Here is a 72,089-nt window from a genome sequence, read left to right as displayed (position 1 = left end):
AGATCATCTAGTTCCAACACCCCTGCCATGGGCAGGGACACCTCACACTAAACCATATCACCCAAGGCTTCATCCAACCTGGTCTTGAACACTGCCAGGGATGGAGCATTCAGTAACTCCCTGGGCAACACATTCCAGTGCCTCACCACCCTCCCTGTAAAGAATTTCTTCCTTATATCCAATCTAAACCTCGCCTCTTTAAGTTCTAACCCATTAACCCTTGTCCTATCACTATAGTCCCTAAGGAAGAGTCCAACCCCAGCGTCCCTGTAGGCCCCCTTCAGATACTGGAAGGCTGCTGTGAGGTCTCCACGCAGCCTTCTCTTCTCCAGGCTGAACAGACCCAACTTTCTCAGCCTGTTTTCATATAGGAGATGCTCCAGTCCCCTGATCATCTTCATGGCCCTCCTCTGGACTTGTTCTAACAGTTCCATGTCCTTTTTATGTTGAGGACACGAGAACTGCACACAATACTCCAAGTGAGGTCTCATGAGAGCAGAGTAGAGGGGCAGGATCACCTCCTTCAACCTGCTAGTCACACTCCTTTTGATGCAGCCCAGGATACAGTTGGCTTTCTGGGCTGTAAGCGCACACTGCTGACTCATGTTCATTTTCTCATTGACTAACACTAAGATGAAAATTAATTCATGAAATATACTACTTTGTTACAATAGTTAAGTGCTCTTCTTTTTTTGCCTTTTTACTATGCTCTTCTCAGCTCCTTTGTGTTATTTCTGATTTTTCTTTCCCTCTATAACCAGATTTTCATTCAGTTGCTAAAAATGCACAACTTTCAGGAATTTACAACGAAAAATAACCGGTAAAATGGAAGACTGAGTATCATTTTTTTTAAGCTTCCTATTCCTCCAGATAATGTGAATTATTTAAACAAAAAAAAAACATAAAGAGGGGACTACTTTGTAACTTTGAGTGGTAGTGATCTTGTCAATTACTGTGAAATATATTTTTAAAACAAATCACTAAAGGAAATATGTGTCTATTTTGTCAGTCAGCACTGTTATTAAACATTAGCATTTACATTGCAAAATGCTGTGAAAAATTAGACATGTTTGTGATCTTTCATTAAACTTATGCTTTTTTGCTGTAAAACTGAAATGCTAGGGGGTTTACATCTTCTAGCCTTTTCTATTTTTTTTTTTGCTTGTGTTGTTTTTCTGTTAATTCCAATTGATCATTATTCAAATTTCTTTTGGGATAAAGTTTTTATATAGGTGTCAGATTGCTCTCTCAAACTCTTCATTTTTATATTTTAATTTAAAAATATATTAATCCTGGGCACCAGTAACTTTACCCCTTGTCTTATCACTACAGTCCCTAATGAATAGTCCCTCACCATCATCCCTGTAGGCCCACTTCAGATACTGGAAGACTGCTATGCATTCCTAGAAATTATATTTAAATTAATTCCTGATATTAATTAATACTTTCTTAAGCAGCTTCACTCAAAACTTTTACTTATAATCTCTGAAAAGCAAACAACAAAAAATAATCTCACCTTTAAAAGAAACAAACAATTCAATTTCAGGACCTTGGCAGAGTTTCTAAGTTACTTTATGTTACTAGAAGGATACACATGCAGGTGAAAAAAAAAAAAAAAAAGTCCCTTTTCCTAACGGTTTAGAATCTAAGGTTTCTGTTTAATAATGATTTAGGCAAAAGTTAAACAGATTATGGTGGCTTATTTTATTGTTCTCATTTTGCTTTTCTTTTTTCATTTTTATTTTTTAATTATTTTTAGATCGCTATTTATGAGTTATTATCTTCTTTAGGAATATGAATATATCTCCAAACTATTTTCTAAAGGTACTTTGCAATTCCTATTAACTTTAATAGCCAGATTTCCCTGTATTTTAATAAGAGGTCATGTCTAATAATGATTTTGTCAGCTATATGACCAGGAAACCAAGTTAGTTAAAACTTATTTGCTGTCTTTTACTGTATCAACTTTTTGAAGGACACAAGATAATTTTCTTGAGATTTTTGAAAGATTTATGTATTTTCCAGAAGAAGCCACGTGCCAGTTTGCCTGATTGGAATGCTAGACATTTTGAACTGTTTTATCTCTAATATGGAATTCATCTAGCAGGAGAATGTAGTTGTACAATATATGAATTCCCAAGATGACCGTAAAGTGTGGTGTCATAGTTAAGAATGTCAGCTATGGGGCCATTATCCCTTCTCTTCATTTAACCTGTCACTGAAAACTCTGCATAAACATTTCAAAAGAAGTTTCAGTTAAGACTAAGGACCTGGCAGACATTCACTTTATTAGATCTAAGAAATTTCTCTGAGTTTATATGCAAGCAGAATATGTATCTATGCAGAAAAAAAAAATATTCAGAATATAATCCTGAAAATATATTTTGAAGATAACCTTTTCATAAATTAAAATAAGAGAAATCAAATTCTTATTCTTTAATTCTACAGATTCACTCTAAACTAATGTTATTAATTAAGAAAGCAACTGAGATGTGTGTGTGTGTGTGCATGTGCGTGTGCATGTGCAGAGGAACAATTGAAGAAAATAGAAGACAAGACAGGAAACCCCCAATAATCAGTTAGCAGAGACTTCTGAACATACAGCAAGAAGCATGAGTCCTGAGTCTGCCTTTCTCCACTGGGATAGAATCTCAAAATATAGCTTTAGTCAATGTTATTCTGAAGGACAGCTACTCATAGACATCCTAGAAATTAAGTTTCAAAAATGTGATCTAATTGTATTTTCCTTGTCAACTCAAGTTCATTCAAATGACTATTCACATTTCAGGTCATATTGCTATTTGCATAATTGGCTGAAGCTAATATATGCTAGTCAGAAATATTTTGATACACTGAATTTTCTTTCTTTATGACTCATGCTTCATGCCTTGATATTTATCACGGATTCAGCTGCACACTCTAACTATTGAGTTTGTGCCTCTTTTCCTGATTAAGCTGAATATTTTAGTAACAGAATTTACATATACACTGATTGCCCTGTGCACTTTATTTATTTATTTTTACTAGGGGAAAATAAGCAAGAAGTGTTACCTTCATGGTTTTCTACAATGTATGCTCTGTCTCCCTGATATGCATGTGATTAAAGCTGTTCAAAACTTGCCAAGACTCAGATATATTGTATTTAATGGCAAAATTTAGACCCCTTAGGAAAACTAATAAATTAACAGTTCTCTTATGTAAGTTCCCTACTATAATGAAAGAGTGATGTTTGTGAAAACCTGTCTAACGTGTACTGACAAGCAGACACAAAATCTATGCTGCCAGGAATCACATTTTCTATAATTTCGGAAGACTAAAGACAATACAGTGGATGTAACAGGAATGTGGTCTTGGCTGTTATGTGAAGCAAGCATCACATTCTTTTGTTATAAATCTATGCTCTGATTTTCATTACTGATTTCACAGTGAAGACTATGAAAGCAGTCACTGTTTGGAATGAAAAGTTGGGTTTTTTTCCTGATAACTTTGAATTAATTTCTGTTTTCACTTCCGCCCTTTATATTCTCCAGTGCATCTGTGAACATGCATATCGTTTTGATCTTTTCCATGCCTTCATAGGAAAGTAAATTATTGAGCATAACTACTCTAATTAGGATTACAGTCTTGCTTGACTGTATTTATATATACAGGTTAATGCAAAAGCATCAGAAAAGATTGTCCTGCATTCTTGTCTGGATATAGCATCCTGAGTATTCCTAGGGCACGATGAACTGTAACTTTCTGGGGAGGTAAGAGTCTGAATCCCTTACAATTGAAGATTCTCCAGAAATAAAACCTGTTATCTGGGTTATGACATGTTGTCGCTCTCACAAGAAGCCCTTGGCCCTGTTATTTCACAAAATGGCATAGTCTCAGTGGACTCATTCATGAAGCTGTCAGCCTTGAAAACAAAAGAGTTTAAGAGTAAGCACTTACATGTCACATACAAAATGGTAGCATTACTGAACATTTGTTTAAGATGACTTCAGTGATTTAAACAGGCTTGAGAGGTGGGCCAGTGGAAACCACATGAAGTTTAAGTGCAAGGTCCTGCTACCTGGGTCAGGGCGATCCCATGCACAGCTACAGGCTGGGAAGAGAATGGATTGAGAGGAGCCCCAAGGAGAAGGACTTGGAGGTGTTGATTGATAGGAAGCTCAATATGAGCTGACAGTGCATTTGTAGCCCAGAAAGCCAATCTTGTCTGGACTTCATCAAAAGGAGAAGGTCAAGGGAGGTGACTCTTCTCCTCTGCTCCTCTCTTGTGAAGCCACACCTGTAGTGCTGTGTTCAGCTCTGGGACCCCAAAAACAAGATGGACATGGACCTGTTGGAGTAAGTCCAGAGGAGGGCCATGATAATGATCGGGGGGCTGGAATACCTCTCCTGTGAGGACAGGCTGAGAGAGTTGGGCTTATTCAACCTGGAGAAGAGAAGGCTCCAGGGCGACTTTCTAGGTCTCCCCAAGACCTAAAGGGAGCCTACAAGAAGTCTGGAGAGGGCCTACTTATAGGTGCATGTAAGGATACGATAAGAGGGGAATGGTTTTAAATTGAAAGAGGGTGGATTTAGATTAAACATTAAGAAGAAATTATTTGCTGTGAAGGTGGTGAGTCATGGAAATAGATTGCCCACAGAAGCTGTGGATACCCCATCCCTGGAAATGCTTGAGTCCAGGTTGGTAGGGACTTTGAGCAAGCTGGTGTAGTGGAAGGCAAGAGGGTTGGAACTAGATGATATTTAAGCTCCTTTCCAACCCTAACCATTCTGTCCACACTCTGCCTGGAGTTTGGAGGTGTTGAAGCACAAATCTAGATTAGGAAGCCTCAGAGATCTCATAATGTCCTGCTTTCCATATAAAGTGGCAGATATTCAATTAACAGGATTTTCAGTTATTACTTGAGGTTGCTGTACTGTCATGGTTTGAGCATGTTTTGAGGGTGCTTTTGTTCAAGGTTTTTTCCAGCCAGGTGGAAGAGGGGAGGCCGGGAGGAAGGAGAGACAGGACACCTGACCCAGGCTAGCCAAAGTGGTATTCCATACCATAGCACCTGATGCCCAGGATGCATACTGGGAAAGAGAAAGCTGGAGGGGTAGAGCTCTAGAGGAAAATGGAGGAGGGAGCACGCAGTGCTCGGCCAGGCAGGGTGGAGTGAGTTATGGGTCGGTGGCTGGTGGGGTGTTGTATTCTTTTCACTTGCTGTTTGCTGTATCATTATTATTTGTAGTAGTAAATGGCAGTAGGGGTTTTGTGTTATGCCTTAGCAATTAAACTGTTCTTATCTCAATCCGTGGGGGCTACATTCTTTGGATTTTCCTTCCTAACTCTCCGGGAGTAGGGGGACTTGGTTTAAACCACGACATTTTTGGCGCCCAACGTGGGGCCCGAGGGTTTGAGATAAGAACAGATCTGAGCGGATTTATGGTCTCTTGTCACAATGCTGATGTATTGGCTCTTAGAGGTTTTTCTCTGGATCTCGCGGTTTCGGGATTTTGCCGGGTACTTTGTGTATGGATTGGATGTGTTTGTGTTTGTCGATCATGGGGCTTGGGCTAAAGATTTTGTTTCACTGTACTTTGTGTCGGAGGCTTGTAATACGGTGGGGCTCCGGCAGCAGGGGGGGATGGACGTGGCCGTGGACTTGGACTTGTACCAGGCTGTCCCGCTGCTCTTCGCCGTCCTTGTCCTTATCCTCGTCGTCGTCTGCGTGGAGCTGTGTGAAGCCAGGAAGGAACGGCCCCGGGAGCTGCCGGTAGCTGAGGCTGCCAGGGAGAGCGGCACGGGGAGCCAAACGGCTGTGGCAGAGCAGCGGGAGCAGGCAGGGGAGGAGCGGAGCAGGGCGGTAGCTGAGCAGTGGGATCAGGCAGCGGGGGAGGTGAGTCCCGCAGCCGTTCCCGACCCTCCGACGGCCGAGAGTGTCCCCCGGAAGCCGCCCGCCGAGCCCCAGCAGGATGCAGGAGACCACGCAGCACTTCCCAGCAAGACAGTGGAGGAACCGAGTCCCGCCGCCGTTCCGAACCCCGCAGCGTCCGAGAACATTCTCCGGAACTCATCTGCCGAGCCCCAGCAGGAGGCAGGAGACCACGCAGCATTTCCCAGCAAGGCAGTGGAGGAAGATCCAGACTTGGGAAAAGAGAAGCTGGTGGTGGGAGAGCTGGCAAGCACGGCAGCTACATCAGCCCCAGTGACAAGTGCAGCAGCAGCACCTGAGAGTTCTGACAGTTATGAATGGCTTTTGGGTGCCCTTGGGACCTGCCTGCTGATTGTGATAGGGATCAGTATGGTGGCACACACAGAGTGTGTTCTATCCACAATCATTTTGTCTGATCCCAAAAGTTAAGCAGAGTCAGGTTTGGGTCTTGTCTAAGGTTAGACAAGTACATAGGAGCACCAGGAGACTGTCCCCAAGGCTGGACAGTCATGAGTGGCAGGGCTTGTGGGACAGTATGGCCAGGTATCTGATCCACTGGGCCCCTCCAGTGCTTTGGAAGCATTGGAGGTGGAAGGCAGCTGTATGGAGTCCCCAGCAGCAAGCTGTAGAACTGCTGAAGGGGACGGTGAATGATTTTGAGCCTGGTGGGCCCAGATACTTCAGGCCATCATTGCAGAGATGCAACATAGAGATGTCTCATGATCAAGGGGTGGACTTAAGAGTGATGGTGTATTGAAAGTGTGGGATCTGGGCATGACGTGAATGGTATGGAATAAGGTGTGGATAATGTCATGGTTTGAGCATGTTTTGAGGGTGCTTTTGTTCAAGGTTTTTTCCAGCCAGGTGGAGGAGGGGAGTCCGGGAGGAAGGAGAGACAGGACACCTGACCCAGGCTAGCCAAAGAGGTATTCCATACCATAGCACCTGATGCCCAGGATACATACTGGGAAAGAGAAAGCTGGAGGGGTAGAGCTCTAGAGGAAAATGGAGGAGGGAGCACGCAGTGCTCAGCCAGGCAGGGTGGAGTGAGTTATGGGTCGGTGGCTGGTGGGGTGTTGTATTCTTTTCACTTGCTGTTTGCTGTATCATTATTATTTGTAGTAGTAAATGGCAGTAGGGGTTTTGTGTTATGCCTTAGCAATTAAACCGTTCTTATCTCAATCTGTGGGGGGGCTACATTCTTTGGATTTTCCTTCCTAACTCTCCGGGAGTAGGGGGACTTGGTTTAAACCACAACATGTACCCATAATGCCATGACAAAATAGTGAGGCATAGGTAGAGTGCAGAATATTGAAAGCCTCTACATTATTTTCATTAAGAGGTAAGTAGGTCTCATTTTCTATATCTATCTCTTTTTTAAGATTCTATTTTATTATTGTTTTTCATAGCTGAGTTTATTCCATGCCTAACAAAAGGAAGTAAGCAGTCAGCATTTATCAGATGAGCATATCTGTATTGGCACAAAAGAACTATAAAAATCTGAACATTATATTGGAGTTGCTTTAACAGTACCATGAAAGATGAATGACTGTATATCAAGTTTTAATGAATACCTGACTGAGGAAGTATATGAAAACAGCATGATCAGAATTTAGAACAAAGAATTGTCTCAATAGGATATTAGTGATAAAAACTCTGCTGCTCAGGAATGAGACAGAGATGAAACTTCATACGCATCAGAACACAATAGTGTCATTATGAACATCAAATCTTTTGTTTTTCAATTCCAACCTATAAAACTTTACGTTTCAGTTGAGTAATAAAAACAGACCTGTTTTGAAAAACTTTCCTATGTCCCACCATAAATCTACTGCTTGTATAGGTCCCAAAGTAGCAAAGTTTGCAGTAAAAGTTTTAAGCACTTTCAGAATTTCTATTACAACCACAGTGAGAAACACTGATGTACAGACGAAAGCCCAGTTTCTGAACAATGGAGATGGATCTATTTCCACTGCTCAGAGATACAGTCAAGTTTTCAGTAACTTGAGAAAGAGTTTTACCCTAGAAATACTGAATAGTCTGCTTGGGGTAAATAATCATCTCTTTATTAAAACCTGATTATCTTGAAACTTTTTATTATATACAATTTTTTTTTTTCATTTAGAATGAAAATTATGTTGCCCACTTTTTTATCTCCATAAATACTACGTTTTTTAAATGTGTAACAAAATATAACAGTGTACAGCAGGAAGTTAGTCCTAACATCTCAGCAAAATATGATATAGGCTTTTAACTATGAAAGTGAAATAGTTACTTACCAAAGACACAGACATTAGAGTTTCTCTTGGAGAATGTTATGGAATTTGGCCCAGAACTTGTAGGAATGCAAATTATGCCTCATTCTGAATTATCTTCCCCTGCTGTGTCAAGGAGGGAGAAGAAAACACAGATCATGTGACACTGCTAAACTCAATATGTGCAGAGGACCAAGAGAAGTATCACTGGGACAGGAAAAAATTGCATTCACACACAGAGATGTGCACACACTGACACAGTTAAGAGAGACATCCCCAGCTCACAAGACTAAGGAGCTGGTACAGCCCAGCCTGCAGCAACAGAACATTCTTAGTAGTTTCTGCATAAGTCTTTGGGCAGGGCTTGCCACCAACACCTTTGGTGTTGACACAGTGCCACCTGTTGATCCACAGCTTATACCAAAGCTTGCAGTTCTCAATTCTTACTTGCACAACCATGTCAGCCACAGCTCATTGCACTCAAGTCACTTGACTTTTGATCAAGGCAAGGTTATTATGCTCTTCTGACATAGCTTAATGTTGAATAGTAAAGCAAAGGGAATATCTCCATACATCAAATCCTCTGTGCTGCTTACATGCTTCCAGATTTTTGTATTACATTCCACACGAAAGAAAGAACAGGGAAGAGATCATTTTACTCAGAACACTGGCTATGTCTACACCTTCAATAAAATTAGATAGTTGTGTACTTCGTCCAGCTAAGTCCAAAATTGTAAATTTTCAAGGCCATACAATTTAGGGTGGGTATTTGCAAACTGTCTATTGGAAATAGGCCTTGGATTATGCCAAGCCATAGTCCAAGCCTGGAATTTTTTGGGGAAAGTGTGCATTGCCCATGTCATTTTCTTTTGACAAACTATTGTAATAGTTTAACTGCATAAATAGCCAGTTCCAATGACAATCACAATGAGAACATTCCCTATCACTCTAAATTCATTAGTTCAGAGCTAGACCTTTCATAAGTACATACAAAAAGTATCAGAGACCTGAAAAAGTATGTAAGTGGCAGGGATCAGATAGAATGAGCTTTAGCAATCATCTGAAAGGTGATAGATTAATTATAGCTGTCCCTCTAAGACTCCAGAATGAAAGACAAAGCTGTGTAGTTGTTCAATTCAGGATACAAGAAAATACTCCATTAACTTTATTTCCAAAGGAAAACCCTTCATAAAATATATAATCCACCACCATGGATTTATGGACTCAGATGTGGGTTTAAATTAGTTCTAAGCTTTGCTTTTCTCATACTGAATGAAATTAATAACTATTGTCTAATTTAAAGATAAATTTGTGGGTTACAGCTAGTGTGAAGAAGACCTGAGCTTGTCTACTTTGAGCAAAGTGATGCAGGCTTTTAAAGAGAGGATAGAATCTGCATTGGTCTTGTAACTGAGCACAATGCCAATGCTGTAGGCTGCAGCTTTCCTTTTCATCAGATAGTAAAGAGATTACTTAGATACTATTCCAATGCCCAGATTTTTTTTTTTTCTAGCTGACGAGACATTAGATATCAATTTACAACCTTATCCTGTAGTGATAAGAAACAAACTGAGAATGCTCATCTGCACTGAGAATGTACTGCTCAACACTGAAGAGTGTTGGTTGTACAGATTTATACAGATTAATTGCTATGGTTACGCTATCGATACTGAGATACCAGTTCTGAATCAAAGTTAGTCAGGAATGCCAGATTAAACAATTTTTGAAGGAACCCCTTCCCAGTAGCAACAATGAAGAAGCCTGTGTGAGAAATCCCAGGGCTTTTACTCTCCACATCTTTCGAAGTTCCCCACCATATCCAAGATGTTTATGTTCTCTCAATTGCATTTCTTTTAATAGCAAACACTGATGGACTTTACTTGAAATTTATCTTTAGGATCCACAAAGATAAAACTGGAATTTGCTTTATCCTTCAGCAAGGGCTTAAGCTAAATTGCTTCATGAAATAAAATGCTATAATTTCACATAATATTGTCTCAGCATCTTTCTTTCCTATGTCCCTTGCACCTGTGTATTTATAAATCTGCTGCTCCAGCACAGTATTGTTTATCCTTTAAAAATCTGTTGACAGCACTGGCTTGGCAAGCTGAGGAAATACTAATAGATCTTTCAAATATATTTCAATTTGTTTGAGACTGTACTTCAGGTTGATTTTTTAGTGTGGGTGCAGAATAGGATAAAAATGCACACTTTCTTTTTTTCCTAGTAACCCTCAACCAGGTACAAGCTCCAGCTGAACCCTTCTTAATCCTCAGAATTCCCCATTAGTGTCCTCTGAGGAATGTTCAGTCCCCAAGGACTGAAGGGTCTTTGGGTCCTGAAGGACCTTCATCCTGAAGTCCCCTTTAGGTCATTGAGAAACCCTTGAGGCATAAAACTTCCTAGAGATCTGAGGGCAGAGCAGGGTCATTCCATAATCTGAGCAATGCAGTGACTAAAAGTAATAACATAGTGCTTGATCAGCCTTTCATACACAGACAAGCTGCAGGAGCAGGTGTTTCAGGGTCTCAGATCTGCGAAAGCTAGATTTCTTGAAATCTCATTTGCTGAATTTGCCTTTTCTATCATAAGATTAATTGCTTCAACTAAACAGAGAGAAACAGTGCATAGCACATCACAAACTATGTTAGACTTTGAAAGTCTGCTGATAATTTATTTCTGTATTTCTGGTGTCAGTAAAATGAAGAAATGGACTATCTTCACTACACTGAAAAACGGGATGAAAGCACTTCATTCTTATTTTGTACTCCTGCGAGGTACACCACAAGGTATAAGACAAAACAAACTAGACAAAGTGCATAAATCCCTGGTCTGCCTTGAGAATTTAGAAGACCCTTTACTTTCAGCAATCAATCCTCCTTGATCCAATGAACATGATGTATTTCTATCCTGTTACTTTGCTCCTGCTATTAAAAGCAATATACTTTTCCACTCTCTTCTTCTTCTGACTACAGAGCTAATGAAGCCTAGTTACGGATTCAGCTTCGTATTAACTTAATATGCAAGCAACTACATACTAGTCACATGTACCCTGGAAGTCTAGGCCCCATTACAGTCAAAACTCAATACAGAAAAGAAGCCTATGGAAAGATTATGGCAATAAGCACTATATGTATGATTCAGCTACCTAAATATACTGCAGTGGGTTAGGATGTCCAAAATATCTGTATGGTACTGGTAGGCACAACACAAGATGCAGGGAGGACTTCCATTCTTTTGGAGTGGCAGCTGGATGCCAGACAGGATTGGAAGACAACTCAAACAGCACTAGATTTTAGTGTTCAGACAGTTGAATCAAGCCCCCACTGAATATGATGTCAAATGAGAAAAATTGTTCTCACATACACATCAGTGTGTGAGAACCTCACCTACTGATGTCTTGATCTAAACCTTGTTAGGCTATGTGACAAAAGCTCATTTCCACAACCACAGAAAGACAATGGCAGATGGAGGAACCAAATAGCAATTTTCCTGGTTGTTCCTATACTCACCACAAGAGAGTAACCAGTCCTGAAAATGTCCATTTTCATAAGCCCAGAAGAGTACAAGGGCACAATGGCAGGCAGGAATACAAGTTAAGAACTGAGAGGAAGGGGCACTATCAAAAGAAGAAATAAGAGCATGGAAAGGGATGAATTTATTTGTTCTGAGGAGGCACAACTGTGGGAAAACAGAGTGGCAAGGGGATAAATACTACTGGCTGTGTGTAAATAATTTGCTGATCAGGGCACTTGTTTGGCCAGGGTCTGTGACTGATCAGGACAGTCTATCCTATCTTCTTATAACATTCCTAACTCTTTTTCTGTGCGAGAGACTCCCTGTTCATTCTGCGTGTGTGTGCAGGTGTACTGGGGTTAGAGTGTAAGCAATTGTAGTCCAGTCATGGGTTGCAGGTCCCGCATGTCTGTGGTGCAAGCAACTTAAATGAATGTAGGTCTGAGTGACAGCAGTTGGGCTGGGACTGAGTTGGAGGGTCCATATGCCTGGGTGCCAGAGACTGGAGAGACAGGAGTGAAACTAAGTGCTCACCACTAGGGTGGGACCAAGGGTCAGAGGTCATGTGTCCATGGTGCTAGAGCCAGGAGAGGGTCAGGTGAGAGGGTGATTGTGTGACTGTTAGCAAAAAAAGACAAGCCTACGAGTGGATGAAGTAGTCTGGAAAACAGGGTTGTCTTTGAAAGCTGGATCACTGGAGGTTTGTTACTGGAGACCAGGGAGGTCCCAGAGAGAGCTGGATGTATGTGTGTGAATAAATATATATTCTCATCACTGGACCTCTATTTAGCTCAGCCAGAGGGGAGCAGGATAAGCCTGCTGGTGCTGTCTGTTCTTCTGAGAGTTCTGTGTGTCCATGATCTGTGTGTCTAGATGTGTTGGCATGTATACATGTGGTGTATATGTGTTTTCTCTTGTGTCTGTACCTAGAGGAGCTACATCTTCAGCCTTGCTGCTGACTGGAGCTGGGAGCATGGAGGTGCATCATGCTTCCCGAAGAGGTAGTAGATCTGTATCAAGTTTGCATAGGAAGGTTTGGGTACCAGGGGAAATACAGGGGTAGCTTCTGTGAGAAACTATAAACTTTGTTTTGTTTTCTTTTTTTCTGGTAGAACCATTGCCATCCTCCCTGAGGGGAAGTGGCAGAACTAGCGTGTGATGAAGTGAAGGCAATCCCCATTGCCTGTCCTCCTGCACTGCTAGGGAAAGGATTTAGCGAATCTGTGAGTAAAGTTAAGTATGGGAAGAAGGGAGGTGTCAGGGGAAAGGCATTTTAAAGATTTTTTTTTATTTCTCATTTTCCTATTTGGATTTCACTGAGAGACACAGAGCATATGGAAGTAAAAATGCAAATGTTACATAAAACTATAGTAAAACAATTAAAAATCTCCAATTCCAGTAATTCTTCAAGCAGATTGAATGCCTCTGAGGTAGGAAAAAAACTCAGACAAGTTCAAATAACTTACCACTTGACAATATAAATAAGATTGAATGAAAGCCATTGAGTTGAAAGAGATGTTTTTTGTTTGTGAAAGAAAAAAAAATAAACTAATTAAGGTTTCACAAAATATCCCATTAGCTTGACTTGAAAGAACAATTCTATTTCTTCTGAATGTCCACTTACTGGGCTTGTTGAGGGATAGGCAAACAAAATCTTCAAATCTATTCTATTTGACATGAGGGATGCAAGGGAAAGACAATGAAAATTATATATTATACATAGGAAGGGACTACTTTGCTGCTTTTTCCATGCAGTAAACTCAGTAAAATTTTTTATGCTGTTCACAGAATGTCAACCACAAGGATATTTTAGTGTGAAAACTCCATATTGAGGTTTTATGAATTATAAAAATTCGCTTAATAATTTTTCTGCCCCAGAAGGCTGTAGTTTTGTACACCTGATATTTTTTATGATCTTAAAACACTGTAACACAACAGTTCTTATAATCATAGCGAAATGTAGCCTGAAAGAGGTCTCTGAAGGTCACCTAGGCCCCTCTTCCTCTCAGTTGTAAGTCTACTTTCAAGATGACAGATTGGTCAGGATTTTACCAAAAAAAAATTCTTAGGGTGGAGATTCAACATGCTTTTTGAACAGCTTGTTTCAGTGCTTAGAACCTCTCATTAAGAATAATTGCTTCCTTACTGCCTTTTCTGATTTTCTATGCTACAGTTTGTGATTGTGTTCTCTTGTGTGTCCACAAGAAGAGTAGAAGAGTGTAAGAGTATAGCACTGACTTCTGTATAACTCCGTTTAGATAGTGGAAGACTATAAATGCTCCAATGAACCTTTTTTTTTTTTTCTTTTATTTTTTCCTTCTCCCTTCCCCTCTCCAGGTTAAATGAACCCACTTACCTTACCCTATTTTGTACTTGCTTTAACCATCTTAATGGCCGTCTGCCTTGATCCCTTCATCTCTCTCTTGTATGGGGGAAACCAAAACTGCTCACCGTAATTAAGATGTGGACTCAGAAGTGCCTAGCAGAGGAGAATATTGACATCCCTCCATTCACTGGCTGTATGCGTGGTTGCACTCCTGAAGGACAGCATACCAATATGACTATGTGACCTGTGTGCCTATGAGCATTCTGTGTGCCTATGAGCATTTTTTGTGTGTTATGATTATAAAACAAGCTAGCAACAAGAGTTACAGAATGGATTAATTTTGCTTAGGTTTCAGTGCTATATTCGTAATTTCAAGAGTGCAGTTAGTATAAATTCTTACACAAAGCTATCTCTCACTTTTCTGCAAAATACTGTGAACTAGTTTAACAATCTGGCTTAAACTCGGATACAAAGGATTTGACCCCTGCCAATTCCAAGAACTGCAAGGGATGCACTATATTATTACAAAGTGACAGTATTAAAGAGTATATTATAGTATGCTGAAAAGTCCTATCAGAAGGCTAATAACTCTACTTCAAAAACATATTACTTTCTTTAAGGTTTAAAGTCAAGGTCAATATGACCTCTGTGTAGTCAAGCATTTTCTTTTTACTTATGAAATAAGTTTGAAAAGAAGATGAAGCAAATAACATTTTTTAAAAAATTAAATGCTAGAATTTCACAATAGAGTACAAACCTCACAAGAGGTATTCAAACCTTGGAAAAAAAACCTGCTAGTTCTCCCCATCTCTTTCAAAACCACTTGAACATGATGTACCCTTTATGTGTAATACTGTGGATATAATTTATCATAATGTGATGCATCTTAGAAATAAAATGAACTACTGCAGAAAAAGCTCACATTGTTTATCGATATCGATGTCACATTAGGAGGCCCTGTCTCCAAGGTGTCAGGAAAACTAATAAAAGAGCTAATATAATACACTTGCAGAAATATTGGTTTTGAGTACAAAAGTTAAGGACACTTCAGCTTAGTAAGTAAAAGAATTATCTTGTCACTAAAACAGAAAATTGAAGTAAATAATTATCTACTCAATGTAGATTAGAGTAGAAAACATATTTATCCTGGAGTAAACAACGATAATATTCCTTGCATTTAAAGTTAAATTGAACAAATACACTAGTTAGCAGTTTCATAAATTTAGCAGAAATTTTAAACTGAGTCAACAATTTCGGTAACATTACAGAATAACAAAAGTCTCATACTTATGGTGATACTCTAAGTAGCCTCATTTTTCACTGAGATAATGACATTCAAAATATTTATTGATTCCATTTCTAATACAAAAGTTGCAGCATGAACCCAGATAATTATTTTTCTAATACTTATAGTCAAAGAAGTTTCATGCAAGTTCCACATGCTTTTGTCTTACAGATTGAACAAATGTTTATAAATCTCAAATCTGCCCACTTGAATACAATTCTATTAAAAAAAAAAACAAAAACAACACCCTTTCTTTTAAATGTAGATTAAAGTTCATCTCTGCAACAGTGATACAAAACCAGTCAGTAACATTAATTCTTGGATCAGATTCACTGATAATCCACAGCAAATCTGTAATGGCTCAGTGTGAAGAAATCCTAAAGCTGACTCATGAAGTTCCTGAGGTTTCCCTATAGAGCTACTATGATGGTGTATATTTTGGGTTTATGCCCAGGGAAGGTTCCCTTATAAAATGGGGTTAATCAAAGATCTCTTGCTGCCAGAATAAACCTATGGGTTGTGAGCACAAGCACAAATAGAAGTAACCTTAAGATGGTTGACACTGTATTTATGACTGGACTGAACTGCAGCCAAATCTCACTTCTGAGAGAATGAGACAGGCATCCAGTAAGCACTCAGACCCAACAAAATAAGGCCAGTAGATCTGGTCACTGTCATGGCTTGGGCACAGTCAGCAACTGAGTACCATGCAGATGCTCACCCACCCTTCTTTCCCTCTCCCCCTAGATGGGATGGGGAGGAGAATTCAAAGAATAAGAACAGTTTAATAACTAAAATGAAGTACAATATAATACTGCCTTGATTCTCACAAATAAAAGATCAGTAAATTCATTACCTTAAAGAACAACCTAATTATTTTCTTGGAAACATAAAAAAATAGTAGAAGAAGCATTATCACTTCTTCTGGCTGCATTGACTTACATTTTCACTTCGTAGATTCCAGAGTTTTTTAGTTGCTCTCAATTCCTTCTATGTCCTTCAACATTTCCATTAGCAGATCTGAGAACATTAGCCTGATGGATTTTCTTTTAATTTATTCTAGTGCTTTAATATTTTTAATATTACTTCTTGTCGGTTTTTTTCCTGTCCCGGTTCATAATGTCCTAAGTTATTAATCTTTGACAGTATTTTTAACATTTTTTTTCTAGTTTATAAATAATCCAACTACTGCTTCTAACATTTTATATATATATATATATATATATACTTATGTCTACAGATTTGTAGTAGATTGCAATTGTCATACATATGACAGTTCATACTTACTCTTTCTTCATATCTGTGATATACTTAAGTCAAAACTTTAAACTCCATCTATAAAAATGGAGAAAGATAAAGAATTCCACAAAATCTGTGTTTAAGTCAAAAGTTACATTGTAAAGGAATAGCAATTATTGCAAGCAAAAAGTTGGGTTTTTAAAGTTTTGATTAGTAGTCTCCCTTGTGAAATTAGCCTTGCAATTAATTTCCCCAGTTTGCAAGTAATCTATGGATATTTGATAAGCATTTTGCCTTTTGAATTGCAACACTTTATTTTTTCCTCATTAGAGCAGTTCATGCAAGCTCCTTGCTCTCAGCTGGCAGGCTGAACATTGCTTGTATGTAACTGAATATTTCATTGTTTTGAAGTGTTATTTGTGATTGGTGACTGATGTTTCTTTTTATGTTGTTTGGTTGTTGGCCTTTTTTTCTTTTCCAGATGTTAAACTGGGTTTTGAATCAGCTCCCACTAGCCTGCAGTTTCAATGGAAAGTTCTAATTACTGTGAATTTTAAAAACCCTTCTGGTGTGTCAGTTTCAAAACCATGAAGCACAGAAAAAGTGTTATCATCTTCCTTGTTTTTGTTCTTGTTCTTTTCTTTTTCAAAAAGGAAATTGTTCAGAAGAGGAAAAACTAAGCTATTCAAAGTAGCTTCAAATGGTTGTATAGTCAGTATCAACACCCATGTGCATGGAAGAGATATATTGCCAAGTCAGATGTTCTTAGAATACTGATGAAAACTTTTCAAAATTATTGATAGTGCCCATGGGAACTGGAGAGTTCCACCAAATATGTAAGGTCCTGTAGCAATATAGCAATAATGCTACTAGATCAAACCATTGAACCAATAGCCTAACAGATGGTAGGAAACCTGAAGTGGACTAAAATCACATGACCATTTATGAAAATTTCCCAAATAGCATTGTGATTATTATTGTTATTATTGGTCTACATTAACAAATCCAGGCTTTCTGTTTTACTAATTTAAAAAGAAAAGGTGGTTGCAAGCTTGGTACACAAATGTCCTACCCCAGAGCAGCAAAGGGTTCAGCCTTTTGTTTTCCTCTTGAATGACTGTGGATCGATAACTTTCTAGAGTTATGTCATGAGATGTAGAAAAAGGAAAAAAATTTCTTCTGGGACTATATAACAACATTTGTTTTCCTCTGAAAAGACATACGATGTAGAAATATTTTGGCTAAACTGTTGTTCTCTCCAACCTAATCTATCTGTCCTTTTTACTTTTATGATTTAGAAATATGGAACAAGTTGGAACTGCAGTGGCAAATTTTTTCACACTACTTTTTTTTACTTTTTTACATATCTTGCTATTATCATGTGCTTCATTAAGTTACATTAGTCACTTGTTTCTGAGACAGTCTGCTGGTCTCTAGTAATTTCTCCATTTTTCCCTATAAAAACTGAACTAACATACATATTTACCTGACCCTGTAAACAAAAGAAATTTGATGTTTACTCAGAAGTAACTGATCTTGAAGTTGGTAAGAATCATGGATTGTACAAGGAGATAAAACCTTCTTTTGTTCAAAAGTAAAGTGGTCTCTACCTAACAGTGATTAAGACAATGCCTTTCCCTCTTTATCCTCCCACAGCAGTGATATACTCTTATTAGCTGCTAAGTAGAAGTGATTTCACTCTAGAATAGATGGGACTCAGAGGTCCCTTCTGACTTTGGTAATGTTATATCAAAATTAGTCAAGTAAGGTTTATTTGCAGTGTCATGTAAAATAACAGTGAGCAATTTACGACCTAAGCTAATTGTGATCTACAATCCTTTCTTTGGTGGGAAGTTTGGCAGGGAGAAATAGAATCTCCAATGAAAAGCAATGAATCTGGTAGCAGAGTCAATCTGTTCTTATCTTTTATAGGTGCTCAGCAGATTATTACCATTACTAAATATGTGAACTACTGCAGGATCATTATTATTTTCCTATCATGCATGAACCTTAATTCAATCTGCAGATCTCCTGCTCTTTGAAATAAAATGCTTCCTGCTAGTCCTTCCGGTGGTCTTTATTCAAATGGTAATAGATTTGTTATTGTGTTTTCCAAGAAGCACTGATAGACTGCCAGGCACCCTTTCAAGAATTACAGTGGTTTTTCCGTGAAACTCAAGTTTGAGCTGATTTTGCTTTACAGTGATATTTAAACTTTCTGTGGTTTGAACTATCTTCAGAGAAACGAGGGAATTAATTCAGGTCACATTTTTAACTCATAACTATCATTTAGAGACCCTCCTCTTGTAGAAGTAAAAGCAGCAGGTGTTTTGAAGGCAGTGTGCCTTTGACTTAGGAACAATCAGAAGTCGGCTGAATGTGCCTTACTGGTAATTTCAATGCTTACAGACCTGGGCTGTCTTGCAAATGTGAAACTAGCTAACAATTTTCATGCTGTGTTTCATCCTAGTTTAACTTGTTGTATTTCAGCATTATATATCACTGCAGAGGATTTGGAGCTATAAACTAATGTGCAATGTTTTGAAATTATTTGAGAAACAGGGATTTTACAGTAAAAATGTTTCCTTCTGTCAAATAGTGTTACACAGTATGAAAATGTGAACTACATCAATGCAGACAAAATAGTGGAGCATTTTCTGCCACACAGGAATACACTTGTTTTCCAGCTAGAACACAGCCTTAGACTGCCTTCAAGGGATATTTGCCTCAGGCATTTTTCATGTTATTATTGTTTGACAGTGACTAGTACAATGCCTGTATGTCATGAAAAGTTATAAATATTGTAACTACTTATGATTTTTATATCCTTTCTTTTACATTTGAAAGGCATTACTGAATTTATTATAAGTTGTGAACTGAAAAGTAATGACTAAAGCAGATATTAACAAAACCTAAGTGTAAATCCTAGGTTTTGATCTAAAATGTTTCTGGAACTTAACAAAACCAATCTTACAGTTGAAAGAATTAACAGCATGTCTGGTTTAAAAATAGAAGTAAATTAAAGCAACTGGCAAAGTTTTTCTTTTTACTGAGGTCTTTTCATACTAAGAAAAGTTTTATTCAAAAACATATGTTTATTTATAAAGATACAACAAAACAAATTAGTCTTAAATTTATTTGACCTGCACATTTTGAGTTAGACTTGAAATATCATTACTAATTATTTCTCCAAGTGAGAAAAGCAAATTCAGTGTTGAAGATGATTCAGATAATCTGATATAGACTGTGAACTGTTCCTTTAAAAAGACTTCAAATTTGGGAAAGGAAGAATTTGCTTTATGTTTCCAATCAATCTGAAAGTAAATAGCTTGATTTGGTAGATATTATGAGGATATGGTGAAGCTCTACAGTTTCATATAGTTTAAATGAAACACAATTTCAAATACTGCGTAATATTTTGAATATCATTATAAAATTGTTCAATGTACTATTGAAAAAAAAGAAAAAAATAATTACCAGTAAATTATTCGGTGCTACCTTGAAGTAATAATCTTAAAAGACAAGCTGATTGATTTACTTATGGTGCTGCCACATGAACTAGAGGGTTTATCTGGCAGGACAGTTAAGGAATTTATATTTTGTTTATGATTATTTAGCATCTTTACCTTCTAGAAAAATTAATTCAGAAAACAGAAAGACAGGGTTTGGGGTTTTTTTGTTTTGTTTTGTGTGGGTTTTTTTCTAATTGAGAGAGTGAAAGCACTAGCTAAAACAAAAAAAATCATACAAAATGACAATGAAGCAAGAATTATTAGAGAGACAAAGTTGTGAATGATATTGAATCTTTATTTGAAGCACCAGTATTCAAATTAAAGAGAAAAATTGGAGAACATGAAAACTAAAGGAGAATAAGATATGACAGTTTGCTGGATATTCATCTATAACTTTGTAGTTGGGCCTGCATCACATAACCAGTAGTGCTCCTAAAAAAAATAGTAATGAAAAATTCTTTTGCATACAACATTGTGGTAAATACAGCTAAAAATACTGCCATGAATCCTATGAATGTTATAAACAGAATAATAGGATAAATCAAAATGAGCAGATAGATGGCAAAATCATCAGGAATTTGTGTACAGAGATAATAAGGGTAGATAGGAAAGTGACATGAGTAGCCCAATATTTATAATTAATTGATAACTAAGGTTACTGCTTAATACTTCTACCATGATTCCACTAAATTCTAATGCTATTTTGCGCTCCATGAAGACTTTTTTATCATATCAAACAGCTTGATAGAGAAAAGGCTCCATTATTGACATGAACACTAAATAGATACTGGAAGAATAGAAACTCAGAAATTAATTACATTTAGCATATTAAGATACATTTCTGGAAATATAGATATTGAATTAAAAAAAAAGTACAGAAATCTTTTATGACTAGTAAATACGTTCGGAGGTGATGAAGACTCAGAAAGAAAACTGTCGTGTTTGGAACATTTGCATGCAGATTTTCAAGAGCTGGAGACAGGCAGCAAACGTGGAAGATAATTAGGAAGGTGGAATAGATGAATGACCAGATTATTACAATACAAATGGCTAGATATATGTATAATACTTGTGGGTGATTTTAAAAATCCAGTTCCACAGACCTAAACAGTATTTCAAATTTTAATCAGAGAAAGGGCTTGTCCCTGATTCTGCTTACTCAAGAAGGCTCATTAGAGAGCTTGATTGTAATATGAAAACTAAAACTGATCTCTCCAACATCAGTATCCCACTGCAACAAAATAGATCTTTACACATCTTTCTCATCTGGAATACCAATGATACTGAAGACCTGAGCATCAGTATTGTGGTATCCTAAATTTTACAGTTAGGGTTACAGTTATATTTAGGGTTAGCGGTAGGGATAGAGAAATTCATGCAGGCAGCAATGTTGATGCAGTGCCTCACTCGTCTTAGCATACCTTTGCAGCCCTAATGTCTCTGAAAGTGTGGCCTTTGTGCCTCTCAGAACCCTATGGCTAAGTCTACTCTCTATGTCACCGTCATATTGAGGCTTTGTGCTCCAGCACAGCAGCTTTTCCAGATGAGAAAGTTTTGCAAGGAGCAAAGTTAATGATGTCTTCTGCTTCCCCTGGAATGCCTTTTCCAGAGCAAGTACTGCTGGAAATTCAGGCTTTGTAAGTCTCTGAACCCTAACTGGAACCCTAACCTCTATGACAGCATAATAATTAGGCTGTGGTCTCCAGTACTGGGGGTGTTCCTATGTGTAAGGTATGGAAGGAGCAGGGTTGATGCAGTGCCATACTGGTCTTGGCATGCCTTTGCAGCCTCAAGGTGTCTGGAACTGTTGGGCTCTTTGGTTCTCTGAATCCAAAGACTACCCTGAAAGGCACTTGGAAGGCAGGCTGACATCTCCAGCACCATGCACATACCACATGAGCAAGTGTCCTGGTTTGAGCAGTAGCACTCATTTTTCTCCTTCTTGGTAGCTGGTGCAGTGCTGTGTTTTGACTTTCGTGCTGAGAACGCTTGCTGATAGCAAGCATGTTTTGAGTTACTGCTCAAATATTTGGTTTGTCCAAGGCCTTTTTTGAGCTTCATGCTCTGCCAGGGAAGGAGGGAGGCCGGAAGGAAGGAGAGACAGGACACCTGACCCAGGCTAGCTAAAGAGGTATTCCATACCATAGCATGTCATACCCAGGATGTAACCGGGAGAGACCCGAAAGGGCTGGAGCTCTGGAGGGATGGAGGAGGTATTGGTTGGTGCTCGGTCGGGCAGGGTGGGGTGAGTTATGGGTCAGTGGCTGGTGAGGTGTTGTATTCTCTTCACTTGTTATTGGCTTTATCATTATTATTTGTAGTAGTAGTAGCAGTAGTGATTTATGTTATACCTTAGCTATTAAACCATTCTTATCTCAACCTGTGGGGGCTAGATTCTTTGGATTCTCCTTCCTAACTCTCTGGGACTTGGGGGACAAGGAGGGGGAGTGAGTGAAAGAGCTGTGCGGACTTGGTTTAACCACGACAGCAAGGTATGGAAGGAGCAACGTAGGTGCAGTGCCGGACTCATCTTGGCATGCCTTTTGCGTCCACAGTGTTTCTGGACGTGTAGGCTTTGTGTGTCTCTGAACCCTAACCCTAACCATATCCCTAACCCAAACCCTAACCCTAAACATAACCATAACCACACTAAAATCTGAAGTGTTTTGTCTTCTAGAGGAAGTAATCAAAGCTTGCAATTTCACTAATGAATATTTTTAACTATTTTTTTAATCACATGTGGGTTTTGTACTAGAAATATATATATGGGTTTTGAAATTTTAATTTTATAAGTAATTTTCTTGAAAATATACTCAATCTCAAACTTGATTTTAAATCATTTTAATACATGTTTAAATATGTTTTTTGAGGGATGCTAACCAGAAAAATCTGCAATGCCAGCTGTAATGTTTTGTTAATACAAAGTCTACTCATTCTTTTGGCAACTTGGTAAGGGTGTATCTAGCTGGATATCCACACATCCTTGGCACAAGCCCTACAGAAAACTCTGCTGGTTTTACTTAGTATTTTCTGTGTGTTTTGTTCTATGTCCTATGCGAAATAACAAAAAAGAATTCTTAGAAATAAGAGCAAGGATTCCTCTTCTTGTCAAATGACACAACTATAAGCGAAACAGCCAATTTTTTAATCTGTACATTCCAACTTCAATTCTGTTGCACCATGTCTCAATTGGATAGGAAGACTAGACAGTGGTTTAAATAATTTTATTCACTACAACCTGAGTGCTGTTGTGTAGTATGTGGCTGGGATGGAATAGCAACTATCGTAGTGCTGTGCTTTATATTTGTAGCCAGAACAGTGTTGAGACCACATCCATGTTCTGGCTACTCCTGAGCAGTGTTCACACAGCATCAAGGCTGTCTCTACAAAGATCCTCCACCTCTGCTCCCAAGGCCAGTAGGCTAGTAGTGATCAAGAGATTCTGAGAAGATATAGCCAGGACTACTAACCCAAGTCAACCAAAAGGATATTCCATATCATATGATGCGGTGCTCTGCAATAAAAGCTAATGGAAAGAGAATAGACTTCTCTGTTCTTAAGGTGTTTGTCCTTAGAAACAACTTCTACAAGTACTGAGGCCATACTTCTCAGGAAATGACTAGACATCACCTTCTGGAAGTAGAAAATTAATCTTTTTGTTTCCCTTTCTTTCATGTGTAGCCTCTGCTTTTCTTCTTTAAACTGCCTTTATCTTGTCCCATGAATTTCTCATCTCATTTTCTTCCCCTGTCCTGCTGAAGAGGGGAGTCATAGAGTGACTTGGAACCTAGGGGCCAGTCAAGCTCAATCCACCATTGTCCGTTCTGGTGTCCAAGATTGAGCACTTGAAGAATTGGAGACAGGAAAAATAGCTGTGAGAAGTAACAGGCAAAATATGGACTAAAAATTGGCAGAGAGCAGAATAACTGTGGGGATTTGTTTTTTCCCCCATAATTGTGATGAAGAGACAAGAGGTGGATTGTGTGCAACTTGTCCACCTTTGTCAGTGTGTCATCATGCTTTTTGACTTCATGTGTGGTCAGTTCTTTTTAGCTGATTGTATTGGGTTTCTGTGGCAAGGCTTTTGGCAGCACAGAGGCTACAGGGGTGAGAGTATACCAGAAGCTCTCCCCACGTCAGACTGAGTCAGTTCCGCCTGGCTCCAAGATGGACAGGCTGCCAGCCAAAGCTGAGCCAATCAGTGATGGTGGTAGTGCCTCTGGGATAATGTATTGAGAAAGGGTAAACATATTTTGCAATAGTAGCTGGGGAAGAGGGGTGAGAATATTTGAGAGAAACAGCTCTGCAGACATCAAGGTCAGTGAAGGAGGTAGAGGAGGGTCTGGATCGGTGGATCTGGAGCAGAGATTCCCCTGCAGCCCATGGAAGACTCCAAGCTGGAGCAGGTGTGTGTGCCTAAAGGAGTCTGTGACCTCATGGAGAGCCCATGTCACAGCAGATTTTCTGGCAGGATCTGTGAACCTGCTGGGAACCCACACTTGAGCAGTCTGCTCATTGAAGGAACATATTCCATGGCAAGAACCCATGTTGAAGCAGTTCTTGAAGAGCTGCAGCCTGTGGGAAGGCCTCACATTGGAGAAGTTTGAGGAGGACTGTACCCCATGGGAGAGACTCCATGCTGAAGTGGAGGAAGAGTGTGAAGATGAAGGAGTGTCAGGGAAAATGTGCAATGAACTGACTGCAACCCCTATTCCCCTGCACTTTTCAAGGGAGGATGAGGAGGTAGATGTGTCAGGAGTTGATCCTGGGAAGAAGGGGGTGAGGTGAACATGGTTTTAGTTTAATTCTTTTCACTATCAAAAATAAAATCACACCAATGATGTCTTAGCTACACTACCCCATAGTTGCTTTTTTTATATATTGGATGAAAAACTGATGACTATATGCAAATACTAACAGTGCATGTTCCAGAAAACAGCGAGGGCATAAGAATACATGAGAAATGTTTCTCACAGTTTGTGATTTCATGTGCTGAAACAGATCTTCACCTGATGTAAATCAGGACACAGAAGGTAAAGTGGAGATCTTTGGACTTCTTTGATTTAAAATACATACAGGCACCCCTTAATCGTACCAGTGGTTCATTACCAGCTAAAAGGCCAAACTGAATGACAAGTCAATCTATTTTTCACACTTACTTTAACTTGTTGGCAAATACAGTCTTATAATTTTAGTAGATGCCTAAGAATTTGAAAAAGCGTTCTCAGCTTTCTACAGAAAATGTAGCAAGGATACATATTTGTTTCAATAATGCATTTGAGAAGATTTTTTAAGAAATAGGCTATAACACCACAGTATTGTAAGAGCAAAACATGATGTGAAAGAAGAAACAAATATCTCTGTGTTAAAAAGTTATCACAGCAGAGGGGTTCAGATTGCAACTGAGGAAACTGGAACTGTGGCCATTGTGGGGATGTGGGGTGCCACTGATGGAGCCCATGGTGAGGTCTGGGTTTAGTGCCAAGGTAGAAACTTTCAGCAAGCCCATGGCATTCAGCTCAGGAGTGCTATAGGGGCCATTATTCACACAGAAATGTTTTCCAAGTCCTAAATACTGTGCAGGAACAATGCCTGAATATTTCATTTGGACTGCTACTCTAACAGCTGTATTGAAAGCCTAGGTTTATTAGCCTGATAGCATACATTAGCCTGATGGCATACATTTTAGGTAGTACCATTTTGAATGCCATATCTGATCTAAAACATTTGGAACTGTGTATGAAATCAAAAGTTTTTAAGTGGTTGAGAACATGGCCATTCAGGCAAATGTGGCATTGTTCACTATCATAGCACTGAGTGAATGTCACAGAGAATTCACAGCACCTATAATTTATGCTATCTGCAGTGCAATATTTCATCATTGTAGCCTGTAATTTCCAGTTGCAGTGGTTAATATTTCCTTTTGTTTTTCATTTAACACTAGGTGTAAGGCTCTATCTCTAAAGAATACATTAGTCTTTAAACAGATGCAAAAAAACCCAACCAAGTAAACAAACAAATAAACAAACTTTAAACAAGGTAAGATACTTGCTTCACATTGGCTTATTCTTTGAGTTAATTTTCAATGGACTCCTGACATTTCAGACTGGATAACCATTACAATTGCTGTAGTATAGTGTAATTTCACCCATATCAGTAGGGTGACAAAGGTTTACAATAGTAAAGATTTTGCTCAATTTTTATCATGTTTCTGCCACTGCAATCATGTAAGTTCCCATATCCTTTAGAAATATTTGAACTCACTTTATAATGGACTGTTAATATTCAACATTTTGTCAGTCTATATTGTTTTACAATGTATTGAACCTAGTGTTCCTAGCTGTCCTGCTTCAGTATACATTAAATAAATAGAAAGATTATTTAGGAACAAAGATACTTCAACACCACATGTTTCATCATCATCATCCTAAATTAAATTTACTATTTCTGTTTCCAAATATGAATCTGAAATTTGTCATCTCCTGTTCCCAACCTTGCTTGTTTTATCTACTGATTGTCACTGAGGCAGATGAAAACAGCTGCAGGGAACATAGGAGGGCAAAGTTAGGAGAGATGGAGTCACAAATGCAGGTAATATTTGAAAAATTGGATATAATTTTTTAAAAGGTGGGCAAACTGAGTTAAAAAACAGACACATATCTATCATAATGAAAAACTTACTTCTGGAATTAAAATCAGAATTCAGATCTTTGTAACTTCTAAACAGGAATATCTAATCTTTCAAAAGAAGAGTATAAATTAGACAGGAAAAATATAACTGATGTAAAAGACTTTTGCCTTTTTCCCCTTTTTTTGGCAAGTCATTTCAGAAGTGGCAAAAGGAGTCAGGGCACAGTCATATTTCAGTTTTTACCTGTGAAAACAGATGATTCAGTAGTTGGTACTCTGTCATCTAAAAACAATGTATATAAGGCAAGAGAAATGGCAAAGAGAGGAAAAGAACATCTTACACAGAATGTAGATGGAAATACAACATGAATAAGAGTATACTTCATTTTCTCTTGCTATCTATGCATCTGTTAAAAGAAAGATATCAAACTTACCACAGCCTCTTCACCTTCCTGTTTTGCACTTCTGGTAGCTGGCAGCTGCCATTACCACCAGTGTATTAAATAAAAAGCTGTGAGAATTTCTATTAAAGGAAAAATAATTCTGTTGAAGGAGACAAAGAAAAAGTGACATCACAATGTGAAAGAGGAGATCATAGTAGGTAGCATCCTAGCTAAAAGAACCCACTAGCATCACTGGCTGATTCAAGCAGCAGCTTCCTTCTGCTTTCCAGGTGCAGCAGCAGCCTGTAAGAGCTAAAGAAATTTGTGAGGACTCTGTGAGGGCATAGTGTGAGGTGAAGAGATGGTGAATGAAGGACAGAGATTTGGAAAGAAAAGGAATGTTACAGAGGGAACATGTTCTAGGCATCAAAATAGCATGCTGTCATAACTTTGAAAATCTCAGTCCTGAAGTGTCATATTCTAAGTGACGCATGTGACTAAGTAAATATATGATTAATCTCAGCCCACTTTATTTGCAAACAAAGATACATTTGCAGACATTTTTTTAGCCATTAGTATAACAAAACATGTGGACCATGTCTACATTTCTCCCTGTTAGCTCATTGCAATTTGAAATAACAGGCTTATTGTCATGGCCCATGTATAGTGTGGCACCATCTGCCAAACTGATAAACTAATGTGCTTGTACTCAGAAAGAGCCAAGGGAAACAGATAGGACAAAGCATAACAGCAATCAGTTTGTGGAAAGACTATGACTAAGTTCCTGTCTTTACAGCAATAATTTAAGAACCTTATTTATATGTCATAATTTCCTCCTTAGGAGCCTATTTTTATACTTTGATTAAAAAAAAAAAAATATCTTTCCTCTTCTAAAGAACAGCTTCCTTAATAGGAAGCTAAGAATGAATATATGTTACAGATATTTATACATTGAAGGTACTGATTACTCAAGTTACTAGTTGTCCCGTTATGTCCTCCATGGCTATAAAAATCTTCACTACCACTCACATGCCCACGAGTTTCAGAGTTAACAATAAGTTTGTGAGGGAGGGGGAAAGAAAGATTTGGATATATACAATATGGATAGTCAAACCATATTTCTGCCATATCATGAATCCCTGCAATGCTATATTGTCATGAATAATACATATCCCATCTGAATCCAGACTAGATGTGGAGATTTTTGCCTGTCAGGAAAAAAAATGGTACTGAGCCAAGCCATAGTCTCTGAAAACAGATACTCTTAATCCAAGTAGAAAAAAAGTGTGTTTATCTTACTCAAAGGTAGGGTTTACATTTAAAATAAATAGTTGACTGTAAAATAATTATAGGAAAGTTACAAATTAGTTTGAAAACAGAGACTTGTGCCAAATGTGTCTTAGGATAAATTACTATTTTGATAACTTCTTTAAGTGGAGCATTTCAATGTCAGTGTGTTCCTTTTGAAAAAGAATGGAACATTTTAATTGTTCAATTTGAAATTATTTTCCTCTGTGAAATGCAATTCGCATTATACAACAGATCAGAAGTAAACATAATTTATAATCTTTTACCTAAATTATTCTTTTTTTATTAGTAATAATTTTACATACATTTGGGAAATTCCAATAAACTTAGGGGGGGAGGTTATAGTATACAGAGAAAAAAAATCTTAGCATTTTGTAAAAACAAGAAAGCTATTTTCTGTTTCTAATTCATAAAAAAATGCTGTCACAATCACACAGATCAATTATTTACAGCTCCTACACTTTACAGTGTTCAAGGTACACCACTGAGATTAGCCAGTTATCCAAGCCGTTGGTCAGAGAATAAGTAACATCAGCTTCCAGGAGCTACCCAGCAAAACAAAACAACTAAAACAAAAACACCTCCTCAAGGAAAAGTGCTGGCACAAAATCTATCCTGAGGCAATCAACTGCATAAATGTAGCTAAACATGTGCCATCTGTGGAGGAGTTTGTCCAGCAAAATCAGCAGCATTTCTCTTACGAACCATGCAATTGCTTTGGGATGTGACTATAGGCAGGTAAATTCAGGATATCTGAAGCTGTTGCCAGCCTGTTATCTTTAAATGTCTGCAGCAGTGACTGCATTTTGTGTGGTGGGGATTACTGCAGAAGCAGTAACACAGAGAAGCTTCTCGATGATTATCCAGTGTCTAAGTGACTCCAGAACAGATGGTCGTGCAGCCACAGTATACACCACCTGACACTTTTATTACCCTAATAAGTAACAGGAAGAAGCATCACAGGTTTCTATCTTGTTAACACAGTGGGATGTGCAGGCTACAGAGGAGCTCTGCTAAGTGCCAAAGGTATCAAACTACATGGATCCACCAGCAGTGCAGCAACTGATATGCCTGGTTCCTGTAAAAACCCTGCTTTTCATTGCATAGCTACTTGATACTAAAGGCCTGTGCTTTTCTCTTAACAGGTTTACTGATCCACAACATTTCTTTCAATATACCTCTCTTACTTGAAAGCAGCCTTGATTTTTAATACATAGGAGACACTTATTCTCTAGTGTAATACCTCTTGTTGGACTGTTTGAAAATTTTTTCTTTATTTTTCTTTGCTTTTGCAGGATCATATAGTATATAAAGCTCAACCATGGGCCACAGAAGTCGTGGGAAACAGAGTACTCACTGCTTGAATAGGATCTGTTCTTTGAATTACACCAAAACCAAGGATGGTAAGATTTGTGCACATGTATACACATAGCTCCATCAGGATCTGACACTGGCTCAGGGAGTAGTGCCAAGAAGTTGGGAGAGATGGCTCTCAAGGGAGGGGGGAGCAACAGTCCTTTGTGTCACTGTGTGTGGGGCACCTGCACCTCCCTCATGGTGTCCAAGGATGCAGCTCACTGGGGAGAAAAGGGAGAGATGCACCACTAGAGCCATGAGCAAGACACCAGGCTGAGAGGTCTGCACCCCCCACAGGCACTGCACTCCTCCTTGTGATTACAGTGCCAGAGGGAAGACTTGGTGTTCTTAGTAGAGCCCTTTAGACTCTGCCACTAATGAGGATTTTCTGTATCAGTTAGATAATTCAGGGTCTTAGGCTGTTAAAAAATTTACTGGATTAACAGTAGATTCATAGCTGTATATGGTACGTTCCTTGGAACAAGAACAAGATTTGGGGTATAATGTCTGCCTTTTGGGACTGAATTGAGTGTTACAGAGATCAGTTAGAACCAGCCTATAGCCAGCCCAGAGAAACAGAAACGTTGGAATACCTATGGTGGGGAAGCCTGGTCCTCAATTCACCAATTTTTCTTAACAAAACAACTTCTATTGGTTTGCATTACCTGTTTTTGCAAAGATAACCCTTGGGTAGCAATGGCCAAAGCAGAGCAGCCTCCCAAAACTAATAAAATGTATTTGGTTTGATACCTGGTCTTGCCCACTTAAACACACCAAGGTTAAAGGTTTTAGGAGAAGAAAATACAAGCAAATTTCTCCAGACAGTCTCTACCAAAAAACGCAACTAAGGCTGCATTCATACTGGCTACATCATGCTTACCTTCTGCCTGAAGGCAACCAGCAATCTATGTGACTATTTGACATGCTGCTTTTCCAGCACTCATGCTTATAGAAATGATGTAACAAGTACAAAATAATATGTAAATTATGGCAATATATGTGTCTAAAATGATTTAGATTCCTATTTTTGTGATTATTTATTGCATTTTTTTTCAAAGACAATAGACTCAGACATATTCCAACATGCTGCTGTTTTATGCTCAGCTAAAAAGCAGGTTCAGTGGAGCCTGTGGCAGTGTTTGTTTTCTTCTGTCACATCGTCAGTATCTCAGATCTGAAGCTGCATTACTGAAGACATCTTTTTTCTGACACTTCAGTCAAAAAGCAGCTTTATTATTGTTTTTCTTTTTTATTGTTATTAAAATAGAAGCAGTGGCAATGAAAATATAAAGGAAAAAAAAATTGTCAACTGTGAAAGTAAGATTTCCCTCACAGGCAAAATCTGCCCCAGAGGAATTCCAACCACTGAAACTGTGTTAAAATTACTGTACTCACCAAGGGGGAATATTTAGTGCTTTTAACAATAAAACTGTATTCCAGAAATAGAAATTTATAGGCATATCTAATTTTATGTTATATATTTTATAAATGAGAAACACCAGTATTGTCACCAGCGGTGATAATGCTGTAGATAAAATTTGTCTTAAAAAGATAAGTATCTATCCAACCAATAAAACTGTGACTATAACAGAAAGTACTATAGTGAAGCATAACACGCTACAACGTATGCATCCAACAGGCATAATGCTGACATCTCCCTGACCCTAGATGGCACTGTTTGAGTGAAATGGCCCTAGGAAGCCTCCTGCATGTTCGTGATACACAAAAAAGCAAAGCTTTCTAAAAGAAATTGATAACAACCCTGATATTCTGTCTAATTAATATTACTGGGAAAAAACAAACAAACAAACAAACAACAAAACAAACAAACAAAAAAAAAAAACCCAAACCAGGAACAGTTCTGACAGATTTCAGTTCCAATATATTATACAACGTCTTCATGACTGCTCCTCTTTAAAAAGTAAAATTTGGGTCTGGATTTAACTTTCATTCATTTATTTGTTTTTACTGAAGCACATGCTACATTTACAAATTGCAACAGCTATGCTTTTGTTTCTGCTATTGCTAGTATAGTCACACTTCTGGGGCTTGCTGACACAAATACTCGATTTTCCACAACAGCATGCAAGGTCTTTATTTTTGCAGTATTGTTCAAATGAGAAAATCTCTTCTACAAGCCCTGCTACCCCTGCGCTGATATTCCTCTCTATGTATTTCTATATAGGTATATCATTAGGATGTGTTCCTTTCTTTTCAGGAAGATAATTGAGAATGTTGATTGTACACCACCAAAGAGTATCCACTGAATCACAGAATCACTGAATCACAGAATCATTAGGGTTGGAAGGGATCTCTGGAGATCATCCAGTCCAATGCCCCTGCCAAAGCAGGGCCACTTAAAGCAGGCTACACAGCAGTGTGTCCAGGCAGGTTTGGAATGTGTCCAGAGTGGGAGACTCCACAACCCTCATGGGCAGCCTGCTCCAGTGTTCTGTCAACCTCAGCATAAAGAAACATATTGTATGTCTTTTGTCATTATTCCCATTACAGAAACATTCCCAGTGTTAAAAAGTACTCTTTCTCTGCAGAATCCAAGTTACTTGCACATGGCTGACACATGGAATGGAGACCTGTGTGTTTCTGGAGCATGAGCATTAGGGTATCTCAGATGAGCTGAGAAACTATGTGTAGGTGACTGAATGAGGTCCCAAGGTGTTTGGTGCATGGCATTGCTCTCTAAGAGTCACTGATCATACTATTTGGATTTCCAGGGCACAGTTCATTTCCTAAATACCAGCAAGCTATTTGAACATAATAAAAATGTATTCAGGTGTCAGGTACTATTCAAGCCTCCAGAGATCTTCACAAGGTCGCAAGGTAGTGTGTGGGCCTTACAGGAGGTCTCAGCAAGAGACACAACAAGCGTAATAAAGACCAGTCTTTTCTTTCTACCAGCTACCAAACTGACAAATCTCTCTTTTGGAGACACTGTTAGAAGTCAGATGAAGCATTTGAAATGGGAGAAAAGTAATGCATCATATAAATAAAAATGAAACTCTCAGCATCTGATAAAAAATGTCTGCAGTGCAACACTTCCCAGTCACAACTGCTTCTCTTAATGGAAAAGGAGAACATACCTAAAGACCTTTAGGCCTTCAGTTGACCACAGAATAGAAACATGGCTTTATGGAAAAACCCTGGCATATGCAATGTTAATTTTCTCTCCAGAAAAGCATGACTTTTAATGCAAAAGAAAGGCAGAAAGCAGCTGTAGGATTGTTTAACATTCCAAACTGACTTGCCTACTTCTGAATGTCTGTTCTAAGTGAATATTTAATAGTGCAGCTGGCATTGTTACTGATTGAAGAACTCCACTTATCACACTGAGCATCTTATTTTCCTGGAAAAGTATCTCACAGCTTCCTACTCAATTTATCCACCATCCTAACTCTAATTTCTTGGGGGTTTTCTCTTTTTGCTTTTTTCTTTAGTTTTCTTTCCTGTCTATCCCCTTCCCCTTCACCTCCACTTGTCTTCCACCTTCTACTATCCTCTCACTCCTCTTTCCCTTTCCCTTTAACCCTCTCCCCCTTCCATTTCACTCCCTTCCTTTAATTTTTAACAGGTCTGAATATTTATTTTACAAATAGCAGAACAAAAACCATGGAAAACACACTTCAGCAAATTATAACTATTACTCTACAGAAAACTTTCCAATAAGAGAAGAACACTGATTTTGGGACACAGATATAACTATTTGTGTGCAGACAGAACTTCATTTTCAGAACAAAATTGGAAATAATTGCTATTGTAGACACAGACTGCACTAAAACCTTTTAATTTTTATACATGTGAAAAATTTTGCTTAACACAGAGATAATGGTGACGGAAATAGTTGTACAGTATATATAGGAGACAGCAAAACCTAGAATTTGGGGAAAACAAATTGCTTTCACGAAAAGGTTACTTTTCAAAGCACATAAGAGAAAAATATTTGTCAAATTTGTTTCAGAATATTTCTGCTCATATGCTTAGTTAGTAGTGCATCATACTCCACTTGTTTTGCTGTGCTTACACGCATAACAGTTCCAGAATGCTTCTCTCTCTTTAGCAGTTGTCCTTTAATTTCAGATAGAGGTTATCTCAATTTAAACAGTTTTTATAGGTCAATATTACTGTTTCATCACTAGTTTCAGAAATATGTCTAACATTCTTGCAAATGTCCTGTATTAAATCTCATGTGGGTTTTTTTTTTGGTTTTGGGTTGGTTTTGGTATTTGTTTTGTTCTTTATTGTATTAAATGGAGTATGCTTTGTAAGTTATACCCTCACCATATTTTCTGTATTTTGGAAGTGTCTTTCATGCTATGACTTAATCTATTTTTCCTATAATTTAAGTATAAAAATAACAAAAGTACCTAACTACATCTTGTTGCTAAACTGTTATTGTTGCTTAAGATGATTTAGAGGCAACTTTAAGAAAATTTTTTTGTTAAATATTTGGTAGTTCAAAACATATTCCTTTTGCATAACATATTGCTTTAGTACAGTACATTTTATTTCAATAATATTTCATATGTTATAATAACATATTAAACAGGTGCATATGAAATATATTACAAATTTAATATTGAATTAATCAAAAACATTTATAAAAATTGGTTAAGATATTGTATTTAAATGTGAAACAGGCAGACATTTCTACTATAAATAAGGGGTAACAAAACCATTCTCCTCCCAAGAGAAAATTGCAAAAATACTTTTATGTTATCACCTACATTTCAAACATGATTGCTAAAAGAGCAGAGTCTTCACAGGGGACTTGAGTTATCTCCTGCAAAATTTGCTGTGCCCAGCTTCTGTATTGTATTTTGTTCTGTGCAATAACAGGCACAATAGGTCTTTGATTTTATGAGTGTTGCTAGGAGCTACCTTTGAAATAGTCTTAATGATTATTAAAAACTTCTCAACCTTAATGTAAAAAAGATACATCTACAGACAGTCTATCCATCAACACAGATAATAGTTGTCTTTTGTGTAGTGGAGTCATAGGATGTAAAAAGCAAGATCAATTGCTATTTTGCTATGAATTATTTTAAGCAGATCTTGCCTTTGCAAACCCTGCTGGCTGTACTTTTCATTTGTACAAAAACAGTTTCATTTCAGTAGTAGAGGTTTATTTAGTGCAAATTCAGAATCTGAATGATGGTTAGAATCTACCAATTAATCAGTACGGAAATATATTTAAAAAAATAAAAAATCAATGTGAGTGTACATAGGGGTATTTTCTGGGTGCACTTTATGAATCATCTTAATTGCAGAATTAATTCTAGCACCTGTGGAGAGGAAAAATAGGACTTCCTTTATGACAGAAGTGGAATATCAGTTATGACTTTTCTCTAAACTACACAGCTATGTGCTTTTAAATACAGAATTCTAATCTAAAATCCATTTTTTACCTTACTAGATCTATGCTTCAATTGGTATAACAATACCAAATTCTTCACTTTCTCAGAGGCAAATGATTCCAGTGACAAACTGTATTTTGCTTCAGGGTGAGACTAGAATGCAAACAATTTAAGCTCCATATTTTCTTGTATAACTGTTTTGTTTTATTTTATTTTTTCTTTTGGCCATGTTTGTGGGTGTAATTTCCGTAATCACATTGCAAAAGTAGCAGTGTAACAAAATAAATCTTTTTTTTTTTCTTTTGTATATGTAGGATGAATTTCCATTGCACTTTGTGAAGTTATTTCATATAATATTTTAACACTAGAAAGTAGAACAATAAAATATAGGAATCATAGTTTGCTTTTCACTAGATAATAAACTCAGTAAATGAGAACTCTCCACTGCAATCTATTTAAAACTATTTTATTTTGCAACTGTCTGCTTCCAGCCTATCAGTCTTCATGTCTGAGCCCTTTTCAGAGAGTATGCTAAAATGTCATTTAAGATAGAATCTTTTAGAATAAATAGGCAACCCTTTTTTTTGTTTCTTTTTGTTTTTCTTTCTTACATGGTAAACCTCTGAAATTCCTCAGTTAGATTGACTATATAACCCACTTCTTAGTGAAATACCCTGATGCTTGTATTTTTGGCTCATAGGAAAGCAGTGAAAAGCAGTGAATAGAAAAAAACCATTACATAGACAAATACAAAAATGTCCAATGGTAACAAAACCTTTTTCTTGCAGATTTAGATGAAAGTTGCATTTCCCTTCTATTCAATTTCAGTAATTGGGTAGTAGTCCTGGTTTTAGCTGTAACAGTGGCCACTTCCTAGTGGCTGGTGCAGTGCTGTTTAAGCTTTAGTCTGAAAACAATGCTGATAACACACCAATGGTATAATTGTTGCTAAGTAGCACTTACTCTGATCAAGGACTTTTTAGTCTTTCATTCTCTGTCAGTGAGGAGGGGCACAAGAAGCCAAGAGGGAGCAGAGGCAGGGCACCTGACCCGAACTAGCCCAGGGGATATTCCATACTACAGCACGTCATGCCCAGTATATACACTGGGGGGAGTTACCTTGAAGGGACCGATTGCTTCTAGGGTCAGGCTGGATATGCATAAGATAGTGGTAAGCAATTGCATTGTGCATCACCTGTGTTTTCTGAGCTTTCATTCCTTCTCTTGTTGTTTCCTGTTATTATTATTATAGATTTTTTTTTTCTATTATCACTGTATTTTTAGTAACTAAATTCACTTTAGTAACTATAATAACTGAAACTATTGTTTTACATCACAGAATCCCAAGGGTTGGAAGGGACCTCAAAAGATCATCTAGTCCAACCCCCTGCAAGAGCAGGGTAACCTAGAGTACATCACACAGGAACTTGTCCAGGAGGGCCTTGAATATCTCCAATGTAGGAGACTCCACAACCCCCCTGGGCAACCTGTTCCAGTGCTCTGTCACTCTCACAGTAAAGAAGTTCTTCCTGATGTCAATGTGGAACCTCCTATGCTTCAGTTTACACCCATTACCCCTTGTCCTGTCACTGGATGTCACTGAAGAAACCTAGCTCCATCATCTTGACACCCACCCTTTACATATTTATAAACACTGATGAGGTCACCCCTCAGTCTCCTCCAAGCTAAAGATACCCAGCTCCCTCAGCCTCTCCTCATAAGGGAGGTGTTCCACTCCCTTCATCATCCTTGTGGCTCTGCGCTGGACTCTTTCAAGCAATTCCCTGTCCTTCTTGAACTGGGGGGCCCAGAACTGGACTCAGTATTCCAGATGCAGCCTCACCAAGGCAGAGTAGAGGGGGAGGAGAACCTCTCTTGACCTACTAACCACACCGTCTCTAATGCACCATTTGCCTTCTTGGTCGCAAGGGCACATTGCTGGCTCATGGTCATCCTCCTATCCACCAGGACCCCCAGCTCCCTTTCCCCTTCGCTCCTTTCCAGCACGTCAACCCCCAACCTGTACTGGTACATGGGATTGTTCTTCCCCAAATGCAAGACTCTACACTTGCTCTTGTTGAATTTCATCAAGTTTCTCCCTGCCCAACTCTCCAGCCTGTCCAGGTCTCAATGAATGGCAACACAGCCTTCTGGTGTGTCAGCCACTCCTCCCAGTTTAGTGTCATCAACAAACTTGCTGAGGGTACACTCAGTTCCCTCATCCAGATCATTGATGAAAATATTAAACAGCACTGGTCCCAGAACCGACCCCTGAGGGACGCCACTAGTCACAGACCTCCAGCTAGATTCTGCCCCATTGACCACAACTCTCTGCCTTCTTCCTTTCAACCACTTCTTGATCCACCTCACTACCTGATCATCAAGCCCACACTTCCTTAGCTTAACTATGAGAATGCTGTGGGAGACAGTATCAAATGCTTTACTGAAATCAAGAAAACCCACATCTACCGCTCTACCATCATCCCTCCACCTAGTCACTTCCTCATAGAAGGCTATAAGGTTGGTCAAACATGACTTCCCCTTCATAAAACCATGTTGGCTGTTCTTAATAACCCCCTCATCCTTAATATGCCTAGAGATGGAGTCAAGAATAAGTTGTTCCATCACCTTTCCAGGGATGGAGGTAAGGCTGACTGGTCTATAATTACCCGGGTCCTCCTTCTTGCCTTTCTTATACACTGGTGTGACATTTGCCCTCTTCCAATCCTCAGGCACCTCTCCCATTTCCCACAGTTTACCAAAGATGATGGAGAGTGGCCTAGCAATGACCTCCGCCAGCTCCCTCAGCACCTGTGGGTGCATTCCATCTGGACCCATTGATTTATAGATGTCCAGATTGCATAGCTGATCCATAACCCAATCCTCATCTACCAAAGCAAACTCCTCTTTTGTCCTGACTCCTCCTTGGCCTTCTTCCTTCTTTTGATTATTCTGCCCATCCTGCCTGGTACAGGGAGAGGGGCATGAGTGAGCAGCTGTGTGGTGCTGAATTACTAGCTGTGTCTGAACTACAACAGTAGTTTAAATATCATTATTATACTTATTTAAAAGAGTTATCACATATAAATACATTTAAGTCATGACTTTTTGTCGTGGTTTAAACCAAGTCCGCACAGCTCGTTCATTCACTCCCCCCCCTTGCTCCCCTGATTCCTGGAGAGTTAGGAAGGAGAATCCAAAGAATGTAGCTCCCACGGGTTGAGATAAGCACAGTTTAATAGCTAAGGCACAACACAAATCACTACTTCCATTACTACTACAAATAATAATGATAAAGCCAATAACAAGTGAAGAGAATACAACACCTCACCAGCCACTGACCCATAACTCACCCTACCCTGCCCGACTGAGCACCGAGCGATACCTCCTCCATCCCACCAGAGCTCCAGCCCTTCCTGGTCTCTCCCGGTTACACCTTGGATATGACGTGCTATGATATGGAATACCTCTTTGGTTAGCCTGGGTCAGGTGTCCTGTCTCTCCTTCCTCCCGTCTTCCCCTCCTCGCTGGCAGAGTATAAGCTCAGAAAAGGCCTTGGACAAAAAAAAAACATTTGAGCAGTAACTCAAAACATGCTTGCTATCAGCAACCATTTTCAGCCTGAAAGTCAAAACACAGCACTGCACCAGTTACCAAGAAGGAGAAAAATGACTGCTACTGTTGAACCCAGGACACTTTTGAAGTTCCCTTTCAAACCAAACTATTCTGTATTTCTGTTTTTCCGTGATTCTGTGATTCTGTAAAGTGGCCTTATGCCATGTTACAGAGGTTTTGTACCTCTTCTGTATTTCTTATCTGACCAGGAACATTGCCTTAAGCTCTAATCTCTAAGACTAAGTGTGATATTTTTGAGTACTGGCTACATTTACATTTTAGTGGTATCTAATAAAGATCCACATATATACAACTCTTTTGTCAGATTCTAAATTATGGACGACAAGGGCCTCAGAATTTTAAGCTTTTGTCTCCAGATGATTCATCATATAATAACACAGGCATCTAAGTTAATTGAAACAAATCACTATTTTGGGGCCTTCCACCTGAGTGCTGTCCTGGTGCTCACGTGGCAGCAAGTCCAAGTCTTCTGCTCACTCTCCTGCAGACCTGCCCCCTAGTGACTGGACCTGCTCAACATTTGAGACACACACATGGAGCAATGTTACATTGCATCATTGGAATTTTTCCTTTTCATCCTCACTTCCTAACTTCAGATCTGATAAGTCTGAAAATGCTCATTCTACAAGGCTAGATTCAAGGCTGGTTCAAGATCAGGTTGGATGGGGATTTGAGCAATCTGGTCTAATGGAAGGTGTACCTGCCCATGGCTTAGGGATTGGAACTAGGTGATCTTTTAGGTCACTTCCACCCCATTCTGTGATTTTATGATTTCTCTCTTTTGACTTTGCAGTCAGGAATTAATAGCTCACACTTCAATTCTGCCTTTAAGGTATCTCAAATTATGTGAGATGATTCTACTCTAAAACAGCTCTCAGACTCACAGAAGTAGGAATAAACTACCCTGTACTGAAATTCTGGTTGCTGTGTATAGATTGCTGTAGTCATTTATGAGTACACAAATAGATCTATGTAAGTGTGTATTTGGAGTGGGGTACTACTGAAGTGTAGAAATAAGCAACCTGGCTGTTGTCAGCTCTTATGACCTAGTGTTCCCCACACTGACCAGGACATGCTAAAATTGTGAGCTACAGCCCTTCAATATATACTGAAATTCATTCCTACTTACAACTTATTTTTCCAGACTAGTTTCTTTTATAATAGAATTTATTTTTGTGTAGCAAAAATTCCTTGAGCAATGGCAGTTTTGAGACTACTACATCAGAAAAAAAATTTCTGATAAAATGACAGGTCAAAAATAATTTCTTCTTTGTCATCTTAGTACTGGAAACTGGAGAAAGCTATAAAACTCAAGAGATTTTATAATTTTCCTCATTTAAAAGATTTTTAAAGTTTCAAAAATGGAGAAAATAATAGGTCTGTTGAAAAAAAAAATCCAGTCAATTGTTGAGCAAAATTCAAACTCTATTGATTGCTGGAAAAACATGATCAGTACTAATTGCTGGAATCGGATGGGGTGGTTTTTGTTAGGCCTAGTTCTGTAACAGGATGTTGTCAGAGAGTCAATTAAGATAAGGATTGTAATTGGTGAAGATAAATAGGCACCTCCAGGAGGCAATCACATCGTCCTAATCCTGAAGTCTACATTTGTTCAGATTACTCAATCTTAAAGGTGCATCCTTTGACCATAAATAAAGGTATGGATGAATAACTTGGGTTTAGGGATTTAGGTACCTCACTATGGGGCATTTCAAATCAGGTAAACTCATAATGTCCTTATACTAATGTCATATGTGAAGTTTAGATTCTTAAAACACCAAAAGTAAGCATAAACTTACCAGGGTTAGCTAGTAAAACTCTTCTGTTTATATAATGTTTGGAATAGGTTGAGTTTACTGAAGGAATTTTTAAGTGCTTAATGTTTTCTCCAAATTTAAAGTAAGTCACTTAATTATCCTACTAAGGAAAAAAAGATTATCTTGCTTGGAGCAGACAAAATTTTATACGTTATGCATACATGCATATATTCCTATGTATATCTTGATTTCCAAAAGCACTTGGTGCTATACAGCTCAATACCTAGTGGCGGAAAGAAAATTCATTTGCACAAAAAAAAGTCGAGTCTTTGTTCTGCACTGGATGCTTTGTACAGAACTGTAAATGGCCAGAAGAGTGTATTCCTTGAACACTTGGAATGCAGATACAATAATTTGTGCATTCCTCTCCACATACTCTTAAACCTCAGATAGAGTGGAATGAATCATAGAATCATAGAATAGTTAGGATTGGAAAGGACCTTAAGATCATCTAGTTCCAGCCCCCCAGCCATGGGCAGGGACACCTCACACTAAACCATGTCACCCAAAGCTTCATCCAACATAGCCCTGAACACTACCAATGATGGAGCATTCAGTAACTCCCTGGGCAACTCATTCCAGTACCTCACCACCCTCACAGTAAAGAATTTTTTCCTTATATCCAGTCTAAACCTCTGCTGTTTAAGTTTCAACCCGTTACTCCTTGTCCTGTCACTACAGTCCCTAGTGAAGAGTCCCTCCCCAGCATCCCTGTAGGCCCCCTTCAGGTACTGGAAGGCTGCTCTGAGGTCTCCATGCAGCCTTCTCTTCTCCAGGCTGAACAGCCCCAACTTTCTCAGCCTGTCTTCATATGAGAGGTGCTCCAACTCATTCCCACTATCCATGTCAGTGACAAAGATGTTGAACAAGACCAGTCCCAACACCGATCCCTGAGGGACACCACTCATTACTGGTCTCCAGCTGGACATTGAACTGTTGACCACAACTCTTTGCATGCGGCCATCCAGCCAGTTCTTTATCCACCGAGTGGTCCACCTATCAAATCCATACTTTTCAAATACTGGAATGACAAATGTGCAGAACAGCATTAATGAGGTCCTTTCTCAATGTGTTTAAGTTAGATTAGGAACCTGCAAACTCTGTGATCCTAATCTTATACCTATATTTGGAAATCATTGTAGCATATATCATCCATCTAACTTTGTCTCCCTCCCTGTAATATTGTACTAAATAGAATTAATCAGAAAATTAGTAAAGAAAATTTGTACTGGGCAAACATTAGTATGATGTGTTTCATTCTCCTTATTGAAATACTGTCTGTTCTTTTCAGTATTCTTCTGAGATTTCAGAAATAGTGTTTACTACTAAAACAAAGCAAAAGAATTAAGTAAATATAGCATTGTTGACTTTAAAGTGTTTGCATGAAAATCTTCTAATTGCCAAAATAACAATCATAGATTTTAACCTTATTAGTATTTACTCTTTTCCAGATCAAAAATATCCATTTCATTTTAAAATTATCTAAAAATTTCATGCTCAAACACTTTACAAAAGTAATTATTGAAACAATTCTTATTCCATTGCATTTTAACAAGTATGCTTTCTGTATCTGGTGGAAGGTTGTTTTTGCTAAGAATATTGATATGAACATTTCTTTTCAGATTTTTTTTCTTTTAAGAAAATTGGCTGTTTAAAGTTATTATAAAGTTATTATAAGAATGTTTCCTTTTAGTTACTTTTCAGACTTTTTTTTTTCTTTCAAGAATATTGGCTGTTTAAAGTTATTTATGCTGTTAAGGTGCAATTCCAAATATATAGACAAGTTCTGTTATTGAAGCAACTGGGATAGAAACATACCAGTGTCCTTATAGTGGCTGAGATGGAGTTAATTTTCTTCCTAGTAGGTGGTATAGTGCAGTGTTTTGGATTTAGGATGAGAGTAACGTTAGTAATACACTGACGATTCAGTTGTTGCTAAGCAGTGCTTACACTATGTCAGTGACTTTTTAGCTTCTCACACCACTCCACCAAGCAAGTCAGCTGTGGTGGGGAGGTAGGGGCCAATCGCTTTACATAATCTGGTTGCCCAGCGAGGTAGCGCATGCTCCATCCCTGGCAGTGTTCAAGACCAGGTTGGATGAAGCCTTGGGTTATATGGTTTAGTGTGAGGTGTCCCTGCCCATGGCAGGAGGGTTGGAACTAGATGATCTTAAGGTCCTTTCCAGCCCTAACTATTCTATGATTCTATGATTGTATGATCTATGCTATAATTAATAATTATAATAATAACTATTTTTGCTATTATTATTTTCCTTTATTTGTCTGTCCTATTAAACTGCCTTTATCACAACCCACATATTTTACTTTTATTTTCCAATTGTCTGCACCATCACCCCTGGGGAGGCAGGGAGTGAGCAAATGGCTATGTGGTATTTAGCTGCTTGCAGAGTTAAACCACGACAATCAGTGACACAGGGTTGAGTAATGTGGAAAAGTAGGTAGAAAGTTGTGTTGAAGACTCACAGTGCTACTGCCTGACATTTCAGGTATACTCTCAGGTGCATGACAGAACTGTCTCTGTATACATTTGTCTTTGTACTGCATTTGAAGCAAGCTTTACAGGGCTACGACGAGGAATTCTCATGAAGAAGGAAAATTAATATAGAACATACTTCATTTCAGAGGTTGTCTCTATCTTCCTGAACAAGTTTTTTAACATTAATGTCTTGATGACCAGTGTTCTTTGTTGCCATTTCTCCTGTATCCTCATGGCAGCACAGGTACAGTCCTGGGATATCTTGATGATCTTATAGGTCTTTTCCAATCCAAATGATTCTAAGATTCTATGACCATGGTTAGCAGTACTTTGACCTTTTCCTTGCCAATGTGTCTATATGTATATATTTGTGCTGAATGGGAGATAACTATTATCAGAGAATTTGTTACTCAAGAGAGAAATATCTCTTAAGATGTGCACATCTTTGTATACTGGCTCTCAATTGGTCCACAAGCCCTGTAAATACTTAAGAAGAGTACTTTTGGATGTTTGGTGCAGACAATATTCTAGTTTTTCCTATCAGTAAACATCTCAGGAAGTTGTCCTTTATCCTGGAAAATAAAATCAGAATCTAACGTGTTATCCAATAACTGTCAGCAGTTTATCTACATAGTTTTCTAGTACATCTGGTTTTATTAGCTAAGAAAGTATCTACTCTGAATTTCTATGTGGGGAATCAGGGACTCTATATGATATTTCTATATTAGGCTTATACCAGAAAGAATCATTTTGCAACTGAAAGCAACAGAATGTATAAATATTCTAATTAGAGATCTAAGTTTAGGATAGCTATCTTCACAGTACAGATGTGTGACTGAGTAATTTTAAACTCTGAGTGTTCATTGCTGTTAAATCTATACTCTTGTTCCTACTTTCATAACTGATCAAGTTGACATTTCATGTTTTATCTTTATGTAGATCTGAAGTCTAGCTGCTGACTCCTTTAGAAGTGCAATAGTTGTGTGATAAAATATTGCAGTAGTGTAAATGATGTTCATGCCGTATCCCATGTTATTAGAAATGAAATGAAAGGTCACTTAGACACAGTAGTGTCGTGGTTTAAACCAAGTCCCCCAACTCCCGGAGAGTTAGGAAGGAGAATACAAAGAATGTAGCCCCCACGGGTTGAGACAAGAACAGTTTAATTGCTAAGGCACAACACAAAATCCCTACTGCCATTACTACTACAAATAATAATGTTACAGCAAACAACAAGAGAAAAGAATGCAACACCCCACCAGCCACCAACCCATAACTCACTCCACCCTGCCCGGCCAAGCACCGCGTGCTACCTCCTCTATTTTCCTCCAGCGCTCCACCCCTCCAGCTCTCTCTCCCAGTTGCATCCTGGGCATCAGGTGCTATGGTATGGAATACCTCATTGGCTAGCCTGTGTCAGGTGTCCTGTCTCTCCTTCCTCCCGGCCTCCCCTCCTCCCCGGCAGAGCACGTGCCTTGAACAAAAGGCACTTGAACAAAAACAAAGGCCTTGAACAAAAACACCCTCAAAACATGCTCGCTATCAAGCAACTGTTCCCAGCCCAAAAGTCAAAACACAGCACTGCACCAGCTACAAGAAGCAGAAAAATGACTGCTACGGCTGAACCCATGACAAGTAGGAAAACAGAGTTAAAATTCTGAGGCTTTTTTAGCATCTGTATACAGTGTTAGTTGAAATAAAGATTTTAGATAAGAAAGTAATTCAGCTATAATAAAATTGAAGTTTCATTGGCACCATAACAGTCTGGTTTCATTCCCACTGCACTAGCATATAATATCATCATGAAACAGAATAATACTTGGTAAAAGAGTTTGGTAGATCTTGTGTGTCAGATGCAGTTTTGAATCTTAAAATTTCTGTGTAATCTGTGCACCCAAGGCGTGTCTGGTTTTGTACCTTCATCTTCAATTTGAAAGAACAGAGGAGATCCTGACCAGTAAAAGAGTTGATCCACCTCAAAATTGCAGTAGTAGATATTTTTCAAGGGTAAAGTGATCTGGTTAAAAGTTCTATGTATGTCTTGGATATGAGCAGAAAAATCATAAAATTACTGACTTACTTAACAAATCTGATGAGACTTTTTTCTTGATCCTTAAATAGTATGCAGCACATTGATATTTTTCATTATTGATTATACTCTGAAGCTGAATGAAAGGGATGAGTCCCTTAGCTTGGTGACAGTTCCCCGAGATGTCCCTCCACCAAAGTTCAGACACAACATCCAAGTGCTGTTTTCATTGTTATTGAAGTCTAGCTCCAAACGGGTGATTCTGAGCTCAAGGCTATAAATTGCGTGTTCTGTCATAGGAAAATACACATGAAAACTAGGCATAAATAAATCTGATTATTATAAAACAAAAAAACTTTTCATATTCTAAGAACTGCAAAAACTTTTGTGAACATGTTTGAATTTCAATAAACAATATATGTACTAATAAATAAAAGACAAAGAAAAAAAGTTTTATATTAGAAAACTAACAAACAAAACCCCTCAGAAATTCATGTTTTGAGCTTTGATGAAGTGCAAGTTTTGATTACATTATATTGCATTTAAATTATGTTATATTGAATTTGGAGAAGACCTTTGTTCTTCTTTCCTTCATTGACCTGCTGCTCAAGCAAGACAGATTATGTGGCTGGTGTTTTTTTCAAACATACTGTGGTTGCTTCAAATACAATGTTTCATGTAACCTCCCAGCAAATTCCTTGTATTCAATCTGGTATACTTTTAGGTGTCCCAGGTAGAGAATGATCTTTGGCAGTAAATGAAACAGAAGACAGTGTCATGGTAAAATTTGTCTGAACTGCTGTATGAATGGCCTGTAGCAATGTAATGCCATCATTGCTTCAAACCTATGAACATGTCAGCTATAACTTTTGCCTCATGTAGGGCTATGTGTCCTCTTACAAATAGTTGAAGACAAGCATAAAATTTTTTAGTACAGTCAATAATGACATGCACTTGAACTCTTATGAAAAATTACACAAATCACATTTTTCTATTTATTTGTATGAAAAGATAGATGGCAAGGTAGCATTATGCTAGCAAATAGCATAATACTGATAAGATGGAATGAATGACTGATCAAATAATATGAAGCCTTCTAGCCCCCTAAGCATACTATTTCCACTGGCCATAACAGGCCATAAGCTTTGCATTGACTTTACTAGGCTTTAGAATTGATGTTTACCAGGTTTTGTCTGGGCTGTCTTGACCTGCCTGGAACTTTGTTTCAGCATGTCTGAGTACAGCTACTGTTCCTGTCATGATTGTTTTGGTTTGTCCTTATTTTTTCACTTTTGAAAATCTTTGAATAACATTACAATATTTTTTTTTATGGTTAGTAGCAACAAGTAGTCATGCCATGTAGAATGCAGTATTCATCACAGCAGATCAATTTAGCGTAGAAGAATATGGGCATAGTGTGATAACAGAGGCCTTGCAAGTGGGGAACACATGATGCAGTTGGGGGATATGCAGCATATGCAAGAATGGGATATTAAGAGGCCAGTATAAACTGGCAAAGGAGTCTCCAGATTTAAAAAGAATTCATCAATTGTCAGAGAAATGCAGACTTGAGAGCTGGGAAAAATTGTTTTTAGAGGTAACAGATAGGGGAAAAAAAAGAAGTGTGCTCTCATTTAACCTTGGTAGACAGGTCAAAACCACACAGTTGATGACTTACTCTCACCCAGTAGGATGGGGAAGAGAATGGAAAGAGCAAAACTAAGCAAAACTCATGTTTTGATGTAAAGATACTTTAACAGGGAAACAGCAAGCAGGTGCAAGCAAAGCAAATAAGGAATTAATTCATTGCTTCCTGTCTACAGCCAGGTGTTTAGACATTTCAAAGAAAGTAGGGCTCAGTTATGCACAATGGTTACTTGGGAAGGCAAACACCATTAACTCTGAAAAGCCCCCCTTCCTCCTTTCCCCCAGCTTTTACTGCTGAGCATGACATTATACAGTACAGGATATCTCTGTGGTTGTCTGGGGTCAGTTGTACTGCCTGTGTCTCCTCCTAATTTGTGCACCCTCAGCCTACTCTTACATGATGCATAGCATATATAACAAAGCACAATACAAGCAACTGTGAAGAAAATTAATTCTACCACAGCCAAAAGCTATAGTATCTCCAGCCATTTACAGTATATACAGTAATTTTGACTCTATTGTGAAGTTGCAGATCAGTGAGGAAAAAGTAATGGTGTAAAGACATGTTGGAAAATATAAAAATATTCCCAACTGAACCCAACAGTGAAAAAAGAGAAAATCAGCAACATCATATTATTCCTGGCAAAAATTTCAGTGTTGCAAATGCACATCAAATATTACATGGTCTGGGACATGTTCTACCTACCTGGGTCATCATACTCTGTGTTATACGGGTAAATTAAGTGAACAGGATATGTAATCAGTGGTCTCATACAAGAATGTGCACATGATACATATGTACTATATTCTATGAATTGTGCAAATAAAATGTGAAAAAAATCCATTTCACAATATCCACAACCTATGACAGGAAGCAGTTCTGCAAACATGGCCTTTCCAAGTGATAGATATACTGTGTACTCTCGTTTTTCAACCATTCTCCTCTTACACACAAAGGACTGTCCCTCTCTCCTCCCTACAACCTTCTCTTTTATGTACAACTCAATCTTTAGACTTGCATGGTCCAAAATTGAACGCCAATTAATTTCTAGAATGGTGTTAGTCATCCTGTAACATCCATAGCCCTCATTGTTGTCTCATCTTCCCTTTTCACTAATATCATCTATGAGCATTCTGATGCTATCCACTTCCATAAACAGCTGTTGCAGTTTGTGGAATATCCTGACAGAAAATATGCCAGATGGCAATCATAGTAGGGAGTAGAGCTGCCAAACAATGTACAAAAAGCAATAATTTTGTACTCTTCCAGTGGGTTCTGTTTAAATATGGAAATAACATAAAATGGTGATATAATTCTGGATAAGAGTTGACACTAGGACAAATTCTGAATAGTATATGTGCTAAATTGCACACCTCCACATGTACACGCATACACCCACATCCCCACACACTGATACTGAAGAAAGTAGCTGCTCACCCACTCCCTTCTTCCCCTCCAGAGGGATGGGGATGAGAATTGAAAGAATATAAATCCCACGGATTGATATAAGAACAGTCCAATAACTAAGGTACCATACAAAACTACTACCACTGATAATAATGATAAGTGAAATAACAAGCGGAGAGAATATTTAAAACATAGCACTGCGCCAGCTGCTAAGAAGGAGAATAAATATATAAGGAGAATAAATATAAAATAACTGTTACAGCTGAAACCAGAACGGTTACTGACATGTATTTATATATAATCTAAGATGTACTCACTTTTTTAAAAATCTTTTTGCATATGCAAATGTGGGTAATATATAAAGGTACACTTCAATTTTTGAATGGTCTTTTAAATACATTTTTAATCAGCTGTGATTATATTTTCCTTTTTTTAAAGGAAATATTAATGCTTTTTCATTTGTATTTTAATGAATTTTCAGAAAGGAGCATACTAATCTGATCTCAGAAGTGGCTAGTGTTTATGTTCCTTCTACCTTCTAGAAAGTGGTCTCTGGACCTCAAGAAGGTGGATCAGTACTGATTTTGTCAAACTATATAGTAATGAATACAGAGAAGGCTTCTCTTATGGACCTGGTTTTGTTGATGTTTGTGCTGTAATAAAAGTAATTCCTTTCAAAGCTAAAAAATTGCTAGATATAGTCATAACATTTTGGTATCAAGAGTTTTGGACCATTTAGTTATATGTTATGATCTTCATTACCAATATGTATATTTAACCCTTCTGTAAAATTAAGTGAGAAAACATAGGGTACAAATCAGATTTGTTATATTTTGAAGATGTGAAAGAAATAATCTCATATAAGTTTGAAAGGTATTGGTCTGGACTGATTCTCTTTAACTAGCACTTGTTTTTATTGCTTCTTATGATTTCAGAAGAAACACCCACAAAGATGGCTTTGCTCAAGGGACTTGACTTGTTTCTTGACTGGAGCTTAACTTGTCACGCATGGAAAGATAGCAGGAGGAATGTATAGAAGATGCCTCGCATTTGCTGGCAGATACATGCTTCTTTAGTCTGACTCCAAAAAAGCCTGAAGTCTTCTATAGATGGCTCCTGCTACAGCAAACAAGATAAAGCAAAACAGCTGTGTTGTCCAAACTAATAACAAATCAGACACATACTTCTACTGCTGCACACAGTCCCTGAAAATAGCCTAGCAGGTCAAAAATTCCTTGAGTAGTCACCATCCCTGGAAAAATTTAAAAGATGTGTAGATGTGGCACTTAGGAACATAGTTTAGAGTTGGACCTGGCAGTGCTAGATTAATAGTTGGTCTCAATGATCTTAAAGGTCTTTTCCTATCTAAATTAATTTATGATTTTAAGATTTGCAAATAATCACTCAGAAGTCCAGCAGAGATGTTGCATGCCATCTTACCACTCAAGGCTCCTAGTCAAGGCTGAAAAGTTTTCTTGAACACTTTTCTCTCTTTTAATTAGTCTTTGCCCAATTATTACAGTGTAAAACTGAAGATGTCCTGTAATTCTTTATTTTACTCTTACTGCCAGTTATTATATACCAGTATAACCATTGTTCATTTTGCACAGCACTTGATTGTAGAACCAATACAATTTCTCAAAACTAATGCATGCCATACAAGAAAATCAACTATATTGACTACTAGAATCACATTATTAATTCCGAGAGTAAAATTGACAACTCATCCTTTGACAATTACTGCATTACATTACATACATATTATCAAATAAATGACACTACTATATGACTAGATAAAAGTCATTTGTGCAACGAAAAATGGTATTTTGGAGTAAGAAAACAAAAGGAAATTCAGTAAAAAAAAGGGCTCAACAGAATAATGTCAACCTACAGAATAACATGGTTACTTTTCCATGTGTTCTCTGATTAAATGCGATTCTTCATTAGCTTTTACTCAACTTGAATTTGTTTTTTTAATAATCAGTATAGGAAATTGCCCCATATACAGCAATATGACATGACATGATTATCAATACTAGAGTATTAATTTAAAAAATGTTAAAAATTAAATAAATGCCAACTTTTATATGAATAGTTATTTATTTGTTCTCCTGAGATTGGATGTGCAGAATACCAGATGCTTTATTGTTAGAGGATTTCTTTTTTGTTTAAGAGTTTTTAAAATATTAAATGAGAACCTGAGTTTAAAACATTAAAGGATATCATTAGAAAAAGGCTAACTTTTAAAAAGATTACATAATGAATAATTTTTGGCTACTAGACAAGTGCAGGTATCTTCTAATACCAATCTAGTTAGTTTTCCTTCAATATTACTTTTGTTCTACTTCAGCTGTAGTGTTTTACGATTCATTATCCTTAGCAGACTTTATCTGCAGTTCTGTAAATTTTTAACTATTATATATGGAAACCATTAGATTTCTTATTTTAAACTTCTCCTTTTAGTTTCCTTTCTATCACTGACTTTGTAGCCAGTGTATACACTCCTGGATTCCTTCCTTCCATTCCTGCTAGAGTTAATTTGCTGAAATAAAAAATATTGTTTGTAGGTGCTTGTCTTCAATTTGTTGCCCATTAGAGGATCATCTTTTAAAGCAAACTATCGGGACTTACTGAGGTCTTTGAATTATTATGTTTCTGAAGCACTTTTCCAAACCTGTAGCTGTAACTCATAGTAGGTGGTATTAATTTTTCCAAGCTTGATATTTTCCTTTGTATGCACATCTGATATACTGTTGGAGAGGCTTTTTCCACAGTTGTATCTGAGCATTGTCATTTCCTGGAAGGTCCATATTGGGTTTCAGTAAAATATTTGTACATAATGCAATCTCCTACATTACATTCTCCATAATTAGTGGGGCTTTTCACACCTACTCCAAATGTATTTTTAGGTAGACAGCTCTTTACTTCTGCCACTTCTCGGCAGAATAAATGACACTTTTTGTCTCCTATTCGTCAGGTGCTTCACCATCAGTTAGCATTACCATTACTGAAAGGTGTTCTCATTTATCAGCTTGCCATTGCCATGTGAGGAGAAAAATGCATGTACTGCAGTAAAAGAACACATAACTGCAAGAATGAGTTTGGTATAGTCAGACTCCAGGACATGAGTTTTCTTCAGTCGTTGACAGACTTTCATCTGTTCTTGTCCCCTTCCCATACTACATGATTCCTGTGTGACATAGCAACAGAACCTTTGCTGCAAGGAAATTTTTCTAACATTTTAAAGCTTGTAATTATGTATGGGAACCCTTCTATTTTTTCTCAAAACTTATATTTTCCTTGTGCTGGAGGTCTGAGCAACTCACTAATGTCTGACAATGCTTGAGCTTATCAGACCCTAAATGTTTCACTGGTGCCTTGATACTTTCACATCTCTATATTTCTGGAACCAACTGCTCCTCTCCCAGACAGCTAGGCTGCTGTTGTGCCAGTGTAATCCATTCTTTAATAGCAGTCTTCTCAGGCTGACTCTTTCTAAGAACAATAGCGATAGGTATGGGTGTCCCTGCCCATGACAGGGGGGTTGAAACTAGATGATCTTAAGGTCCTTTCCAACCCTAAATATTCTATGATTCTACAATTAAAGAATGTTAAGCCCCACATAGTTTTGTGCCTGAGCATGTATGAGAAACAGTGTTGAAAGATTTGTTACACTCAAACAACTATTTCTTGCCTTATGTCAATTAACTTAATAACTTAATTGTAGAAAGTTATCAGGTTGATCATGCATGATATCCACTTTATAAACCCTTTGTAAAACTTAGTGACTACTCTAAATCAACTTTGTAACTCTCTTGCAGTTGGAAACAGTTTCCAGTAGGGTTTTGATCCACTGTTGTTCCAGAGATGCAGTGGAAGCTGAGGTTTCCTTGAATTTTCCTTTTTGCCGTTCTTGAGGATAGTAGTTACTTTTGCTTTCTTGCAGGTCCTGGAGACAGTCAAGGCCAGGCTGGATGTGGTTTTGGGCCACCTGATCTAGTTGAAGATGTGCCTGCTCATTGCAGATGGGGTGGACTAGGTGATCTTTGAAGGTCCCTTCCAACCCAAACTATTCTATGATTCTACACTCTTCAAAACCTGACTAAATCAGAAGTGAACAACATGGTATTATTATGCTTTAATGTTAATGAATCTCATGCTTTTAATCATAATTTCTCATTATAGAGATTATTATCCTGAAATTGTTGTATAAATTTCACATGTAATCATTGTTGTTCAGATACAGTTTAGCTCGTATTCTTTCATCCCTATCAAATTGTAGTCTTGAGGGTTTTAAAAAATATCAGTGACTGATATTTTTTGAGTTTTAGTATCGGGCCCTCCATGTGTTTTCTTTAATTATTCTTCTATTAGATCCAACTGCAAAAAGAACAGCATACTTTTAATTTCATGAAGATCCTAAGTATACTATATCTTGCTGTCTAAAAATAATAGTTACCTTTTTTTGTTATCTCCAAGATGGAGGAGGAAGCTTTCAATTAAAAATCACAACTAGTGATGAATAAATAATCTGAACATTGACTTTTATTATCATTGATGTTCTTCAGTAATACTTAAATGCCACTGAAGTGTGTTGCAAAGAAAATGCTTTCTATGAAAATAATCATCCACAAATAGCTAAATAGATGATTCTGTATTGCTGTACAAATAAATCTCCTTTTCCTTGCCCAGCTAATTCTGTTTGAGTGTTGAAAGACCATTAACACAAAATACTAACAAAATTATTTCAAATTTCCCAATAACTCAAATACCAACCTCTCTTTTTTGGTTTCATTCATCATCTGGGCTGTGAAAACTGAAACTCAGAAGATTTGTGCTATATGTATACTGACATGGAAAATGGGACAAGGAACTCAAATGGACCTTCATACTACTGTTAGTTTAATACTACAGTGTTATCTTCATTTATTTTGGACAAACTTACTTGGGGTGACAAACTCAAAGACTTCTTTTGCTCCAATGACAGTGAAAAAGAGCCTCTGTGCAATTTCAATGTGATTTGAATATTTTACACTATCAATATGATGACCAGCAGGTCAAAGGAAGTGATCCTGCCCCTCTACTCTGCTCTTGTGAGACCTCACTTGGAGTATTGTGTGCAGTTCTGGTGTCCTCAACATAAAAAGGACATGGAACTGTTGGAACAAGTCCAGAGGAGGGCCACAAGGATGATCAGGGGACTGGAGCACCTCCCGTATGAAGACATTCTGAGAAAGTTGGAGCTGTTCAGCCTGGAGAAGGCTGCGTGGAGACCTGATAGCATCCTTCCAGTATCTGAAGGGGGCCTATAGGGATGCTGGAGAGGGACTCTTCATTAGGGACTGTAGTGATAGGACAAGGAGTAATGGGTGAAAGCTTAAACAGGGAAGGTTTAGATTGGTTATAAGGAAGAAATTCTTTACAGTGAGGCACTGGAATGGGTTGCTCAGGGAGGTTGTGAATGCTCCATCCCTGGCAGTGTTCAAGACCAGGTTGGATGAAGCCTTGGGTGAGATGGTCTAGTGTGAGGTGTCTGTCGTGGTTTAAAGCAATCCACACAGCTCATGCTCTCACTCCCCCCCTTGCTCCCTCAACTCCTGGAGAGTAAGGAAGGAGAATCCAAAGAATGTAGCCCCCACGGGTTGAGACAAGAACGGTTTAATAACTAAGGCATAACACAAATCACTACTGCTGCTACTACTACAAGTAATAATGATAAAGCAAACAACAAATGAAGAGAATACAACATCTCACCAGCCACCGGCCCATAACTCACCCCACCCTGCCTGACTGAGCACTGACTGATACCTCCACCATCCCCCAGAGCTCCAGCCCTTCCAGGTCCCCCTTCTGTTAAATCCTGGGCATGACATGCTATGGTATGGAATACCTCTTTGGTCAGCCTGGGTCAGGTGTCCTGTCTCTCCTTCCTCTCTGCCTCCCCTCCTCCCTGGCATAACATGAGCTCAGAAAAGGCCTTGGACAAACCAAACACTTGAGCAGTAACTCAAAACATACATGCTATCAGCACCGTTCCCAGCCTGAAAGTCAAAACACAGCGCTGCACCAGTTACCAAGAAGGAGAAAAAATGACTGTTACTGCTGAACCCAATACAGGTGATCTTAAGGTCCTTTCCAACCTAACTATTCTATGATTCTAAATAACTCCAACTGTAAATTATAATATTTCATACCTTTATCTTAAATATATTCTGTGACTGAAGAAGTTAGTAAGCATTGTAGATTTATATCAATATTATTTAGATTGGAAGGTCATGCAGAATACTGAATAACTATATCTTAGTGACATTTTTACTCTTCAAGTTTTGTGGAGATGGTTAGCATTGTTCTATTAAAAATGTAGTAACTCAAGTTACTCCAATTTGGAGTGAATAAAACCAAACAAATATTATTTGTTGGTTTAATGCAAATTTTTTGTGTTCTTTTCATCTTTCCAAAATAGCATCTATTATTCTCTATAGAAAGACTATATAGAGAGATCCTATAAGTACCAATAATTAGAATGCTTGTAAAACTTCCCAAGCCAAAGCTAGAAAAAAAAATTATATTTTTTATAAGAAGTATTGGACCTTAAAAATCCCATTGTGAAGACTGTATACACTGGTGAATTTCTTGAGGTTCAAAAATAGAGGTTTGCTTGCTTTTGTGCTTATGAGAGATAAGGAAATATTCATACTAAGTTCAAGATATTCTATTATGTACCACTCAGATTTATAATGCTTAAATGAGTATGACATGGAAAAAAAGACCAGGAACCTATATGCACAATTGGAATTTAAGAATTTTCCCTTCTGTCAGTAGGCTTGATTACTTGTTAGAGGCTTCTCAATGACCACTGCATATTTCATGTGAACATAACTGATGAGGACTGATTGACACTGTTACAAAATTAGCATTTCCATGGAAGCCAACAACAATTACTGTCAATGATGGGATGTTCATCTAGGAGATTCTGAACAATATCACAACGTAAATCAAATCACATAGTTTTACATCATATACAAAAGAAACATTAACAAATGGAGAGAAAAAAAAGGAAAAGAAATAAGCTAATGAGATTGTCACAGCAAGCAGCATGTTTACTTCTATTAAAAAAAAAAAGGTATCAGCAGGAAGTAACAAAACATGAGATTTTTGTTTGTTTGTTTTCACCAATACCTATTGCAAATGTAATTGTTTAGGTTGTAAAAAATGTCTTCCAGAAACATTTATGCAAGGAGCATGTTTTTTCAAGGAACTTGTTTGGATATTTTTGCGTTATCTAAGCCTCTTAAATTCTGAATTTCTCCTAGGTCTGAATGATTTATGAATCTTGAATATATTCAAGATCTTCATATTCTTTAAAAAATGCCTGTGTGACAAGGAGATCTTTAAGATTATTTTTGCTGAACCTCTCTAACTTGCTACTATCCTAAGATGGTACTATTCTGTAAGCTTATACACAAGACTTGAGTACATATGAGATTATGAGATTAGGTGATGACGTGAACTACCATTTTCTCTCAAAAACAAAACTGCATCTCCAGGCTGAAGAAGTGCTACAGCATATTCTACCATGTTTCCATCCCAGCATGAATCTAAGATACCAAAAGGTGGCCACAATTCATTTTTGACATAGCCTAAAAAACGAAGTTAAAAATCTCAAACAGTGCTAGGTAAAATATTTGTATGTTCACATGAAAATGTTGGAAAAATAGAAGCAAATAAAAAGATTAATTTTCTTTTTAGCTGCATTTAAAAAAAAATCTTCCTTTTTTAATTTTACTTTTGAAAAATAGCTGAATATGCAGTGTCTGTTTAAATGAAACATACTTACAATAGCCAAAGTCATTAAGAAGAGATTACAGTTAGGAACAGCTAAAGTAGTTAAAGTGGAAAATAAGAATGGGCTGGAGTACTGAGAACTTGAAAAAATAGCCAGAGTTTTCCTTGGATAGCAAGGTTCACGTGTTTGCAATCTCACTGACTCCAGATAATTCACTTTTCTTTTTGAAAGCAAGCCAAGACATACCTATCATTGAGTGTGTTGGAGTAATATTGGCTGGCAGGGTTATTAGGATGGCATACATTCAGCTGGCTAGAAATAAACCCAGTTTATCATATTAGTTCCCTGGCTGTTGACTTTCATGAAGTATTTTCAATTTGCCAAGCAGATATGAAAGTAAGACCTTGTTCAGTTAATACTGAAATATGAGTCTTTATTTGGTCTATTTTCCAGCCTTAAAGGAAAACAATAACTTATGGACTCTCTGCCCTGCTCAGCAGCTGTAGCTTGTAGAGCTGGTGTTCAGGGCTTAAATGTCTATAAAACTCTACATAAAATGTTTTCCTCAACTTTGATTGCAAATTGAAATATGCCAGGCTATTACTGATGTTGATAGATTCTATTGTGTATGCTAACATCAAGTAGTTTAATGAAGCTACATCATTATTTTGTGTTAAATCTCAAACAAAGGAGGGAGGATGTGAAAGGAATGTATACCTCTCAACAGAGCCTATAAATCCAAGCAGGTTTGTGAGTGTACACATGTACATATTAATTCAGTGACTGGGGAGAATCAGAAGAGGAGATAGTCTCCCTGACAATGTCTATAATACTAAATAATAAAGTGCCAGGAGTCAGCATCTTTTCCCAAGGCAATCCATAAGTTTATACTCATGCAGCTTTGGATTAGTCTCATTATTGTATTGCTACCTTTGAAAAGTCACTTGGAAAACAGTACAGATCAGAACTGGAGAATGAACTAAAAATTTAGTTGCATGTATCTCTTATAAGTAGCACATCTTTCTATCTTATTTCTACTCTGAATCCAGTTACAGAAAGTTTCTGTAAAGGTCATGAAGACTTTGAACTGACAAGCCTTTGTTATCCTCTCTTATTTCTTGCAGAACAGAACACAGTGGTAAACAGCAATTGAATTTCCAGTCTGGACAACTCTTTACCCAGACATGCTGATGACTCTTAATGTATTTGTAGTTCAAAATCTAAGGTTCACAAGAAATCAAATCTCTTTATTGTGCTCTCATTTCATATTGTGCTTCGTGCTGTATCTTTATTAGAATAGTAGTACAATAGAAAAACAGAAGGGTATTAAGTGTGGGAAAGTTGATGTGTCCCTACATACTTCTTATTCAAAGTGATTGTGAACTTACTGCTGAAAGATTGGCTTTCTGAGAATCGATATTGTTTCAGAATTTATTTTAGAATTAGTGTACATTTGACACCTCTGGAAAGAGTTTGTGCCCTAGGCATCTCTATATGTGCTTGCAGTCTTGACAATATAAATTATGTGGGTTAATATTTAGATATCTATGCAAAATGTGCTGAGTGGGAAGTCAAAAAACAGTTTTCTTTGTCGGAGGTGAAGGAAAACCTGCTACAGAGAAGCAGTTGCACTGATCAAGTACCGTGTTGAAGGAATTTCTCTCTCTGTCCTTCCTGTGTTCACTTTCTTGTAGGGACTGTGACACTTTTTTAACATCTTATTTTCCTTTGCATTTTCACCATGTATGAAATGTTTCATATATGCCAAGAGCAATTTTTTGCTTATTTTTTTTTTTTTTTTATACTGTAAAACCAGTTCTATCCAGTTGTCAAGACTGAATTCCCTTAAGGTCCCCTGTTTTTACAATTGAATCCTCAATTGCCTTTTCTTTGCTTGTGCTTTCAGGAATCCCTGTTAGAGTATATTCCTTCTCTCTTGTAATATGATGGATTAAGGCTTTGGGTGTTTTTTATTTCATTTGGGCTTGTTTTCTCTTTTCAGATTTTAAAATGTTTCTTATTATCAAAACCAAACAAATTCTTTTTTTTTATTTTTTTTAGGTTTTCCCTTCCACTTCACACTCATATCCTATATAAAAGTAATATAATTGGAATTGACATGTCTCTGTGAATGTATTTGATCTAGCAGATGTTTTATCCAAATTTATTTAGTTTATGTAATCAATGAAAGATTTCTGCATATACAAATATTTAATCCTTATAAATTAACTGCATTAATTACATTTCAGCTAGATGATACAAGACAATACTCTTTAATTTGGATGTATAAATACTTATTCTCTATAAGTGTTCATAGATCCAAGTGTGTCTTTGTATCTTTACTAAAGAGAAATTTAATGCCTTTTGGATTTTCTGCTGTTTGTAGTTTTATTTTCTATAGGATTACATCTGGTTGGTAGAAGTAACAGTGAAGATTAAATATTGTTGGATATTTGGAGTGCAGATGACTTACTACTATATAACATTAAAATGTAAATCATGTGGAATTGACAGTATGAGTGTTAGATGGAAGAAAAAATGTGGCTTGCTGATAAATATCCAGCTTATAATGAGAAGATATCCTTCTCTCATGGAGTCCTTGAGAAATCATTTGCTGGGTTTAGTTATGTCTGGTTTGGTTTTGGAAAATCTTTGCTGAGAAAATTTAAAAATGGTTCAAAGGAAGCAGAACTATTAAAAACCCCTAACCAGTTAAAACAAGATCTGTTCCAAATTATTTGGAATAGTTTCTGGTTTAGATCAGAAAAATACAAGATGGTTTATTAGGGTGTTAGGAATATTCACTACCCTGAAAGGTTACACACAGACATATTCTCCTTTGATTTGACTTGCACCTAATGAGATAAAAGTAGTGACTGCTTTTGAAACTTTGTCCCTGCTTTAGAGGACAGGGAAATTCGTTATAATCAGCATATTCACAGAGGGCTATGTTACCATAGTCGTGTGGCTTCTAAACCAACCAGCTTATGTCCAGACAACAGAGACATGGTCTGTTTATGCAAATGTGAATAGAGATACCTAGCATAACTGGGCTTAGTATCAAATATCTGCATGAAATAGAAATAGAATATATTCATAAAGTCAAATTGAATAAAGTGGTATTCTCTGTTGACCTGAATTTCTATGACTATATCAATAAAATGAAAGATAAAGAACCAATGAAAAACCTGTTTCTATTAAGGCTGACTAGCTTACATCCCCGTTGCCTAAAGCTTGTCCTGTTTATACAAATTTTCTCTGAACATAACAATTTGGGTATTTCAAAATGGAGCCAAGAGACATAACAACTGTTTAAGAGAGTGGGCAGTTTGACATCCACTGTTTAGATGTGTCTTTTTAATATAAATCAAAATCTCTAAGTAGATAACATCTTGTTGTCTTGGTTAGTAAAAGGCAGTTAGATGTTAATGAAAATTATGCTAGTTAGGCAAAGTATAGTAATTTACTTTAACAATAATTCATCGCTGATGCATTTTTGGTTCTAGAGAAAGGGTTTAGTTGTTTAAAGGCTGGTTGGAAAAACTGTGCAGGAATGTAGTAACATAATACAACACATCAACATAGTAGTTCCAGATGGCTGAATTTTTGCTTCTGTACTATGAACTGGGAAACTCAAGTTCAGTAGCAGACATAGATGCTAGTATATGAAAGCTCACAAGGGAGTATTAGTCTTGAAGCAAGAGATTTTGTATTTCTTCTCCCATGTATATTTCCAACTTGACATATGATGTGTGATTTGGGGTTAACTTTTTTGGCAGGAAAGCCCAGTGAAGGTCTAGGAGAGGACTTAGCAGTAACTGTGCAAAGTGATCTTAATGCAAACTCCTGTTAACAGCAAATTAAAAAAAAAATAAAAAAAAAATGGGCGGGTTGTCACAGAAAGTGTCTGAGGTCTATATACATTTTCTAACACAGTGTACACTCATTGGAGACTAATGTGTTATTATTGTGAAATCTATGCATAGCTACATTTTTTGTGTAAAATTGACTGAATAATGAAAAAAAGGGCTGTTCTGAGTAACATTTTGCTTTAATCTAAAAGAGCAGATAATTACTTCCGGATATATTAGAGTTTATTGGTATTGTACAGATGTGTATAATCACTGCCTTGCCCTGCTTGAATAACAGCCATCTGTTTGTCTTTGGATGATTCCAGCATTCAATAAATACATTTCTGTTTGTATCTGAGAAGCAGTCACTTTTTCCCCTGCCGATGTAAGCAGGATGGCATGACACATAATGAGATTTGTCTTTTAATACCACTAATGTATGTAAGTATTGTAACTGGCTGTCCTGGTTTTGGCTGAGATAGAGCTATTTTTCTCCCTAGTAGCTTGTAGAGTTCTGTCTTTTGGATTTGTGATAAAAATGGTGTGGATGGTACACTAATTTTTAGCTATTGCCAAACAGTGCTTACATAGTGTCAAGGCTTTTTCTGCTTCTTCTCACTCTCACTCCACAGTAAGTAGGCTGGGGGTGCACAAGAAACTGGAAGGGGATTCATCTGGCACAGCTGACCCCAACTGATCAGAGGGATATTCCATACCATATGACATCATACTCAGTCATAAAAGCTGGGAGAAAAAGGAGGAAAGGAGTAACCTTTGCTGTCATGGTCTTTATCTTCCCAGGTAGCTAACATGTGTAATGGAGCCCTGCTTTCTTGATGTCTGAATACCTGCCTGCTGGGGGCAGTAGTGAATTAATTCCTTATTTTGCTTTGCTTGCACATGCAGCTTTGTACCTTTTTAACTGTCTTTATCTCAAGGCATGGGTTTTCGCACTTTCACCCTTTTGAATCTCTTTCCCATACCACGGTGGGGAAGTCAGTGAATGGCTGTGTGTTGTTTAGGGTTCCTTTCTGAAAGAGCTCCTATGATTCAGTTAAGTTAACTGCGCTAAGAGACCTGTCAATTAATTGTAGAATGTATAGAAGTCACAGTTGGGATTCTTTCTCTTTTCATTAATAAAAAATTATTTCCTAAGAACTGCTTAGAAAATTGTTGCATTATCCCTATGTTCTTATTATTTATCTAAAGAGAAAAATAGTTTAAAAAAGAGAAGCTTCTAAGTAATTTAATGTATACATGAACAGGAGCCTTGGAAACCAAAAATCTAGGTTGATCAGATACAAAACTGTTGGCATTCAAACATGGCATACAATTACATTAGGTTATTGTTATTATCCAGAGATTTTATTGTAGTGTTGAATAACACTTCAGAAATTTGAGTGAAATACAGCCACAGAGAATACAGGATTGTAAATAAATTAAATAACAGGTGGTTATCTTTAGGGATTTTGGGGTGTTTTGTTTTTTTTTTTTTTCACCTGAAAGCTATGTAAGAAAGAAAAGAACTCTTTCTGTTGCCTCTAACTTTCCAAGTATAGACATCAGCAAGCATAAATCAGATGAGATAGCAAAAAACATTTTTAAAATTTTGACAGCCAACAAGGAAACAATGGAAGGTTTCATTTAGATTAATTTTCTAATATGGAGTAAGTTTCAAGAAACATCTCTAAATTCAATTCAGAATAGGTACAGTTAAATACAGAAACTCCATTTAACATTTTGGAAGTCATTTGCATAAGCTGTAAGAGAATCAGCATATACCTTTTAAAGTATGATGGAAAATGAACCGTTTTATGGCAAGTTGTGCTAGCTTTCAGAATTAATCAATGTGATTAAGAACTGCTGAATCAGACTCTTCTCAGCATTCTGTTGTGTTTGTGGTGTACAAACCATGAAAATGGCATTTTTTTTCCTGATATGAAGAATTTCCAGTCTCTGAGGCCAGTTTGTTTCAGAATGAATTTACTTATTAATAAGACCATCTCAAAAAAAAAAAAAAAAACAGACAAATGAGACGGAGCTACACAGTTGCACGTAGGTATCTGCCAGGTTTATCAGTAGAAGTGTCCTGAGTCTTCTCCAGAGGCTTGGTTTTGGAGGCTCAAGGACAAAGTAGAGCCGGTGCAGTCAAGGGTGGACCCCATCCAGCCAGTGGTGGGGGAGAGAGAACTCCAGGCAGTGCTGTAGGATGGTTGCAACTGGGGTCCACACCCACACCATGAACACTGCCTTCAGCTGAGCGTCTCCCTGGCCCTGCCTAAGCTGTGGTGCAGCCCTGCCCAAGCTGTGGTGCAGCCCTGCCCTGCCTGTCCATGCTGTACCAGACCCCAGGGGTGGGCTAACCTCTTGGCCTGGCCTTGCACAGTCCCACTCTTGTGACCCTGTGTGGCCATCCCAGGGCTGTGTCTGACCCTGCTTTCCCCCACCGGGCCTTATTCTGACTACATAGATATGACCGCATCAGACCCAGTGAGCTGCCAGCCCTAACAATCTGCCAAATAAAAATTTGCATACATGTTTTCCATTTATGCAAAACAACATTCTCAAGAACCAACAGTTTTTGGAAGATTAAAACTGTACCTAGTGGTTTAGAGATGTCTAAAGCTTTCAGATGAGACAAGTGGTCCTGTTTTTAACTTTTTCTTATATTCAATCACAAAGTTCGTATCATCATTTTAACTGACAGCTCTACTAAAGTGATAAAACTGATATACAGTTTAACCTTGTTCCATAAACCCCAGTACTAGATACATCTTACCTAACTTGAGGCAGTTCACTAAGAACCACTTTGTCTAAGCTTCTAGTATAATGGAGGAGGATAGGCTCTTTCAGGGAACAATTCAGCTGTTCTGAATATTCCAATTCCTGTCCTGAGGTGGCTATTTTGCTACATGAACTGTCTGTTCTGCATAAGACAATCTCTTAAATTAGACATCTCAGTGCCCAGAGCTATATTCAGGTCTTTTCTTTGAGGACAAGATGAGCTTTCTGAGAATTTGCAAATGATTTTGAGTTAAAAGAATTTAAAATTCAAATCCTTCATGACATATTGCTGCATTATCAATCCTTCTGTTTCCTAAACAAGAAAACAATCCTTTATTTGAAAGAACACATGCCTCAGATCTTATGCATACTGAGAATTTAAGCTGTAATTAACAACCTATCTCTAAACAACCATGACGTTTTAAAAAGAAAGCATACTTTATTACTTACATATCTAATAATCGTAATTAGATTCCCAAACAAAATAAAACAATAGGAAAACTCACAAATGATAATCCAGACAAAAGCTGAATACATAAATACTTCACTTAAGGAAGAAAAACCTCAGAAATTTAAAAGAATTGAATAATTAATTCTTAAAAAATCAGGGTTAGTTGGAACCTAAGAAATATGTGATAATGTCAGAAATAGTGTGGCCATCAGGGAACTACACTAGGGAAGTAATAATGCCCCTGTACTCAGCACTGGTGAATGTGTTGTGGTTGCACCTCAAACACTGTCTTCTGTTCTGGGCCCCTCACTATAAGAGAGACACTGAGTTACTAGAATGGGTCCAGAGAAGGGTAACAATGCTGGTGAAAGGCCTGGAGCACAAGTCTTACAAGGAATGGCTGAGGTCAATGGGGTTGTTTAGTCTGGAGGACAGAAAGCTCAGAGGGGACCTTATTGCTCTCTACAACTACCTTGAAAAGAATGGAGCAAGAAGGTGGCTGGTCTCTTCCCCTAAGTAACAAGTGATAGGACAAAAGGCAGTGGCCTCAAGTTACACCAGAGGAGGTTTAGATTGGATGTTATAAAAAATTTCTTCACTAAAAAGGTGGTCAGGCATTGGAACAGGCTGCCCAGAGGAGTGGTAGAACCACAGTCCCTGGATATGTTCCACATGTAGGTGAGGCCCTTTGTAACATGGTTCAATGGTGTATTTGGCCGTCCTGGTATAACAGTTGGACTTGATGATCCTAAAGGTCTTTTACAACCTAGCTGATTCTATGATTTTATCATTCTATGTCATTAAACATAAATAGTGATATAATGTAATGCAGTATGGTTATTCAAGTTTGTAGACTTAGATTGAAGTGTTCTTACAATAATTCTTGCGTGTGCAATAATCAAAATCATTGTCTTCTGGGTTTGCTTGTTTTGTTGTTTTTTTTTTTTAATAACTGATTAATGTTCTCAACCCAATTTCATCTGAATGAACTTTATGTTGAAATAGATAATTATATTTAACTAGCTAGGCATTTTGAGGAGTCGAAATCCTCCCTGAGTTTTCTAAATATAAGAAAAGCATTACAGAAAGTCTATTTACTGATAGAATACACAAGCTACCACATGATTAGCCAGTTGTGCAGATTGCTTACTCTACTCAACCCTTCTGGGTGTTAGTCTTGGTTTTTAAGGAAAGAGGTTTTTATTGTTAATTTTGGGGGTTGTGTTTTGTTGAGCATTATTGTTTAGGTTTTTCTGTGGTTTTGGATTGGTAGAGTTTTTTGTGTATGTGTTTGTGAGGCTTTTTTATCCTTTTGAAAAACAGATCAGTCGCCAAAGTCTGGCCGTGACCTTCACTTTATCTACTTCTTTTCAATTTAGACTTATAAAATAGAATAGTTTGGTGAATTGAAAGACAGAAAAAAAATTCACAAGAAAGCTGAACAGATACTGGCAATAAATGCAAGGCTTAACTGGGAGAGGGGGATTGTTTTAATAATCACTGTGGTTGGTGTTGACTTATGTGGCATAAGAATACAAAGTTTTTCCTTCTATATAATAAGCCATGAGCCTGAAAGTAATGGAGAATCATACCTTTCATGATCACTTGGGACAGGTCTTGTTTAATATCTTTCTTGCTGACATGGACAATGGGATTGAGTGTGCCCACTGGTGCTTTACCAGATATTCTAAATACATATGGCAGCATAGAACTGCACTTCTTTGAGGAGAGGGATTTTAAGAGGAACAGGGAATTTTCACCTGGAAAAGTAAGAAAATTCTTTTTTTTTCAAAAAGCTTTTCAAAAGGAAACACTTCTTTTAGATAACTTTTTTTTTTTTTCCCCAATATTCTTTTCTCCCTCCTGCAGGAGTATAATTATCACAAACTCACACTTGATAATACTGTTAATATATTTACACATATATTAATGTTTCTTTTTTTTTAATTACTTATATATGCTGCTCAGTCTCTAGAACCCTATTTAACTTCAGCTTGAAACTCAGACTTCATAGAACTGGTATTTTTAAGGTTTGTGCAACATATTGAAGTTATTTACACATCCAAACAAATTTTCTAATTTTTGCTCTACAAGTAGCAGCGCACTTAATAAATTCTACATATTTTAAGAAATTAAGATAACTCAGTTTTAATGATATTGTAGGACAACATTTTCTTGCAAATACCTTTTCAATAATGCATAGACATTTTACTAAATTCATCTTGAGGTAGAGAGAGAGATTATCTGTCACGCTTTTTCAGCTTTTCCTCAACTTCTAGTCATTCAACATGGTTTCCTGAGAAATCAGCTTCCCTTTGCGAACCTGTTCACAAGAAAAAAAAACAAACTTGCATAGTTGAGGGAAAACTTATATTCTAAAAGCAAAAAATCTATTTTGGTGTTGAAAATATTAATTAAAAACTCAAAGATACAAATTATCTTTTTATTATAACTTAAGCATCGTTGTCATAATCACTGAAAGATGCTTATCTAATTTAAAGGTAATTACTACTATACAAAACCAATATCTAATAGCCAAAAAAATATCCTGAATTTCTTTTGATCAAAGTGATGGTAATGTGATTCAATGTCCCCTATTATTGCTGCAACTGGGAAAAAAAATAAACAAAAAAACCCGAAAACAAAAAAAAAAAAACCAAAAAATGATAATTCTAATTTTGGAAAATGGTGGAGTGAGATAAAATAGTGCTATAACCTTGTACTGGAAGCATAACTGGTCAACTTTGGTTTATGCAGCATAAATGAGTAATGAGTAATGAGTAATGAGTAATAAGCTAATCTTGGAGTAATGAGCTCGATAAAGTCTTAATTCTCATTCTTCTTTCATTTTAGATTAAGTGATTTCTCCCAAAGTTTTAAGTACCGTTGTTTTTGTAAGATGGTTATATAATGCTGAAGTTCACACAATTTGACTACACTTATATTTTGCATAATTTCAGTATTCTTATACACTTCAATTTCGTCTTCCCAATATTAATTTGATCAAGTACTATTATTTATAGCTGTGTATCTGAAGATTAACACACATATTTTGGTGTTTAACTTGAAATGTAGTAATTATAAGGAAAAAGAAAAATAATTGTACCAGTTTAATTACTTTCCCAAATGAAAGAGATAATTTCTATGGTAATGCCTAAATATCTTGTCACACAGATGTGCACAAACAAGGCAGCAAAGAAATAATGAGAAAAAATAAATCAGTTGTTTGTCAAATGATCTACTAAAGTTACTACTACAGTTCAATTTTGTTATTGCAGCCATCTCATAATTTCTTTTTTATTTTTTTCCCATTTATGTCCAGTTGCATAACTTACAGAAGCACTGCAGAATATTACATTAGGATATGCTTTGTTTGCATAATATCCTACTTCTTACTGTTTCTCCATGAACAGGACTAATGGCAACTACAACTCTTGAATTTTTTTTATATGATATTGTTACCTTTTATCAGGGTCATACTCATGATCCACATGGGCATCTAAGGCTAACAAAGCTTTAAGACATACACTTGGATCAGTATCATCTTATCTGATAGCAGACCAAAAATACTGAGACTCATTTGATGTGTGAAATTTATGATATTGAAAGTATCATACGATGTAAAAAATAAAGGACACATCTGAAAACTTATTTCTTTAGTTACACCTTTGCTGAGCATATATGATTATTACGTAGAAATACATTTCAAATTTATCTTTTGTGTTTTATCAGTGAAAAAGTAATTCTGTTTAAAGATGTGAAAAACATGGGTAGAGGTGAGTAATGGTGAAACTCTACCAGGTTCTTGGAGCTAAAGCTGGTGCAGTCTTATTCACACTGTTTTCTGCTAGTGTCCCCTGGAATTAACTTGCCTCAGCTATTTGAAGTTGCCAAATAACCAAGGAATGAGCTAACAACTAAGCAAGGGTCCAGTTCAAAGGGTCAAAGTTAATTCACTGGCCCTTTTATCAGAGTAGGTGCATCCACAAATTTTATTCATTTATCTTATCTACTTGAAATTTATGTATATGTAAAGATATACGTATTTTTATAATAGGTAAAAATTCCGGGGGGGGGGGGGGGGGGGGGGGGGTTTCAACGGAAACATAACGTTTTTTGTTAGAGTTTCAATTAAGTACAATGATCTCCCTAGTGAATGAAATAAGACAGAGCCCTTAAAGGTTAACTAATTGTAATTAAAGTTTAAGTAATAGGTTTTTTGGACAAAGATATCAAGAATGTTCCCTTACAGGATGGCTCCTCACTTTGCCCATGAATAGAATAGAGCAATGACTTTGAAATGAGCTAAAAGAAAAGTTAGCAGGATTCAATTGTCCACGCTCAGATATGTAGAGTCATTTTAGATGTTACAGGTCTTGCCCCCAGTGCTGCTACTGCTTTTGGCTGAGTGACAACCCTGTGTTGCATACGCTGGCATACATGGCTATCTCAGTCTGAGGTATCTCAAGCATCTTTAAACATGAGAAACATGTTTAAAAATCTAAATTATGCTAAATCTAGCTTCTGGAGAGAGATTGAGGTCATACATCTCAAGTTATGTGTTAAGGTGTTAGGAGTAAAGTGTCTAAACTTATATTAAATCAGTAGAAACAGAAAGATGAATTTATTTACACAAACCCAAACAATCAAGAGATGCCCTAGGTCACCTAATACAGCTGTCCAGGGTGAGTGAAAATGACATGCAACTTGCAGGAGATCTGTGTTATTCAGGAATCTGGAGGCTGGGAAGATTATCCCACAGGCTCTAAAATGACACTGCATTCGGGCAAGTGGATGAATTGTTAGCTAGTGATAATATCTATTTACAGTTGTGGATACTCAGACACCCACTACTCATGCAGGAAACTAAATTTAGGTGCATTAATTTGAAACTCAGTCCATCGCTAGGGAAACAGTAACCAATGTCTGCTGTGATGATATCCCACAGGACTTGAGCGCTTGCCTTTATGCCTTTATCCTTGTAAAGTGCCATGATAGCTGGCACATTGGAGGAATTGGAAAGAACTTTTTTGCTAAATATGCGGGAGATTGAGAGATCCATAAACCAATTAAAACTTCTCTTCCTTTTTCTCTGCCAGCTGTGAAACAGTGAAATGTAGTGTTTCAATCCACCAGCTCTCTGTCGTGGTTTAAGCCCAGCTGGTAACTCAGAACCACACAGCTGCTCACTCACTCTCCTCCGCTTCCTTTCTCCCCAGATCCTGGTAAGATGGAGACCACCTGGCCAACTCCTCCCAGCTTATATACTGGGCATGACATACTGTGGTATGGAATACCCCTTTGGCTAGTTTGGGTCAGGTGTCCTGTCTCTGCTCCCTCCTGGCTTTTTGTGCCCCTCATTGGCAGAGTATGAGAGACCGAAAAGTCTTTGATCAGGGTAGGTGCTACTTAGCAACAACTAAAACATTGGCATGTTATCAGCATTGTTCTCAAACTAAAGTAAAAAACACAGCACTGCACCAGCTACTGAGGAGAAAAATAACTGTTACAGCTGAACACAGGACACCCTTTTAATCAAGGGTGCTAGAAGACAAGTTTCACATAGTTTTCTGTTCTTTAAGAATGTGTGAACCTTTACTAAGTACTAATTGTGGGTCCGTTCTACTCTGTGAATCCCCCACTAGTGTCATCCCCTTGAATATCCAGACAAGGGCAGATACCACAGCTGTTGTGGTTTCTTCCTAACCACCCATAACAATTGTTCTTTTCAGAGGAACAAGAATAAGAACCCAGACATTTTCCCTGTGTGAGGTCAGGATATAGTTAAACACCTAGGGAATAGGAGGCCACATCCCTTACCTTGCAATAGGAGACCACATCCCTTACCTTGCAACCAATGTGAAACAGAATTGGCATATAAATAGATAATGCATACCTTTTTGATGTTTGTGTCATCCTTCCACCTAAAGTATCAGAAAGATACTGAAAAATGTGGGGCTTCCACTGTTAAAAAAACGAAGAGTCTACATATTAAGTTTTTCAATCCAGGATTTAGAAACTTTTCACCTGGTAATTATGTAGCTATGACAGTTGAAAGGAGAGAATGCAAAGAAGACAGAGTGAAATACAAAGATTAAAAGAGATGATTAAGAAATTTTTTTATTTCGGGCTTTATTCAATAGCCCTAGGGAATCTCACACTTCTTTAATGAGTGCTGCTGCTTAGCCATCTTACTCCTGCCTAATAAGAAAAATAGGTCCAGAGAGATCACTTCAAAGACAAGTGCTTCAAAGATAGGTTGCATTTAAAACCATTTTCCCTTCAGCTTTCCCAGTCTGTCTCCATTGCATTTTTTTCCTTCTGTCATCTAGTATTTTTAAGCATGAACTGTGAGAAAGGCTGAAAATTAACAGTCACATTATACAGAGAAATATTTCTTGGCCAAATTTTTTCAAATATGGTTCCCTGAACTTAATGACTTTGTCCATATTTATCATCTCTCTCCCATCAGATTTTGCATCATGCTCCACTATTACCTGCTTGTTTTCCTGCACTGGCGACTTATATTTCCAGTGGACAGGAAGCACTGGTGTCTGTTCAGTATAGGTCTTCCAAATCTATAAGATGATTCCCCATTCCCTGCCAGGTTCATTTTGTACATAGTAGAACTGTGCTTTTGTGTAATCTATAGTCAGGACATATTCTAGGTACTCTGCATGAAAATATTATTGACCATTCAGTTACAGCCTTTCTTTCAGCTCCCTAATTAATATCAGAGTTATAGCCCCACCTGAGAGTTCCACAGGTATGTGCACAAAAAGCATATAAATATATGAAGAAATGTGCTTTTCAAATATTTTTAATATATGAATAAAATCTTAGTCTAGCAATCATCATCATCATCATCCTGTAGACAAAGAAATCCAAGGAAGAAAATTAGGAAAATACCTAATTAGAAAGGATTTATGAACTCTTCCCTAATCATAATTTGATAGTTAGTTTGTCAGTTACAGATTTCAAGATAAATTGTTTTATATAATGCTTTTAAGACAGATACCAATTTTTCTTTTTTCTTATATTTTTGTCTCTTTTTTGTTTTGTTTTTTTTTTCCTTCAATCAGATGTTGGTGTTACATACTGAATTCTTATTCATTCGAAGACATCAATTAACCTTAGGCTATTCACACATATACTGGCCAATAGGTATATTGGTAATTTCATTACCTGGGAGTTTGTCTACATGAGAGAGCAAAGCTGTACTTTTCTGTAAAAATTCCTGTAAGTGATGCTTTCAGTATACGGCAATTCTGGAAATGGCGGTTTTTAGGCTGAAAATGCTGATCTGTTAGCTTCTATAAAATCATTCTCCAAAGTGCTGCCTTAAAAAGGCCTGACTTCTGGGAATGACTACTTAATTGCAGGACTTAAATGGATAGCATGAACAGAATTTGAACCACAAAAAAGGTTAGCTCTCAGGAAGTTTTGGACTGAGTATAAATGTCATCTGCCTAGTCTTAAATTGTATAATAACATCAGTTATCAAAATATGACTATGTCTGAGACTTTAAACATCTATAAAATATTGATTTTAAAGATTTTATACATTCATCACTTGTTAATGTACTGCAGTGTTTTAAAATTGGAGTTGGAGTGTCATCAATTTGATAGGTGGACCACTTGGTGGATAAAGAACTGGCTGGACGGTCGCATGCAAAGAGTTGTGGTCAATGGTTCAATGTCTGGCTGGAGACCAGTAACTAGTGGTTCCCCTCAGGGATCGGTGTTGGGACCGGTCTTGTTTAATATCTTTGTCGCTGATATGGACAGTGGGATTGAGTGTGCCCTCAGCAAGTTTGCCAGTGACACCAAGCTGTGTGGTTCTGTTGATACACTGGAGGGAAGGAATGCCATCCAGAGTGACATTGACACACTTGTGAGGTGGGCTGATGCCAACCTCATGAAGTTTAACCATGCCAAGTGCAAGGTCCTACAGCTGGGTGGGAGCAATCCCAGGCACAGCTACAGGTTGGGCAAAAAGGAAATCCAGGGCAGCCCTGCAGAGAAGGACTTGGAGGTGCTAGTCAATGAGAAAATGAAAATGAGCTGGCACTGTGTGCTTACAGCCCAGAAAGGGGTGCATCAAAAGGAGTGTGAGCAGCAGGTAGACGGAGGTGATCCTGCCCCTCTACTCTGCTCTCCTGAGACCTCACTTGGAGTATTGTGTGCAGTTCTGGTGTCCTCAACATAAAAAGGACATGGAACTGTTGGAACAAATCCAGAGGAGGGTCACGAGGATGATCAGGGGACTGGAGCACCTTCCATATGAAGACAAGCTGAGAAAGCTGGAGCTGTTCAGCCTGGAGAAGAGAAGGCTGCATGGAGACCTCAGAGCAGCCTTCCAGTACCTGAAGGGGGCCTACAGGGATGCTGGGGAGGGACTATTCATTAGGGACTGTAGTGATAGGACAAGGAGTAACAGGTTGAAACTTAAACAGCAGAGGTTTAGACTAGATCTAAGGAAGAAATTCTTTCCTGTTAGGGTGGTGAGGTACTGGAATGGCTTGCCCAGGGAGGTAGTGATTGCTCCGTCCCTGGCAATGTTCAAGACCAGGTTGGATGAAGCCTTGGGTGATATGGTTTATTGTGAGGTGTCCCTGTGTGGTGTCCCTGCCCATGGCAGGGGGGTTGGAACTAGATGATCTTAAGGTCTTTTCCAACCCTAACTATTTTATGATTCCATAATTCCATGAAAATCAACTGTCTACAATGTCATCTTAAAAAAAAAATTATTATTTACTCACACTGACTTAAGACAATTGCATATATTCAGAATAAGAAGTGTAATGCAGTCTGCTTTTTATTTACACCAGGCTTACAGTGCCAACATATTGCCATGAGACTTGTCTTTAATGATATGTTTCTAAGTCACAAAATATGTCTCTTTTGAGCCTCTGGACTCACTCAAGCAGGTCCATATTCCACTTGTGTTGGGAACCACAGAACTGAACACAGTACTCTGGGTGGGGTCATGGGAGTCTACTAGAGTAGAGTCACCTCCTTCGACCAGATGGCCATGCTCCTTTTGATGCAGTCCAGGACACGGTTGGCTTTTTGGACTATAAATGCACTCT

This window comes from Melopsittacus undulatus, chromosome 2, assembly GCF_012275295.1.
Source record: "Melopsittacus undulatus isolate bMelUnd1 chromosome 2, bMelUnd1.mat.Z, whole genome shotgun sequence".
Lineage (NCBI taxonomy): Eukaryota > Metazoa > Chordata > Aves > Psittaciformes > Psittaculidae > Melopsittacus > Melopsittacus undulatus.
The sequence above is the reverse complement of the archived record's forward strand: the minus strand, read 5'-3'. Positions refer to the sequence as shown.